We start from the raw sequence: 72,089 nt of genomic DNA, 5'->3' as shown, positions 1-72,089 counted from the left end.
ACCAGCACAGAGTAGAGGTCTTTATTTGAACTTCCTGTATTACCCACAATGCTTCCTGTTTCTGTTTGAGGTGTAATGTATGTGTCTGGTTGATAAAAAATTAAGAGGCAGAACCAACCTGACTTTTCTTTTGAGTTGCCGGTCTGAATCCACATATTTTTACTCTCGCAGAAATATAGCATCGGTCACCAGATGAACTTGCTGTTTGCTGTTGACAAGTAAACCAAGACAGCTGACTACTTTGATGCTCACAATTTTCTACAGTCTGTCAGGTGCGGGTATTTGGCCATGCAGGCAAATGTGGTCTGCACATTGCCTACATGGCATTTTGCCAGCAGTGTGTGAGGGCAATGTGTTTGCAGACACAAGCAGGTGAAGGGAGGGGTGCAGTGGCTACGTGCCTGCAAAATGGTTTTACAGGGGCCAGGCTAAGGGGACAGTGGAGAGAGGAGGAGGAGGAGAGGATGTACTATGATAAATCTCCTATAGAGTACACAAGGCTCTGCCACCATGCTCTGCATATAGATATGCCATACGCATTATGCACAAGTGCATACCAAGAACAAGCTAAATATCATGTAATCTTCTCCATATCACATCCATCACAGCCCTTCCTGTTCCACTCGTATAAACTCCCCTCCACCTCACCTACAACGTCCTCGAGCCCCTTCCAACCCTTATCTCTCATTCCTCCCCCTTTCGTCTTCTCCTCAAGTTAAAGCTGCCACCTTCCATGAAGCCAGTGGCTCTAGATAGCAGCCAAAATGGCTTAATGACATCATTCTTTCCACAGTTACTATCGCACCCATTACCCAAAATCCCGTTCGCCAGTGTCATTATCTCACCCCGCTAAAATACACAAGCACACACGTACACACACACACACACACATGCATACACAAAACATTGCCACCTCTGCCCTGGAGTCTGAGCCAAAGCCTGCAGCCAGCAGCGCTGTGAGAACATGTCCCTACACATCCACTTTCTTGGAGGCCATTTTAGCTTGTTTAGCTTGTCTAAGCCTGAGCGGAGGAGACAGTGCAAAGCTGTGATACATTTGTCTTCCAATACTGACAAGAATCTTTTTGACACCACTTGACATCAGCAACACCATGCAATGAAATGCACAGGGAACGGTACACATCTCCCTGACTTCAGCTTTAACAAAAGAATTATGTCACTGTGCCAAGCAGATCCCACCCCACAGCTGCAACGCTACAGCTTTTGGCTTGTCTTGGAGGCACAGACTCACATCGACGGTGCAAACCCTCAAAGACGGACAGAGAAATATACCCCCACACCCCTCCCCTAAAACAGAATATAATTGAATCATTGCAAGAGACACATCTCTATTCCAACATAATGAGGTAATTCCCTTCATCTTTTTATGCTGTATTCTCTGAAGCACAGCTGCATCACTTCATCTTAAATGTTTGATGAATCCGTTGGGTTTTTATCTCTCCATGCCTTTTGTTGCTGCGTTGCTGGGTCAGCCACAGGCAAACTGATGTCATCCGATTGTGAAGGCAGATTTTTTCTTTTGTAGTGTCTCTATCAGTAGTCATCTTATTCAGCTACTGTTTGCTTTTTCAACCCACACAGAGACAAGACTCTCGTCAGCACTCACACATGACATCATGAGTGAGAGCTCATTAGGGTGTGTGAGTTGTTGGGGAGGTAGGACTGCGTTATTTATGTGTAAGACAGAAAGGGAAGCAGAGATACAACGTGAAAGAATCATGAGAGAGGTAGAGCACACAGTTGGCCATGAGTTAGGGGGGAATGAAACATAAGATCCCTTTTAAAGCCATGTCCTGCAGAGAGGAGCCCAACAGAGAGCAAGGCCTTTGGTGATTTCTGTCATCTCTGTCACAACAAGGAACGCTCCTTAACCCTTAACAAATACAAGAACCTGCACATTAAAGGGCTGCACAGCTTATCTCAAAATTACTTATTAAAGTTATTTTAAGGCCACACCAGCTTTAAAGAAATGTTTGTACATGCAGGTACATACAGAACTTGGGCTATATTTCTATTACAGACATTTAAAAGTGAAAAAGCACCTAAAATTTTGATATAAATTGCCTTTACTCAGACCTTCCACGCTGCTGTAATGGGACTCTCTTATCTTGACATGTCAATCTTACATCATGCCTCTCAATGCAAAAGCTGTCTGAGTTGATTAGTGAGTGATGACTGACTGTGCGGGTGAGTAACCGAGGAGGAATTAGAAAGAACATGAAAAACAAGTATTGTTACCTGCCTGTCACTGTGAGAAAAGAACAATGTAGCACTTGCGTACATGCACCAACATCCATTGATTTCACAGAAAATGTACAAATGTTCAACCACACAGAGATGGTTGATGTGTTTAAAGAAAATCTTGTCAGTCCTGTACATAATTGTGTATGTGTGTGTTGTCATGCAGGTGCGAGGTAGAAAGTAGGGAAGGAGGAGGTGAAGTACTGTGTGGAAGCAGTGGGTGGTAGGGGTGGAAGTGCAGTGGAGATAATCCCCGGCTTTTGCCCTAAGTCCTGTGCACGCTGGGCAGATCAGGGACTGAGGGAGGAGTGGTGCTACCCCGTGGCAGTCACCCAGCCCCGAGCCTTCCACCTGACCAGCCTGGCAGCCCTGCAACCTGCAGGCCTGGAGACTCAGCCTTCAGCTTCAATCAGGAGCTGTTGAACAGCTAAGACTGGCTGAACAGACTTTGAGCCTGCTGTTGGCGTGACTGTGTCCCAAACTGCCCCTGTCCACTCAGCATTAGCATGCTCTGAATTTCTGCCCACATGCAGAGCCATTTCCTAGTCACCTCAAATGCTTTATCATACCTCACATTTCAAATTTCATACTATTTGCAAATGAGTGATGTTACTACTGAGTAAGGATGACGTGTCCTGTGTATCAATAAGCAGGACAGAGGGGGTCAGTGGGTTAATGCGTTCAGTATGGCAATGGGTTTGGCCCTGGGGAGAGATGAAGTTGAGAGGTTAACCCAGAGGTCAAAAGGTCAGGTAACCCCAGAGCACCACTCCAGGCCGAGCCCCGATTCAGCTGGACACCCTGAGGAGAGACCCCTTCAACCCACACATCACCCTGCATGCAGTTGGGAGCGCCAGCTGTTAAGAGGAGCAACGCAAGGAAGGAGGGAGGGAGAGGTAGAGAGGGAGCTCAGCTGACAGGATGTGCTCCAGTCCCAAGACACTCTTTCACTCCCATCCATCCATCCCACACTCTGTGCTTGTTATCAATCATACTAAGCGCTTTCTATGTTCATTTAAAACCATTTCCCCCATGACAGCAAAGTCAAAGTTTTAACATTTTTATGTAGCCTTATAAAATGCCTTTAAATGGTTTTAAATTACACCAATTTCTGAATAGGGTCTGGATGTGAAGCTGAAAAAAACACTGTGGTGTCACAGTTAATTGGTCCCCCCAGTGGCAATAAACTGTGGCTCTTCCTCAGCCGGTCATAACCTCTCGGTAACCCCTCCACCACCGCTGTCATTATGGCCATCACAAGAGCCCTAATCATGTGATATGCAGAGCTTGGCTCCAGCTGTGGAGCCACAGATTCACACCCATTGTCCACCGGCTCGCTCAGTGACTCCAACATGCCCTGGTTGTAAACACAAACAAGAGCCTAGCACATTGCTATGCTGGAGGGATTCTTTAGATAGCTGAGCAGAATGTTTCCCCATTTCACACCACAAAGTCACTTCCCTCTGTTTATTACACTGAACAAGTCCCTCTCTTGCTTTCCCTCTCTCAAGGGAGTTCCCAGGTGCTTTAAATGAGTAAAAGCGGTGAAATGTGAGAGGATTGTATCAAAACAGGAACGACAGCTTGACTTGACTTAGGGGCTTTTAATGGTCTGCTTCCCAGTGTATGTCAAGCGTGAGTACAGCAGTGTGATCCGATTGTGATTTGAGTTAGGTCTCTTGGGTGTTGTCTTTAAGAGGTGAACAAAGATTGTGTAACTGGGTGAAAAAAGGATAATTCGATAATTTGAGTATGCAGCTTTCTCACAATACGGAAAAGCAGAAAATGAAAGGACTTCTGTTGAAGTGCCTTCATACACTAATTGTGATTTCTAATTAGACCAGAAGATATTTGCATTATACCCCATGAGAAACTGGGCCTGATCCTAACAGGTGCCAAATTACACTCTCCTGCAAAGATGATAATGTCATTCAAACTGCTTCAGGTGTAGATGGGACTATTTGCTAATGGCTGTTCTCAGGAGGATTCAACATGGGAATGCTTTTCCACCAGTGAGCACAATGAAACCTTTCACATTTGCATCCACGGAAAGAGCTGAATCATACCATGCAGGCATTTGCTAAGAAGTTGTATTAAAACACACCTGACAGAAGCACACAAACAAAGCAATTCACAATTAGAACTGCATGTTCTCAAGCTGAACAATATACACAATCAACAACCAGTGTAGGCAGCATTTTGGCAATCTGGGAGGCACTCAGCTCCTGGTCCTGCTCTCCCACACAAACACGTCCCCAGAGAGAGGACACATGGAGCCAACTTCTGGAAAATGTTGCACAGTCTGGACTTAGTCACATCAGGCACCCACCCTAAAAACACCACTCACTGTCAGCGATTGATGTGGGTTCAGGCCCCAGAAAATAAAAAACGTGCTTCAGCATATGAGCGTGTCACTCAAAACATCCATATTCAGATGGCCTGGCCTAAAAAGGGGGATTTTCAGATCTCCACTTTGCCTGATCATGTTGTATTATGTGTCATTTGTTGCCACTGACAGACGCTACTGCTGCACTTTACTCCAGAACTCTGGACTAGGGCCAGTACAATGCATTTCTCCATCCAAATAAAATTCCCTTTAATGAGTGAATTCATGTTTGTTTCTGAGCACAGTGAAAGTAAACTCTGGGGAGTAGCTCAGCTCAATTACTCTGTTGTTTGAGCAAATGGACTTGCTGAGTCGTGTCCAGACACTTAAATTCTAGAAAAAATACTCTACAGATGTTTTGAAAATGCCCATAAAATGGTTTATGATTGGATTGAAATTAGCATCATCATTTGGAGGAAATTAAAGTGTCACTATTGAATAAATGACTAATATAAAATCTAGGTAACCATTCTAGACCATAAATAAGCTTTTCATTTCCATTATACACTGATTTAAAAACCATAAACTTCTTGAAACATTTTGTTGGGTTCTCTAACTTAAAGGTACCCTGTGGAGTTTTTGACCACTAGCAGCACTATGGAGCAATGTTTTTACGAGTGGGTACCTGTTTTGTTTGTTACCGTGCATGTGGATAACAACGCACATGCACGTGGGTGATGTGACACATATTCATGCCAATGCCAATGCACCAAGAAACACAGCAATGTGCCAACAAATACAGGGAAGAAGAAGAAGACGACTGTAATCAAGCAAACATGCATGTAAACAATGCAGGTTTCATATTTTTCAACAAAATCGGCTTTTGCAATGTTTTGTGAGGAAGGAAATGTATTCATCACTTTTGTTAAGTCTCAAGGATACACATAGTGTGCTTTGGTGAGTAACACTGAATGTAAACAAACACTTTGTTTACAAGAACTCCACCAGGCACTTTTAACGATAAAAAGATAAACGTCACAGATGTAATTTGTGCTCCTTATCATGTTCATGTATATTGTGCAACTGAGATCAACTAGACCTGAACTCAGATATTATATTTCACACATCCTCATATCAAATTATATTAAACTAAGTGTCAAATGTTAAATGTTAAAATAATATCTATGTAAACAGACTTTAAGAATCTCAAAATATGTCATCACTGTTTATTGTAAAATTAAATTATGTGTGAATATGATAATTATGTAATGTGTTACTCATCTTACTCAAGACAATGCACCTGAAATTGATTAAACATGATATACTCTAAAGAATTATGAATGGCTTTGACCCGAGAGCTTTCGAAGAAGTGGGAAGCGTTTTGAATTTCTGGCGAGGACAAGAACATTCTGAGGCTCGCTGATAAGATCACACGTCAACTTTCTGGGCTACATTTCAAGCAGGATGAACAGGAAGACAAAGCGGCCTTTGAAACACAAACACAAGGGAAGAAAAACTCTGAGTCTGCAGTATTTTGATCATTCTCTGTTCCAAGATAAAACAGCAGGCCTAATTTTGTCCTGGATTCCTCAGGTTTCTGCCCACAGGATGCAAGCTGGATTTAACCTTTACCCTCTTTGGTATCATTATCAACCATTAACAGCCTAAATATAAATTCATCAAAGTCTGACCAGTCATAGCAGCAGTTTAATTTGGCCTGAAGCTCACTCACTTTTCAGCATATTTTATGAACGCTGGTAGATTGAGAGTGTGCCATGGTCCCCGGCAGAAGGTGGGAAAGGAGGAGATGGTGTCGATTTCTATTCATATCTTTGTTATGTCCTTGGCCGTGTGCAAATATGGGTGACCAACAGTTATCCTGGTGTAGATACATGTGCAAGCAGCTGAATCTGAAGTGCATGTTGGTGCTGAGGCCTCTGTGTAAACAGGGCCTGACTACCCTGAGAGCTGATGGCTATCGACCATCCCAGACCCAGGAATGACAGGTCTTATCTGGCACTGGTATTGGCTATGTGAGATACATGTCTATGTGTGTGAGTTTGTGTAGTACCTACAGTGTGTTTTAGGTACTCTCTGTTCAAATCTCCGGAGGAAGAGGCTCAGTCTTTGTGCAGGAGGACATGGGAGAAACATCCACGTAGCACACAATGCCACTGCATGAGTGACACACCACCACCATCTTGTTTTTGCGCTATCTTTGTGATAAATGGCCGCGTGAGTTCTTGTTGTCCCTCACTCCTCTGCCAGCTCTACACATCAGGAAACGAAATTCATGTGCTGCATGTAAAAAGGAACTTTGTGTGTGTGGGTCAGAGGGTCACTCCTTTCTCTGGCCAGAGGATTCCTGCAGTGTGGGAGGCAGCAAAGGCCGCAGTCAAGACAAAATAATGAGATTCTGATATACAGTGTAAGCACATCTTAGAACTCTCATACAAAAGGGAAATAAAATCTCTGGACCATTGGCACAAAATATCATCTGCAGCCTGCTTTAATTGTTGGGAGTTACAATTTTCACCTACTTCAGTTGGGAATTCAAGCTTAAAATACATTATAAAGACTTAAAATATACCTAGCAATGAGGTATACAGGTACAGGAGGCAGCATTAATAGACAAGCTTTTTATCCGCCATTTTACAGGACTGTACATGGGATTTCTTTGGACATGCATGATGAGTCCATGGGGTCCCAAAACAGACCAGATGCTTTACCTGCTTTTACAGTAGTAGTAAACAGTCATTTAAAAGGGAATGTATCACATGTGAAACAGGCAGCATTTTAGATGTTATAAATGTAAATATCAGTATGTCAACATATGATTTTTATATCTGCTTTTTAGGGGAATCTAAACATCTAATGATTAAATTAAAAAAAGAACTACTGCCTTTTTTATTCTCAAACACATAAGACATCATTTGAAGATTCAGTATGTAGTAGATAATATTTTGTATATAATATTTTTTTAAGAGCCTGTAATGATGCATGCATACTACACAAATACTGTGGCCAATGTATTGTAACATTTCTTTCTGACAGTTTCACATAAAGACATCATTTGTCTCAGCAGCTGACAGGTTGACACCCTCTGTCTAAATTCACCAGCGGCATAATGAGACATCTCTATCTATGACTGTGTTTCCCAAGGTAAACTCCAGACTATCACCAGACCTTCTAACGAAGGGGACAAGTACCAACTGAACTTTGACTTGACCTTTCTTTCACAGAGAGAAGAAATGAGCAACACTGTTGGGGAAAACGCACCTCTAAAAATTTTAGTGTCTTCCATTTAAATCTGATCCTTCCTCTTTGCCTATCAGTAAAGGTCAAGCCACTAAAGCTGCTGTGCTGAATCACCCTCTGTTGGAAAATTTTCAGATTTTCTAGTGAAAAAAAAAATAAAAGGGAGAAAATAAAAATCATTTGTCATAATTTCCCCCGTTGGACAGACTTGGCTCTGCGGCCAGTCGGCAAAAGTTCAAACGTGGTGTTCAGCGGGCTGGGAGTGACGTTCTCACCAGGCGGGGACAACCCAAAGTGTTTGAGGTGGTCTCGCAGCCGGAATTCTGAATCCAGGAGTGAAATGGCCTGTCAGTGTGATGTATGATGTAAAGGGGACAGAGGGCTGGCATCCTGGACTTGAGAACGTCTACCATGCCCCTTCATTTCAGCCTGACAGGCAGGAAGCACACATGCACAGGAATTCTTTTGCTGTCTCACACATCCATATGAAAAATTGTGATATACTTGCATGAAGAAGGAGTCATTAGGAGGCAAACAATTCAACAACAATGCTATAAGTTAAGTAAAAGTAAAGTGTGAGGAAGCCGATTTGCTGTAAATCAGCACTGACTGTAATTCATTGAAAAGCACTCACCCACTCATGTGTGACCTAAAGCATAAAAACCAAATGGCAAATGACTTAATCAGAGATAAAATGTTCATGATCACTGGCATCACATTTGATGATGTACTGCATAGTTCCTCTGTCTATATATATTTCTTTCTTTTCTTGTAATCACTTCTCCAGAGACCAGACACAACTGAAAAGGGCAATGCTGCGCTGAATCAAAATGTGCTTACTCATAAGGTCAAGTTCACATCATCTTTACTATAAGTGAACCGACATCGCTCTCCACCTCACCACCTCTCTCCCTCTCATTACAACCCCCCCTCTCCCATCCAACCCCACCCCCAAAACTCTCCCACACCCCCTTGCCCCCGCCCCTCGCCTTGCCACTGCCTCTCTGCATTGATGCTAATAATTACCACTGAATGGATCTGCAGATTCCCATGGATGTCAGTGGAGCCTTTGGCCTGTTCTGTTGCTCCCCTCCTCCTCCTCCTCATCCTCTCCTGCTTCCCGAGTCTCCCCTTCCCCTTCTCAATGGGGATTAAGAGAGAGGGAGAGAGGCGAGGGATGGAGAGGGTGCTTTGCCAGACTGAGGGATGGTTTCCCATACAACTGCCTCATCTATGTCACCTTGCCAATCAAGGCTGTCACCATGAATAAACCAGAAACACTGCTGCGTATTTTATGATTTTCGGGAAGTACATAACCTTAATGTCACTATCAATTTGCTGTTGATGTATTGATAAAGTTCTTACTTGGGTAAATGCAGTCATAATAAACTCAAGGTAAATCCCATGACACATTAGAAAGTGAAAACCTGTTGGAAAATATGTTACCTCTATAAAGAACAATTGTTGAAATTACAGAGAAAAGGGAAAGCACTGGATTCCCACCATTTCTCTGGTGCAAGCAGAGCTGAGTGGATCGACGTCATGGTCACTGGGAGCCCACGCACCCTCAGCATGCCAGAGGTAACCGATACCCAGTCAGTGCTCATCCAAGCTCGAAAACCCACTAAAGCTATGCTTTCTTCCAAGGAAGTCTGTGGAGGGGCCAACACGGCACACCACAGTTAATCACATCACACCACAAGAGGAGCAGCAAGAAAGGGAAAGCATGAAAACTGTAAAGAGGTGCACTTTAAAGTGGGTAAGAGACTTGGCATGATGGGCAAGATCAAGACAGAAAGCTGTATGGGAAGAGCAGAGAGAAAGTTATCTTGTTTTTTCCATTAAAACCAGTATGTACCAGCACTACATGACTCTTTAATGCAATATGTAACGTTCAACATGAAATGTGGACCTTTTCCAAGACCAAGTAGTAATTGTGTCATTTTTTTTCTTCAGATGCAGCTCCAGTTTGAGGAAATGGTTTGGAGAGTGCTTAAAGGCGTCTATGCTGCAGGAGTGTTTGGAACCAACAAGGTTTGGCTCCGGGCTGCATGTCAACCTCACTTCAAATTATCCTCATTAACAACAGTTCCAGGGGGAAACGGCCATTTGTATGTGAGTGATACTCTGGTGTACAGGGCCTGTAATAGTCCTGGATGCACACCAGCACGAAAAGTGGCATTTATTAGTCAGGGTCACAGGTTGTATCGAGCTGAGCCAGGCAGCCAATAGCAAGTCTTCTGGCTGTGATACTATGGGAGAACCTAGGATTTGTTACTTGACGTCATAGACTGATGAATGGAGGAACACCCTGATTATACCCTTTTTCAAATTGCGGGTGCATAGAAAAAGAGGGGAAAATCTGCAAAAACATGCCGTGCATCTCTTTATTTGGTTTCTTATTTTCAAACTTAAAAAATAAAATAACAGGAACATTTAAAAAAATCTGAGTAGATATATCAATATACTAAAAAAGAAAGATAAAGATGAAAATCAAACTCAACGTATGGCAGATTGAACAGGCGTGAATCCTCTACACTGCAACAATGTCTTCATTAATTAGAGAAAATGAATCACGGCTTGTGGGCTATGCATGAGCCCACATCCCTCCTCAAATGCCCCCCTCTTCCATCCCACAAACACACACACACTCCCTCCTTGAACCTCATGAGAGAGAAAGTGAGACACAATGAAACTCGCACCAAAACTTGGCAGAGCTTCAAGTGAGAGCTCAGTGGCCGACACAAAGCTCATGCTTGACATTAAAGTTTGTGGCTTGACACATCTCGCTGGAATATTTTTCTTATTGCAGCAAGTTACATCAACTCTCCCTATAGAGGAAAGGTGGAATGAAGAGGGAAGCCGACATTATAGCCAAGACGTGTTCCTGTCTCCTTCTATCATTTCCCAAGACTGTTTACCGCAAATACAAGAGCAACGCTGCCTGAGCTCATTATGGACAGCCAAGCCGCAATATACTGCCAAGTCCTGCCCCACAGCCTGGGCCTTGCTCTGTTGTCTTGGCAACCCAGCATCCAAGAACATGGAGGGGAGGGTTGGTTGTGTGCTGGTGCTGGTTGTGATGTGTTAAGGGGGGGTTGCATGATGTCATCCTGTGGCATGGAGGGGGCCAATCAAACCCTGAGAAAATTATGTCACCTTTTGTTGAGCCGGTCCATTCAGGGCTATAGAAGTGCAGTGAATTGAGAGCTGCAGAGAGGTCATTTTTCCCCTGAGCTGTATATGTGTGTGAGAAAAAGCGGGGGAGAAAAAAAAAAAAAAAAAAGAAGAGGCGGGGTGGGGGGGCAACCAGGGAAGTCCATTGTGGACATGCTAATGTTGTTGACCATAAGCAGGGCCATAAAGATGTCATGAAGCTCAACTTCCAAAACATCAGAGCCGGGGCCTTCACACCCCTTTTTCTTTTTCAGACTGCGATGACCTTGACCCCACAAATTTGATTCTTAATATGATCCCTATGATGCTTTGAGCAACATGTCAGAACATTGTCAAGCGCCAGAATAAAAGCCTGAGCATACTGCAATGGAGTCTAACCCGCTCCGCTTTGTTTTATCGCAGAGAGAAAGACAACAATAAGCAACCCCTTGAGGAATAATTACCCCCTTAGCAACTCTGCTACCCCACACTCCCGCACCCATGTCCCCTCCCCCGCAGGGCCCGTAGCCACCCCTCCTCCCCGAGCCAATCCTTATTGAATCACAGCTGAAATTGACAGTGAAAGACAGTTGAATGCGAAGTCAATGCTGAATTGTTGAACTCACTTAAACTAATTGAACACAATAAATACATTCGTCGTGTACGCTGGAATGTCTTTCTGCAGAAGATGAGGTGCTGTGGGGATTCCTATCCACAAAATGGTGAAAACTCCCTGCAGTTTGACCCACGTTGACCCAGACTGTGACATTAAGCACTTCTCTGTCAACATCATGCATACAAGGTTTACAGAAACTCACACATTTTCCATGATGTCATCGTTTTCAGGAAAACTCTCGTTACTTTTAGAAAAGGCCTTGTGATAAAAGCAAATTATGCTTTTGCGCAATAAATTTTTATATCTCCTCAAAATTGACCTATTATTCACAGTGGTATTAGTGAAGTAAAACCCTGTGATTTCCAATAACTTTCAGTTTATCAACATTTAAATGTCACATGTTTCCATTTTCACTTTAAACTTCACTTTTACTCTGCTTTTCATTGCCTGAGCAGGAAAGAAAAAACAGAAAAGAGTGATACAACTCCTGATAGCCCTCCTTGTAGCAGACTGGTACGTACGGGCCTAATGAGTAATGAAGCCAGCATTATGAATAACAACACCAGACACACAAATGCAGACACATAACGAACATCCTGACAGCATCTTATCAGTTATTAATCCCGTAGATCTGTGGCTGCAATGACAAAACAAACACACAGCAGCTGGATAGACTTTCTTTATTTCTGCTAACAGGGTTTCACAGACACAACAAAAGTTATGGAACTATAAATTATCATGAGAATAAACAGCTTGACAGGATTATTAACCAATGTTAACACAGCCTGCCAATGTGTCACAATGACATGCATTGTCAATACAAAAAGTTTTTGGTTTGCGTTCATCAGCACCTTGATTACAATGGCCTCTTTGTGACTGCTATTACAAGATGTGAAATGATAACATCACATTTCAAGTGAATGAGTAATCATGCCGAGGAATCTTGATCAGAGGTGTTTTAATTAAATTTCACAGGAAACATTTCTTGTGCTCTTCTCTAGATAAACCTTGTAAGTAACTGCACTGGTGCGAGCGCTGCCTTCAGCATGTAAAAATAGGGCTAAAAGTGAAAATAACATCAAATTATTTTCCATATACAGTTCCAGCGCTTGTTGATACTGTATCCACAATAACACAGTATATGTCACAACGGCAGTGTGTGAGCAACAGCGTGAATAAACACTGAATATCAAAAGCAGATGTATATACGGGAAAATTTGAATCCAGGCTCATTTTTTGAAAAAGTCAAACAATGTGTAGCTCCATTGTGGTAACTACGGTAAATGTGCATTCTTTGAGTTGACGTTCCTACCGAGCACCTCTCCAGACAGGGTTGACTGATCTGTTCCATAATGTCTGAGCAGCAGAATACACTCCACTGTCCTGCTGAGTTTATGTCACGGCTTCTCCAAGTCCAAGCTGCTGGCGCTGAATCCTCAGAGGGAGATTGTCAGTGATGGATCTCATGCTGTTCGCAGCCATGCCAGGAGCAAACATCTGCTGCAGGGGATGCTGGTCCACAGTCCAAACCAGGATTTAGTGTGATCCTAGAAACATAATACAGAAACTAATGATTGACTGAAGCCAAAAAACACTTGAAGCTTGAACATTGACACATGTTTCTCATCCCCATACTAAAGAAAATTAGAGGTACATAATCTTTTCAGTCAACGTTTTTTTCTTTTCTTTTAAATGTTAAAAGCAACTGTTCAGTGATGTTACTTCAAATAACCAGAGATTCATAAAACACAACACAAACTTCTGCTCCGCTGACTCCTTCAGCAGATTTGGCTGCTTTCACAAACTTTCCACACAAAAAAGGGCTTGAAGATTCAAACTGGCATAAAGAACTTGCAGATGAACCACCCAGAGTCTCATCCACAGCTGAAATTATCACATTATGAGTGGTGGCAAAATCACACCGGGCCTTCTCACGGTGCAGCTGGAACGAGCTACTTTTCAGTCCAATACCACAATTAAGATGTCACCCCAGTATCGCTTCAGGCCAAAAAAGTCCTGATTAGAAAGATATGTCTCATTTCAATGATTAAAGAAATAAAAGATCACTTTTATTGGGAATATAAGTGTGGGAACAGTTGAGGAAGAAGATGAGAAAATAGTTTTATACCTGGAACAACAGATGGATGATTATGTTGTTGTCTTGTGAGAGCAGCGCTGATCAGCGTTCAACATCTGCTTTTTTTCACAACGTCAGAACATCAAGGTGAGGTAATGCAGGTAGGTGGCCTCCTGACAACCTGTACTCTGCCTTACCTGCTCATACAACCTCCCACAAAATGACATTACGTTGTCTGCCCCCACGCACTCTGCCCTGCGGTCGTCATGGCAACAGAGTGGCGGGACGGGCCTGTCCCGCCTGTTCTTTGCCCGAGGAAGGAACAACGTGTCAGAGGATAAGTAGTCATCAATCAACGTTTCTCATCTTCTTTCTGCCTGTCTGCACCTCTGAGCTGGTTTACCTGCGAGGAGTCACGTTCCACACGTACAGTACGTGGCCTCAGTCTTGTATTCTTCCTTCATCTCCCTCCTCCTCCACTTCTCTCTCCTTCCCCTGGGCCTCACACATCATCATCATCATCATCATCGTGTCTTTCCAGCTTGCTTCCTCTGGCCCAAACTACCACCACTCTATTGCTTTTTGTTAACAACTCTGTTATTAGCTACCCTCATTTTTAGTTTTTCAGCTTCACTACTCAACAATCATCCTTTCACCTGATTTTTTTCTATCCCTCCCTTCGCCCTCTATTCTGGTTTTTCTCTTCCCACGTTCCTCTCCTATGCCTCACCTCGAGCAGAGCCAGTAGAGCAGCATCAGCATACAGAACCAGGTCCCAACCTGCCTCTGAGTCTCAGCCTGCCTGTGTAAGCCTGCCTGTGCCTGGGGCTGCGACTGAGGCCGGCTCCTATCGCCCTCCCTCATCAGCACATCTACTGTACCTGTCTGCTGGCACCCTGCCATCCACACACACACACACACACACACACACACACACACACACACACACACACACAGTTCCCCTTCATTTACCCGGTGAACCTGGTAGGAGGAAAGATAATACAAGACTAAAATCTATAGAAAAAGACTACTCATGTTGGGGTCAAGCATGTTTGACCTCCATTGGGAACACCCACGGCTTCCCTGAGAGGCGCACGTATACAGTACCACTCATTCAGCCTGCTGGCTGCCCCCCGCACAAGCCCATCAACAGGTTTCTTTGAAGGCCACCGACTCTGTGGTGGGTCATCAAAGCATATCTTCATCCAGTTCCACTGAAAGGATCTGAGGCTCCTGAGAGACGCTGTGTTTGAAGTGATATCTCTGTGCCACTGCATTCTTTACCATGCTGTCATGACTTGAGTTACACAATAAAAAAAAAAGCAGGAACATGGGCATAAAGCCAGTGCCACCACCCTGATCATGTCTCACATACATGTGAACTACCACTTCTACCTCAGTTTGATCTGTGAATGTGCCATACTCTGGTTGTTTATAGCAACTGTCAGTTCATAATAAGTCAGCACCGTGTGTGATCACATATTGCACTGAATGAACATCAAACAAAAGACAGAGTCATCCCTACCTGTTGAATCTCTGAAGATCATGTTTCCATTACTCAGCCTTTTCTCTGTGCTCACCTGAGATCATCTGAAAAAGATAAAGGATGGGGAAATAAAATGATTCAGAGGGGAGCTCAGTCAAGAGGAGACATAGAAGTCGGCAAAAAAACGAGGAATCCCATGTCATTCAGTCCAGCTCTGCCCAAACTTGCATTAACACTCAGCAAATATTTATTTTCCTACAGTTCAATGAGAGAGCAATCGGTTCCTTCCTCTGGTTTCATAGCTATGATGAGGTTATAGTGCTGTGGTTTCCAACCTTTGAGTCGGGCCGGGTCTCAAAATAAATCTGATTGAATTGTGAGATAATTAACAGGATAGGAAAGGAAAGGCTGTTACAGTTACAGGTGAACAGCAGATTCATCAGATGGGTGGAGTCCTTCTTCATATCCTTCTTCACTGATAAATCACAATGTGTTAGAGTAAATGCTACAGTGTCCTCCCCTATCATTACCAACATTGGGGTAGCGTTATCTCTCCAGTTCTATTTACTCTTTATACAAATCAATGTCGGGCTAACTCTCCGACGCGTTCAATGTTGAATGGTTTGATTCAGTCGTTTGTTGATTGATGTAATGCTAGTTTTCTTCAACTAAATTTTAAGTGACTAAATCCTGATCCTTACAAAGTACAACAACTGCACATGATGCAAAAAGTGACTAAAAATTTGTCACGCCACACTCAAAATCCAGCAAAAGGCCCTCTCACTCAGGCTATCATTCAAGTGCCCTGACTACCTTCTTGTCGCATTATTTTTAAGGCTCTTGGTCAACCAAAGCTGGTTTTATAATGAACACATGACTCAGACCTTCTCCGGTATCTTCACAGAACATTTAAAAAGTCAAACCTGGAGCAGCGACATAGATCACACAACTCTGTTTTATGTAAATCTAAAGTTTCAGTGGAGCTCTGCAGTAGCTGGCAGGTCAGGAGAATGGAGGCAGTCAAAGTGGCTTTTCCATTGTACCATTTTAAAATGATGTGGTGTGCTGGTATTATTTTATAAGGTTAACAGGTTCAGGTAGATATTGGATCAAGAAACTTCCCTTGATCACAGGTTTCTCGAGACAGACATGTAAGACTCAAGCTGTGCTCTCTGGACCAATGTCAACTCCGGTCCCTCTTCATCCATTCACGGACAAAGGTGCTCTCTGCTTCTAAGTTTCACTGTCCCAGACCTGTTACCTTGGCAACAACTGCTCTGTTTCCGAGTGACACAAAGCCTGAACTTAAGAACCTCCTTTCAGGTTGAAGGCTCCAAGAGTTGAGGGGAAAACAGCAATAACAGGACGGCGGGGAGAGAAACTGAATACCGGCAAATTGCTTCCCAGAGTTTCTGGAGGACATGGTAAAATGATTCTTTTTTTCCTCTCCCTTTTAAAATACCTTTCCCTGGCACCAGGCACCATAGGTAGTTGTGTGCTGGTCCCATTTCTTTTATATCCCTTCTTATATTTCTGTTTTTTTCTAGCAATCGTACTGAGCTAAGTGAGTTATCATGTACACCAGCAGGCTGGAGCTGCATGTGGCTAGGCTTAGCCTCCAGATGAGGTAATGTTTAGAGGGTTTGGCGAGCCAGGAGAAGGGTTGGTCAGGTCTTGATTAGCTCAGGGGTAGGGGCTCTCTCTAATATTGGACACCCCTTTGTATGGTGAGATTACTACCTTATGAAAAACTGCCCCTGCTGACACGCCTGATGGGATCAGAGCTTCCTGCCCGCTGCATCATCCTGCTTATGAGCTCTCCACACACAGGAGAGAAAACACACAACCAAACACCGAGTACACACACTTGAACCTCTCAGAAAAGACAGCCATGAACACCGGGAGATCATACACACAACTCACAAGTTCTGTGCATGCTTACGTGTAAACATGCATGCACACAGACACACCAACAAGCACAAACATAGCTACCTTCCCCCTCTCCTCAACTATGTGATGGCCACAACTGATGACCCTCAGATGGAAAACAACCTGCATTTATTAACAAGGCCAGATGACACACAAACACAAGCTCATGCATGCTCACTTGCTTTTTACTGTGGTCGTCTCCTCCGGCCACTCTCCAATGAAAATCACATGATGGACCACATCCAGCTTTGAAAAAACAACCGACAATCTCCACCCCGAAAAAAACATCAACAAACAATGTTAAAAAAACAGAGAGGATTCAGAGGCAAAGCTTTCGGGGGATTTGATCTCAGCGGTCCTCTAAAGAGCGCTGAGGCTATAGGATGACTTCAATTATTTGATATAATTTCTGATGGTCCATTAGTTCAAAATAAAGCTCTGATTATAAGAGATGTGTAAACAGAAAGTTGCAAACAAAACAAGCATCAGAGTCTGAAGCAGAACTGTACTTTTTTCCAGATGTGTAATCGACTGTTAATTAGCAGTGGCCTTACTTTCATCTAACCTTCCCCAAGTAAATCTTATTTAAAACCAAGAAGAACGGAACAAATGCAGCACTCTGGTTTGTTCAACCGCATAGCAAACAACACCTTTCTATTTCTACTGTTTAGGAGCCTACACTGACAACACATACATCTGCAGTGCACTTTGAGAAAACAAATAAATACTTGTAGGTGTGTACACACAAGCACACATCCACACACACACACACACACACAAACCAGTCAGGGACACTGGCACAACCTTGCGCCACTGGTCCTTTAAACCAGTCATGTGAAACGACCCATTCCTTTCTGCAAATCAGATTACATCTCCAAGCTGAGGTCTGCAAATCCACACACACATTTAAAGCTCGGGGCCCAGGTCCACACAACACACACACACACATGAACACGCAAACACACACACAGCTTAATCAGATTTTGCCCCACAAACCTTCTTGTGTTTGTGACTCTACGCAAACTGCCAGTATCAGCCAGGCCCGGAAATACTGGTTCAAAACGTGCATATAAACTTACAGGATACAGTAAATATACAGCATGTATGACGATATACTGTGCACTGAAATGATTGTACCTAAGGCCACAGATCCCCTTTAATAAGAACAAAAGAAAACAATTTCTTTGTCAAGGAAAATCATAGAGGGCTGTGATAAGCCTCCTTTCAGCAGCGCTCGACTGCTGTTTGGCAGCTCCGCTATGGAATGAGCACATGTGGAAACATGTTTATAGTGTGTTTGGCAGGAATGCAAATGATAGATGATTCGCAAATGATTCAAGTCCTATTCAGTTTACCAAGCAGTGATGTCTTAAAGCAGGAAAATCACACTAGTTTCTTCTGCCTAAATTAGTGTCACATTTGCCTGCATGGGTCGGTTTATTATTCCATTTAGTGACTGAGTTGGCAGATAAACATGTAAATGAATGGCTGAATAAGCACAGTAAGAGCGATGAAACACAGTATGCACATACTGTTTGCCTCTATTGTGCTGAACACTTTTGACGTCTCTGCACATTTTAGCTTCAGTGATCAGATTTGCAACTATCCAAATATTTTGCTCTTTTAATCTAAGTCACAATGTAAAAGAAACTGGTTGGCCCGCTGTTCATGGACTGGTCGGCTTAATTAAACCCAGACAGTTGGAGGAAGTACAAGTCTCTGTCCCTACAGGATCTACATTAAGTCTCCACTCTGCTAATCAGAAAGCCCTTCAACTACATCAGCATGTCCCTCTGGCCCAACCAACAACCAAATCTCATTTGTCTTTACAACTCTTTTAAGGAAACTTGAATTACTTCTCTATCGAGTCTGGAAAATCAATCACTGCTGTCTCAGTGTTCATCATAATATACAGAATCCTAAATAAATCATCTGTGTAGCTCATTGTCTGTGCTCCTGTTGCCCTTGGTGCCATGGAGGTCAGAGGGTGGGAAGCTGTGGGTGGCAGGAAGCTGAGATAGTGGTGCCTACAAAAGGGGTGTCAGGACTCTGTCAGTCAGCCTAACTCAAGTTCAATTCAAGCGGGTCATTCTCTCTTCACAGTGACATCTGAGAAGACCAGCGATGGAGACGGGCAGCGAGGGGAATGGAGGAGCAGAGGGACCGCGCCCTGGGTTAGATTGCACTGGATGCTCAGATAAGACGACAGCAAAGGGCAGACTGGGGCAGGGCAACAGGGGAAGCTGGCTGGGGCTACTGTTACCCCAGGAAGAGCTCACTCATCCCTCAGATCACCTGCCACACCTGCGGAGGCCGGGGTCTCATTCAGCCACACAGTGCCACCAGCCAGGAGTTGGGAATTTGTTATCAAAACAATAGCACCTTCAGACCACAGCAAATTCCTTGTAATGTATGTTACTTGGCAATAAACAGTTTCTGATTCTGATTCTGAATTGGTCACGAGAGCCTCAAATTGGACTCAACGTAAACTGATGTGGGGTAACTTCTACAGCAACTGTGTATAGGACATCATTGTACTGTAGTCTCACATGCTTTGGCCATAGAAATACAAATATGTGTCTACTTGACATCACTGGCAACCATTTTCCAAAGCATACCAAGTTTTGGAAAATTCCAGGCAGCCATTGGTTTTCCATTAATTTAGTATAGAAACACTTGCAGAGAGACTTGAAACATGCTTGATGTAGTAATTCTTCTAAGTAATCTTTTCAGCATTTTTGTCAAAGTTACATTGTTATGTGATAAGTCCTTTTTGGGGCTTTCAAGGACACCACCTGGGCATCTGAGGTTTGAAAAGCGTCTAGTGAAGAAAAACGTTTTCATGCAAGAAATGACCAGATGTGTATTATCCTTTTTTGTACATCTTTTGTTTGTATGCTGTGGATCAGATTTTGTGATGGCATAGCAAATGAATGCAACACTGGTAGCTGCTATGTAAAGTCATGTGTTTGTATACAGCTGCAGTACCATGTGACAGCAGAAATAGCAAGGCAAGCAGGTTTCAAGTCTCTGCAGGTTGATTTTTTATGCCTTACTGGAATGAGTGAAAACCAGTAGCATTTGCAGGTTACAGCATCTAAAATATTATAATTTAAAATGTTTTAATTTGTAAAAGGATTTGCAGTTGTTCTAGGTTTTAAATCATTGTAAACTAAATACCTGATGGCCTGTTAGACAAAAAAAGCAATGTGGGCTCTGGTAATGTGTTTGACATATATATTAGTTAAACAATCGATCAATTATTTGATACAAATTTAAAAAATCGCTGGCTTAGTAAGTAACTGGATATGGAAATGCTGCGATGTAACTCGAGGGACATATGGTCAGTCTTACCGCACACATTCCTGACAACACACACACACACACACACACACACACACACACACACACACCGGTAAAATAAACCACAATGTAGTATCTTCATCTGGAGTGCATTTCCTGTCCTCCGGGTTGGCATATGGCTGCTAGTTCCTGTTTTACACCACTACATCTCTCTGTTGTAGTTCCCTGCCTGCACAAAAACAACTGTCTTCAACTGGAAACAGAACAGAACTTTAGGGACAAGGACCCTGACCTTAGACTTCTGTTCTTGGTGTTGAAAATCTAAAGTGATGAGATGTACTCCCCACATCTGGAAAAATCCTACATGGTGGATTATGTTGGTTTAGGATATAGTTTTGACGAGCACAGTTCCCAGTTCTGCTTAATTCTCTCACCAAGAAGCAGAGAGGTGCAATCATCAGAGTCATACACCGACCCAAAACTCAATCTGGAGTGGAAATTTAAGAGGGTTATAAAGTTACATCAAGCAGCTCTTTAATAAGACAAATTAGACAGCTCAACCCTCCTGCCTTGGTGAACATACTGTGGAAAAAAACCTACTTTGTGTGTCAAATTTTACAAGGTGAGATGTGAGGAGACAGCAGTAACAGTGGTGATGAATTGTCTTGTCTGAAATGAACATGTCACCAAATGATCTTCTATCACCTTTTTAACCCGGTAGAGGTAGTGACCAGGAGTGGTCACAGGAGCTGTGAAATGTTAGTTTTAGAGTGAAGGTAAACAGCCTCTCCCATGGTGGGCCTGTACCCTACACAGAGTAAGCACATGTTTCCCATTGTGGTTAAAAGGGAAGGGGATTAAAGTGTAGTGCAGCCGGAGCCACAGTCATACACCCCATGGTGGGATCACAGTCCTCTCAGGTCTTTCAGTAATGCTGATGCAGCCCAGTTGGAAGTGGCTGGTGTGTAGATGGAAGCTGTGGCCAGATCTATCAGATGGACTAGTCAGGGTCCTCTGGAGCCCAAATCTGAGGCCTTTCTTTGGGGCTGAGGAGGCAGGTATGTTACCATGTTGACAGAACTGCCTGACCGAGGCTGGCAGACACTCACACAAACATAGGCTGGGTAAGGATTATGAAAAGGTGTTGAAACCAAGCGGATTTTGCTTTTCAGAGGCCCAATACTGTCCCTATGAAAAAGAGATCAACTTCAAAACTCACATTAAAGACAGAAACAGAGGTAGAGAAAAAAAGAGGTGACGGCAGAGTTAGACTAAAAACAAAAGGAGAAAAAAATCTGGTTTATTGGTTTTGGCTGCCAAATATGAGGTTTTCACCCCGGGGCTCAGGGTCAAATAGGCCACATTCAGGTACCACAGGAGACAGTTAAGGCATGAGACTGTGACTGTGCAGCCAATTAAAGGACACTTTAAAAAGGCAACTAGTGCAAGGGACATTGAGGAAGATATGCATAGTGGAGCGTATCTGCACTTACCAAAAACTGCCAATTAACCAACACCCCATGAAGCTCAGCTGTGACCGCTTCAGCTGGACAGCTTCCGAGCAGTGAGTAAAAACACCTTCTGTGCCGGGTAAGAAAGGACGTAGAAGGAGGGTCAAACACTGTTTGAGCGGTTTACTGAGCTTGATTCAAGTTTATTTTCAAAAATTGGGCCCAAGTCATAAAAATTATGACTTGAGACTTGAGTCTAAAACCTGACTGCTTAAAGACTTGAGACTTGAAAGACAAAAAATTAAGTCCTAACTTTGACTTGATAAACATCAAGCAAACAAACAATAAAGAAGTACAGTGTTTCATAGGCCTTGCATACTCACACACTTTGAATATTTAACTATTGGGCCAAAATAACTTGTTCTTAGCTATGGAAAACTACCACTGCAGGTCAGAAATGAACCTTTTCAAATGCTGTGCCATGCCACTTGTATCTTGCATCTTGCTTATAGAGATTTGTGACTTCACTTGTGTGCTCTAAATGACTTGAAACTTGAGTTGGCTTTGCCCCAAATCATGTCCAGTACACTTTGCTCCATCCAGTGAGAGGGGATTCTCATCCAGACAGGTTTGAGTCAAGTATTCCAAAAAAATCGTCATTCTTAACCTTTTGGCCTCAAAGCCTACACCCATGATCATAGATAATTACATGTCTATGTCATGTATACGTCAGTGTTGCAGAGTTGGTGTATCTGCTTCAGTGTATGTTTGTGGGAAGAATTGGGTAGCGGGAATTTTGTGCAGGGCTGAAGTGTTTGTGCAGATTTGCAAGACTTTCTCACCCACAAAAAACACGGTGGGTGAAAGAGTACGGCATGTTAATAAGCATGTGCGTGGCCGTGTTTTGAAACTGGAAACAGATTTATGTAGTGTTTGGGATCAGCTCTTTAAAGGTCACACTGAACAAGTTAGCTCTGCTCAGTAAACCCTGTTCCCTCTCTGATCCAGGTGACTCTCGGCCAATGGTTTCACAACACACAGGACACGTAAGCACCACTCTTACCACTTTCTCCTCCTTCATGACATCAGTAATTTCCGATTCCGATGACGCCGCATTGACATTCAGCCTCTTTGATTAGTTGGTTCCTATAAGGCTCTTGGAGTGTTTCCGTTTGAAAAAAGCAAATGACAAAAAACACTGTCTGGAGCTCTGAATTGTTAGATCCAAACACGCCTCCGGCCACAAGCACAGTCACAGAGCAAGACGCCCTGGCATGGGATAAAATATCAGCCGCAGTAACAGAGTTATTAGTTATTAGTTTTCCTATTGACATTGAACACATCTTTACATGTGAAGGAGTTAGAGGGGATATCTGTCAAACTCCCTTGATTACAAACATCCTTCAGCGACACATGCAAAATGGCACACACACTTAAACACACATTCATGCATCGACGCACAAGCCCAGAAGCACGCCATTGCATGCACATGTGTGTGTGCATACTGTCCATGCACACATTAACAGAACACGCAAAACTACTGATGCAAATGTCAAGGAGTGCAACAGTGGAAAAAGGTGGGATGAGGAACACATCAAGACTAATCCAGCCAGGGATTAGGAGCGGGCAAATATCACCAATAATAAACAAATGACTAACATTCCCGGTCTGTGTGGTTACAAGCCCCAGGGCTCCAGCTAGAACCCAGCAGGGTCTGGATCCAATCCCTGCTGTTTATCAGTGTGAGTAGAAGCGGCCACTTGTGAAACCTCCACGAGAAACACTCGGGGGACAAACCCAAAATGGCGAACGGAGGAGTCCAACGATCATTCCTCCCACTTTGATTTACAGCTCAGACTTAAGAGTCCTCAGCTTGATATTCAGACTGAAATGGCCATTTTGTCACCACTACATTACTCACTCTGACACTGCCTTCTTGTCAGCCATATTCTGTGGGGTGACAACTGGATTTTGTCCAAACCAATCTCCAGTGACTGACACATATCCAGCTACTCCAACGTAATTTTCAGTCGACACTGAGGCTCTGAGTTAGCCAGCATACAGCTAGTATAAATTAAGCTTATATGTCAGTACATATAGAGAATATGTGTTGTTCATGCGGAGGAAATGTGTTAAATAGTTGTAATAAAACACAACGAGTTGTCTTGATTTAGGAAAACACACCTCAGAGGGCATCTCATTCTTTAAAAGTAAATGTTTACTTTTTATTTATTATATGATTACATGCAGTTTAACATATCACGAGCAGGGATTTAGAACAGAGATTAAACCAGTTCTGAAACTATTAGTCAACTGAATCAATTAAATATATTTGGGTTCGGGACACTTAGTCAAACAAAACCAATTTCAAGACTGATTTTACAAACCTGACACCAGACTCTTTTTGTATCACTCCGAACAATTTGACATGCAAGTGGCAAATCAGGGGTCTGGAAACATGCCACAAAGTCGAGAGTCGAAAGTCAAGGCCAGAAGGGATTTTATGACACGAGAAGTCGTCACGAGAAAGACAGCAGAGCTGCACACCTGTTTCGCATTATTGACAAATTATTGATTGCCTGTCTCCATGGAGATTATTGCAGAGGAATGTTGGACAGTAATGGGCTGTAAATTCCCTTAAGTAGTAACAGGGTTGGTTAATTAACAGCGTGTTATGAAACAGATCAAAGGTAAAGCAGTGAAAGCAGGTTGTAATTTGGTCAGGAACCAGGAAATAGTGCACAAGAGGCGAAAGGGCTTGCACTGGAAATGCAGACACAGCACATTTCCCTCCATCTCTTCTACCAGTTCTTTTGTCTTATGAGACATCAGATGAGATGTTTCACTAAGTCTTAACTTGGGTGGATGTTCGGAGGCCTTAATCTCACTCTGTACATGGGTGTGTGTGTATTTGTGGGTGTGCTGTCTTTTCTTTGCTCTAATCCAACTATTTTGTTTCGGTCCACTGTTCAGATTCAAGGTGGAAAAGTGGCGAGACGGCAACGTTTTGCCTTCTCAGTCTGTCTGGGCCACAGTGCTTTACCTGCTGAGCACAGAGACTCACCAAGCCTGAAGGACTCTGTTGCTTTAACCCTGTCCCCAAGCATGTCCCTGGCCCGCACAAAAGCCATCTGGGGTGCGGCTGAGAGCTTTAGCAACAAAATAACTCTTTCAATCTGCACTCTGCATGGTTCTGACTGCAGGGCGTTGAGGTCGCCAATACCAAGACTCTTACTGGACCTCCTCCTCCACCCTTCTAATCCTGGCCTACATGACTGACTCCAACTGAAAGCACCACACGCCAGAGGTGGGAGCCAAAAGCACTGTGAGACCACCTGCTCATCAAACTAAATTGCACTCACTGAAGGCAATGGGGAATAGAGAGAATGAAAAGGAGGGGAGCAAAGGAAAAAAAAAAAGTAAGAATAAAAAGAAAGACAAGTCACTGCTCTCCCTCTGTGATCTTGGCAGACAAAAGAACAAATTACATTTCTGCATCATGGCACCCGAGGGTCAAAATCGGCATAGGGTCTCCTCTCAGTGCTGTTTGTGTGTGAACATGTTGATATAGGTTCCATCAGTTCCCACAAGAGAGCCAGAGAGGTGCACAGGCTTACCTCTCAGCCTTTCATCTTGGCTTCTTTTGTATTCTGATACACTTGTGTCTGTTGTCTCTCCCCTCTATTGGGCAGAATTGACTGTTATTATTCCAAACAGCATTATCTTTATTAATGCCACAGGTCTCAGGACTGTGCACTCCCTGGGAGCTGGGTCTGGAAAGAGCTGCAACCAATCTCCCTAGATAAAAGCTCAGCGGAGAGCTGTATGTACGCCAGACAGCTCGGACAGGCCTTCATCCTCCCTCCTCATTCTCAGAGAGAGGTATAGGCCCAACAAAGACTAAGATATGGCTTTAATCTTAGCACTTTCAGTCAGACAGAAACATTTGAACCGAGAGCAGCTCTCTAGAAGGCGATCAGAAGTCACTTCGGGTTGTTAGACACTAGTCAGAACAAACAAATTGTATTATTAGTAAATACATTTCTATAATATTTGAAAATTGCAAAAAGAATATCCATAATGACAAAGTTTTGAAAACCTGGAAATTGAGGGAAAGCTTTACAAGAGTAACAAACTGTTCATGTTATAAGTCATGAAACTATTTCTTCTGGTGCTACAGTTTATGAGTGTGCCTTCCATTTCTACTGTGGCTTATATTGTTGGTGGCTCACATGTACTTGGAGCCGAGGCCCATTTCCCGAAGTCAGCCATGCATGACGAGTTATTTTAAAGGTGGTGTGGAGAGCTGACGTGTGGCCAGGCCAGGCCAGGGCAGCGGCTGGGGTCTCGGCTTAGTGCCTCAAGCCCCTCGCTCCAGTGGTCACACAGCATCAGCTCCCGGCCCGAGCCCGGACACTGATTTATGGGACAGGGGGATTACCATCAAACCAGCCGTGAGGACCACCCAGATGGTGGCACAGGACGACAGCCGCACAAACACAGACTGACACACATGCACGCAAATTCAAATATACTTATTTATTCACACAAGCACTTAAATATACACCTTTTTACACAGAAATCCACAGAAATCCGTAAACAACCAATGACTTAAACAAACAAAACATCTTGCTTTTAAAGATGTTAAATATTAAAGATTAAAACTTTCTGGAAATAACCAAACATGAAAAGCTGCACAAGCCATTTGTAATGGCTCTGTTAACCACTGGGAGGGATTAGTTTGCTGAGGCTTCCTCATTACCACAAAGCGAGGGAGCCAGCTTTTGCTCATCAGGGTTCATATGTATCTACAGGATGTGCCTGGTTAAGTAATTCCACTCAATCACGTCATACATTTCCTTTTTTCTTTCTCACTTCAGTTTGCATAATGCACAATCGAAGAGAGACGACTTGTGTCATTTTCTATTTCAACTGAGCCTTCCATGTAGTTACAGATGGGGCTCAAACTCTGGCTTTCACCATAACATTTGTAAATTCTCTGAAATTGGTGACATTCAACTTGATCATGATGCTTAATAATTTCACTTTCCACTTTTCTCGACTCCTCTCGTTTTCATTCCGAATGCATTTACCATCCTTAATACTTTTCCACCCAGTCACATTTTCGTCCAAGAACATGTGCAAATACACTGAGCAAAAGAGGAAAAAAGGAAGAAAAGCACATATTTCTCACTTGCCAGGGCACAGCACAACTCAACCTCAAGGCACCAGTTGGATGAGCTGAACAATAAGAGTCAATGACAAATCGGACGTGGTGCATTCCTTGGGCAAACACTCACCTCATAAAGGGAGACAGGTAGGCAAACACTCACCTGCCCTAAGCTAATAACGCGTGTGGAGGAAAACACACAAACACGCACACTCACACATGCACACACTTGAGCTTGTCGATATGTTGAGACAATGATGGGAATTAGACTGCACAAAACTGTGTTAGCATGAAGTTAGGACCAGATTTGCTCAAAAAAACTAAAATCCCATCTCAGAGAGAGCCACATGAAGTATTTTTTCATGACAAACTCACCATACCAAAGAGGAATGTCAGAGATCTGTGTCTGTGACTGGTACACAACTATAATGTATATAATAGGCCCGCTCTGTTTAGGGTTTCTCTTAATCATTGCGCTGCAAAAATAAACAAAAAATGAATTATTTTAACTAAGGCCATCACAATGGCTGCAGGAGGAGGATTTAAGCGGCTTACACAGAATGTATTTTATAATAAGTTGCACATTATAAACCACATGTCTGTACGTAGCCTCCACAAGTGTATGTGTGTGCACGATGTTTAAAAATGTCTGCATGCTTTGTGTGTCAGGGAATCATTGATGACTGTGCTCACTTTCCTACCAAACAAATCACACACATTTTCCCCTAAGGCCTTCCTTCCCAGCAGAGGAGAGCAAAACCTCCAGTGACAGCACCACTTCGCTCAGTGGGATGCACCCTCAACACTTCCTGACCATGTGACTCCCCCCAGTTGCTTTCTGATTGGACGCTCAGAAGCGGAGAGAATGAAGAGAAGAGGGGGCAGTGGTGGCGGAGGGTGGTGGGGAGCTGGCTGGCAGCGGACACATGAGAGAAAACAAATTCCTGCCCCATTGCCATGGAGATGAGTCAACAGCAGGTCGGGTGGGGGGGCAGAGAGGGCCGAGGGTTGTGGGGCACAGGCTGACCTGCTGTAGTTAACAATTCATCCCCGTATCCGGCTCCCAAATGATTGGGCAAACACGGAGTGCTGCAGAGTCAAAAGGGCCCCAAGGGGCTGAGAGAGGGGCATCACCCTGGGGTGACACGCTGACAAGCACACACTGGTTGGTGGAGGGTGGACCAGCTGAAAGAGAGAGTAAGGGATAGGGTGCACCAGTGGGAAGGGAGGGGGCTGATGGGATGTAGGAGAGGGGCTAAGTACATTGAGTACCGCAGGCTGCAGCACAAAACAGTATTGATGGCTGTGGCCTTGTAAAGCAGTGTAATGAAATGATTTGTGTTAAAATGCCATTTTGAAGATGAGAACAATCTCTTAAGTATACCACAACAAATATCACCCAGTAAATGCTGTCTAAATTCTTCAGGTTAAGCTAAATAATAAACATTTGGCTACCAGTTGCGCCAACAGTTAAAGTAGGAGTTGTGTCAGTTTTATAAGCCTAAACCACAGTAACAGTAAGTATTTGGCACACATCTGCCTTGTTATAGATAGTGAGAACATTTAGCACATCTGGGTGAGCCACGGAGGCTGAAAAGCAAAACACTACTGGACAAAAAAGCTTGGAGATGAGGACATAACATTTACCTTATGGCAACTAAGAGGTTTACAGGAGAGAACTTTGACACAGAAGCACCACAAGCACATTGAGACTATTTGCAACATCTTTAGAAACATATATACTCACCAGAAGATCCCTGGGAAGCAATTAAAAGGTTGACATCTCATCCCAAGAATTTGGATTCCTTCACTGTGAAAAAAAACAAAGCAAAAGAGGACAAATGTCACTTCACAGACCAACGATATAGTATTCCATTGCTATATCTGCTTAACTCTCCATTTGTTCAGCTGGGTTCATTTAGGTAAAACAGTGTTAGAGCATGTAATATGAGGTATAAATGGAAAATGGTTCAAAGCCTCAACCCACAGAACCAGGTTCCAAAACACTGACCACTTTACTGTGGAGCAGAGCGAGCGCCGCTTGACAATAATGGGTCAGAGACAGAAATAACAACGAGCGACGGGTGGATCTCATCAATGTCACATCATACTGAAGTAGAACCACAAGGCTTCAATACTGTACTTATGTCAGGCTAGACTTTATGTAGTGTAAGGTTTTGTCTCAGTCAGCAGATGCTGTCATATGTTACTTTATGCACTGTCACGGCCCAGAATGGCAAACCAAATCCCATTATCCAATTGGCCATCTTGCTTATAAAGGTTGTAATGCCACCATTACAACAGACCTTTCACAGGGCAGCGGTGTAAGGAGGGTGTGTTAGCAGAGAGGACCTGTTACTGGTTCTCCACTGCCACTCACGTCAGAGCACAGTGTTTTCATAAACACTGCTGAAGCATGTCCTTCCTTTAGTGGGAATTAGGATCCTCTCTATAATAATCCACCCAACAAATCTTATAAATGAAAAACAGGACTGCATCATTTATAGAGTGTCTGTCAGAAAAAGAGAGGAGCGAAAGGGACAAAAACAAGGGGAAAAAAGTAAGACGATGATAAAAATAGCAGATGTTGAGAGTCACTTCTCGAAAGGTGTGTCATTCAGGGAGTTTGGGACGAACTTTTGGCCGTGGCTCAGCTCTAAATTTAGCATATTTACTAAAATAAAAACTGAGTTCAGTCCCTGGCACTGGAACTTTCTCCTCCCCATTCATGACCTCAGTGGTGGAGCCGGCGTCACTCATGACGAAATACAAACCATATAAAACAACAAAAAAAGACCTCCTCAAATACTCGGAGCACAGAAGGAAACAACCGCAATTTAATGTTCCCTGTAAATGATCCTATTATGGCAATCCAAGTCCAAATCAACAGAAAAATATGGCTTTGCACATTCTAAATTTAGAACAGAGTTTGAGCATAATTTACCTTTTACGTAACAACTTAAAACAGAACTCAGTGTCCAGTTCGATATTAAGAAATTGGTAGATCTAAAGCCTCTTACTTCTATGAATGTATACTTGACTGTGTGCACACATGAATAAAGGATGTATGACACATGCAGAAAGCTCCTGTGTTTGTTTACTGTATCCATACATGTCGGGGATGAGCCTGTGTGTGGCAGGCAGGGGAGGATGCCCCTGGGCCAGGCTGAGGAGTAAGTGAAGCAGAAGTCCCATCTAAGCTCTAAAGCATGCGAGTATCAGGCCTGTAACTAAAACACAAGCGTAAACACAGGCGATGTTAGGGATTACACCCTGCAATACCGCCGCAGGAAACCACAGACAGCACAGGTGTAACCATCGGCACGGACACATTCTTCCTCATGTCCTGACTGACAGCTCATCATCTACCCTTGTTGGCTGTGTGAAACTTGTGTAAACATCTGCAGGCATATGTACGTCTGTGTGTGTGTCCTCCTCACCTGTGGCTCTCACTCCACACACACACACACACACACACACACACATACAGAAGGATTACAATGGCCTAATGTCATGTCGAAGAAGCCTTGCAGCACAATACCACACATTCTTTCAGAGACTGTAAAATCTTTCCTTTGAGAAATTACTGTTTTATTTATTATATGTTATATGTATTATATTTGTCTACCTCTCTCTCAGGAGTTGAATTTGATCTATTACTGAACTTACTAATAGCAATAAATAAAATGGCAGCAAAACCTTCTTTAACATTGACAGGATGTTTTTTAAAACATTATGTTTTCTAGAAAGCAAAAAGAATAAGATTTAGTGAGAGCAGCAGTGATGAAGGGGGAGGAAAGCACATTTCCTCAGTAAACAGCACCCTCTAGAGCAACAGCCTACATTCAATCCTGCACTTCACTGTCACTGTTGTTGCCTCTCTTCATAAACAGCAGACTATTATACTCACATGGTGGATTCATCAGTAACAAGTACTTCATGTAAAATACCAAAAATCTGTTCCTTTAATTGTTAAAATTAGAAAATCAGACAACCTCACAGGCTTATGATTTTCTTTTTCCTGTAAAAGACACCAAATAAGCAGGTTGTCTTGTTCTCTGGCTGATTTCTGAGCCACATATGTACGATTACAGAGGTGAGGTTGAACCACTCATTTTCACAGTGTGAGCTGATAATGAGGCAGGCCGTTATTAAGATGTTTGCTTTAATCGTGTTCAGGGTTATTAGGGGCGGTTTACAGTACACAAGAGAGATTAAGGTAGGCCACGCATGACGGAAAGAGCCAAGGAGGCCAACGATAAGCCAGCTACCCACAACTGTGAGTCGGGCTGAGAAATATGAGCGCACAGTAGGACATGAAACCCAGCAAGACAAACCTTTTTCTCTCTCTCTCTGCCTCATTCGCCCTCTCTCTGTTCGCCTCAAATCATGTTACACAACCACAAAGGAATGCCTCGTATATCGGAGACAGATTTAAAACAAGCGGAAAAGAAAAGAACAGTAAAGAGGATCGCAGAGGGATCTATAGAAGCAGTGGGTGTTGTTTGGTTCCTTAATGTTTGTAGAAAAGGACGACATGGCAGGGAGCTTGGCAGCACTGTAAAGGCACACTGCAGTGACACACAAGTCCAGACACATACGCACCTCGCTGCTTCACACATGCTTACATAAACTAAATCAGCCCGAGACACACATGGTTGTGTGCACCAACCAGGGAGCTACTACACATTTCCTCTATATTTTTCCATGCCATTAATAAAAATAGACATTGTACTGTTTCAATACATTTTGTTGGAATTTGGGGAGCACTAGAAAATCCATCATTTTATGAGCTTCTAAACTTTCCCACAGAATTCCCACAGTTTTTCCGTGCATTTGACCCACACACATTAAAGTAGCACTCAATTAGGGCGGCACACAGAGCCTGAAATGGGGCACTCATATGCTGCTCAAACATGACATATAGCACCCACCATCCATGTTTATGAGAGCTGTGTTGCATTAAAAACAATGCCATTTCCTGACATGTGGACAATGGAAAGTCGCTCATTAAGTACAATTAAAAGAGATTCGTACTTTCGAACATTCTGAGAAACTATTAAAGTTGTAAACTAAGACCAAAACTGAGCTGAACTGTCAGGTGGATCCACACTTTTATATTATTTACTCTCCAGGGCTAAAGCACTTTGACAGGAAGACAAAAGCTGAACTTAGTTTACTTAAACATTATCCGTGTCGTTGTTTATTCAGCTGCACAATAAATAAACCACAAAAATATAAGATTAAAAAGAACATTTCACACACCCTTTTGCACCGCATGGTTTGACTGCATTCGTAAAAGGTGTGTGTGTGTTTGTCTATGTGTGTATCAAGTTAGCAGAAGGTCAGAGTGGTGAAGTATTAGAGCACTGTTTGCTCTCTTCCATGTACTCTTGGGGACCAGCCTGTTTGAGAGTTTGAACAGTGACGTGTGAAACTCGAAAAAACAGGACATAGCGCCGCTCTGTTTGCTTAAGAACACCCAAAGAATTGACTGCCATTACAAAACAAATCCCTCAGCCTGCATTCCTCCTGTCCATCAAACCTTACCTGTTGAACAAGATATGACACAGAGCGGAAAAGGTAGTCACAAGATGATCTACTTCATGGTGGGATGACTTGCAGTTCGTTCAAAAGGTTGTCAGCTCTCTGACCTAGGTTACCAAGATAAAGAGGCGTGCATCCACAAGTTAGCATGAGCATAAATTGTCTTTCTCTCTCTATGAACATGTGCACACTAATACAGAGACACATAGCCAGAGCAAACATCTTGGACGAGCATCTGAATTTCAACGTTCATTAATCATTAAAAACAATAATGGGATATAATGGAAATAAGTAATTATTTCAAATATTTTATATATTTTGTTGGAGGGATTCAGGGATGTTGCATCATGATCCTTGTTTCAAGATTCACTATATTGTTTAGATGCAATGTGATTTTTTCAATTCATGCATGCAATGCATTTGTAATTTAGCCAATAAAGCCACAGCCTTACAGTTAGACTTAATTACACTTTTGTGCAAATACTTTCACAACGCCCTTGCAAAGTTTTAAATCAAATCTTGACAGCACCATGTGACGTTTTGGACTTTCCTGCCACAACAGATCAACAGGCCTACAGACAAGACAGCACACTGTACTAAAAATTACAGGAAACCATCTGGAAAGCTCGCGCTACTTGTGATAATTAAAACAAAAGATTTTGCAGGGGACAATATACCTCACCCACCTGGGTGTCTGTGTGGAATCTACTCAGGACCAGCTGCACCTTACGTGCATGGCGCATCAATCAATAGTGGTCAGTGAAACCTTTCCCCACTACTCAAAATGATTTTTCATAAATTGCAGTGGATGCAGTAATTGTTAATCAGTCTCATTTTCCTCTTATTAATGGAAAATTAATTTTGGGAGATTGACGGGTGTGTAATGGGGGCGCACGCGATGCTCCATGTGCAGGCTACAGACCTGCACATACTGTAGTTTATATGCGGGAACACAGTGTCTCCTCTGGACCTCAACAAGTCAGACTTGATGCACCTCTATTGTGACATCTCTAGAGCAGAAACAATTACTTGATTTTCTATTTTGATAATCTATGGTTTAAGTATTTTTTTCCCAAAAAATGCAAAACATTTGCGAATTACAGCTTCTAAAATGTGAGGATTTATGAGTTTTATACTTTCTCACTATGACATTTTCTACACTATATGACTAATCAGTTGATAGAAAATATAATCAAAACTTATTTAATTTACTACAATGCAAGATAAAGAAAAGCAGCAAATCGTCACATTCGAAAAGCTGGAACCATAACATGTTTGGTGTTTTCGCTTAAAAATTCACAATTAATTGATTATCAAAATAACAGACAATTACTTGATCATGAAAATACTTTATACTAATAATTAGTGATTTATAATTTTGATGCACACTAGTCACAATGCTGTGTCATGATGGATGTTTTCCCCCATAAACAGTATCTTACATTTTGAAACACCAAAGGCAACAGACAGTTTAATCACGGTGCCCTTTTTTCTGCCTTCTGTCCAGCATCTGTTATATTGAACATTTTAATGATGTTTTCGGCAGAGATGCCCAACTTGCTCTTATGTAACATGTGATTCAGCCTATGAAAACAGACTGATGGATCCGATAGTAAAGCTGGGGTGACACTGGGTGGAAATCCATCAACTGGAACATATGAAAAGGGAGAGAGGCACCACAAGATTCCAGCCCCCTCCCCTCTCTGCCATCATCCTCGTATCAGAGGAGCCATTGGGAGAACTGGATGTGATTTGTATGTGTGTTTTTGAAGAGGGGTGCTCATAAACAGCCATGAAAGGGGCCCCTCTATTCAGCCCGCCAGCAGAGATGCGCTTCACTGGGCCAGCCTTTTGTTTTCCCCTGTTCACAAAACCTTAAGCATAGAAAAAGAGGGGTTGATTCTCTCGATGTGTGCAGGCCCAAATGATGCCATTAGATTGGGTGCCCGCTTTGGGTGAAAAAGGCTTCAGTAGCGTTTGAAGTGATTTAAAAGATGCAGGAGAGGAGCTGCCTGCAAATCCTGTTTGGGAATAACACTGGAGGAGAATGGGGAGGTAAAATGCCAAGCTAGTGATCATTCTATAGTATGCAAAATTGCTCTCAACTCCGTGAGTGCCGTGGATGTTAAAACAAAAGATGCGGAACATTCCTTTGTCACGTGATGAGGGTCAATGTGCTGCAGTGGTGCGTGGGGTCAGGAAGTTCACCAAACTTCCCACGCTGCCTTACACCGTAAGATCGCGGCTGAAGCCTGTAATGCTCTTCATTATTGGAAGGGGAATTTTGTTTCCACAAGTGCCAGTGCCCAAGTGCCCACACGGGGACGAGCCATCAGAAAGAAAAAAAATATATATATATACAGGACTTCCTCATCAGAATGACAAGGCTAACACACCAATCACACACCCAGGATGAGAGAATGTCTGAGAAAAACATTCTTACTGAAAATAGATATTTCCAAGAGAAAGTGTGTCTGTATGTTAGTGATGTCACAGTGATACAATAATGAAACTGTACAGGTATGTCATCCATTGATACTGTAACACTATAACACACCTGTCTGCTCGAGAGGCCTAAAACCATTTCAGTCAAGCAAGCAGAAGATCATTTGAGAAAGACACTGTGCCAGCCAATGGCATTGTGCGGGGCATGTCATCATGGTGCCCGTTTGTCGACAGCAACCTAATAGGCATGAGAACCTGACAGTGTCAACAAAGGGACAGTGCCAAACAAAACCACTTGTTGTGAGTGAGAGGGCTCCTGAACAGGCTAGGTCCGGTTCCACTACACTCGGCTCAGCCTTCACTCCCAGTTACATTATGTCTCCTTGACATCTCAGCTATCAGGAAGAACATTTCATGTTTGTTGTTCTTTCACAAATTATGGGCTATTTTCGGCAGCTGCCCGCATTTGCTCTCAGACAACTTCTTCAGTGTTTGAATTCTTTGGACAATGCATTAGTCTATTTTTATATAGTTTAGAATTACTTTGTTTTTGTTGTGTGACCACTTTCCACTCATAACATTTAGGTAAATAAAAGGTATGAATGTATTCTTTTTATTAGTGGACATATTGACACATAATTAGTCGTGTAATTACTTGGGGTTTTACCTGTGCAGGTTTTCCTCATTCCAAAAGACATGAAGACAGCAATCATGTTCATGGCCATACATGATTATACACATGGAAAACATTTTTCTAAAAGGGCCTCCTGTACCAACGTTTGGCAGTCTTGTTGTAAAAGGTACCAAGTTAGGTTGAAAAGTAAAAGCAAGAGTACAGGAAAATTCCAATCTGTAAAAACATAATTAGAAATCATTATTTCTACACACCAGGTGAGCTAACAGTGAGTTGGTTGGAAACATTCAGTGACTCAAATGGGCTACAAACTGATGGGTTTTCCCCCGCTTGGCATATTTGTCAGCTGTCTGGCCTGCCAAGCAATATCACCTCTGATTGCACACGACAGGGTAGTCAAATGCCCTAAATACTTTACTTATCAGTGCTCGTTAGGAACACAGTTTGAGAAGTTTGAGATAAAGTTTCTGTTGTAGGCTATAGTCACCTCTGGGATCTATGGACAGTAACTTTATGCCGACACAGTGTTTTCTTCTAGACAGGCTGTCAAATCTGCAGGATCTGCTTATTCTCAAGGTTTGTCTTGCACTCGGGAAAGGATACAGAAGCTACACCAATGAAGCGACTTTTCAATTCCAGTACAAGTAATTAACAAACGTTGAGCCCGGCAAGGAAGCGCAAACACTCGGCAGAAATGCTGCGAGGATAAATGCGAACATGACACCACTGCAGCTGCTTCTTGAGAGCTTTAGAGCATTATGTTTCCCACATACTGCACTACATGGTATGTAAAAGATAATAAAATGAAAAACACAATATGTTTATGAGAGTGATATGATGATATTCTATTCTTCCGGAATACGACCACACTCGACAAGATTGAAGCAGTCAATCAAACTCGGACACTCCTCGCCAAAATATTCCTGGGAAATGCCAGGGCTGAATTTATACAAGGAATTGTCTTTAAGATTAAAACAAACACGTCAAAAAACATTGATATGTGTATTTTATTTATTTCTGACACTCGGTATGGCCTCCGATTCCAAGCAAGTCTTGCATCCTGGGTTTCAACTTAACACCACAGTTTTAAGAGTTATACTAATGTTTTGAAACAGATTCCTTAGGAGGACACATTTATATGGAGTGTGTTCAAATTATAACAGATGCAAGACAATATGTGGCTTCATATTCCTGATGCTTCCCTGTGAAACCAAGTAGCAGGCTCTCAAAGTTGAAGATATAGCTGGGATAGACCCTGGAGGCCATGATGTCAGTGGAAGTCTTTACCAGGACGCTTGATATGGGTCCTGTGGGCTCCCGCTGATAAGATTGAGGAGCAGGTCATTAGGAGACCCTCAGCAAATGGCTAACAATGCTGCCTCAGTCCCAGCTATCGGGCCATCTCGCCACAGACCACATGTGGGCTAGCCGGACACAGGTAATCAGGGCTGTCAGAATGGGACCAGCTCCTCTTGCAGAAACCATAAACTGCCATCCCTCCACCTTATAAAACTATTTCTACTGAACATGCAGGAGAGAAGCTTGCATATAAACACATTTTATGATTTTTATTTAAGAGTAGGAAAAATCTAATTCCGATGGCAGCTGGGCATTTTTGCAAGGACTCACTTTGTGCTGCATTTAGCAATGTCAAGTAAACATTCCCCACTTCTCTCTCGAGTGACCCTCCTTGCACAAGCGTCGCCATCGACTCTCTGTCGAACCGGTTGGTGGCGAAATCAGTGTTCATTGTGATGCCTGTTGCCATGGATACGCCCAGGTGTTGCTCACGAGCCAAAGCAGAAGAATCAGAAAGCCAAGGCGCTCACTAATCCTTCTCCATACCACAGTGTGTCAATAATCAGGAATGCACTGCCTAAACTAAACCATTGTTCCTCTGCCAACAAAATCACAAATATAAGCACTGACAGTGCCTCTGGGCACTGCCGTCTCTGGGACTGGAAAAGAAACTAACTGAAAAGAAACAACAAGAGTCAGAGATGGAAGAGGGGAGCTTTGATATCTCTCCAGACAGCTTAATACTGTCTAAATCATAAAGCTTTCTACTACAGTGCATGGGGGGATGTATAGTTGTACTGTTGGGGATTGACTAAAGTGGTAGAGTAGTAGCTTTTTTGTACAGTAGGACAAAGTCAGAGCTCCTGAGAAGACCAGCTGCTGTCAACAGTTGGAAGGCTTTGAACTAGCACTAAGCCCTGAGACAGCAGGAAATATCCTCTTCACTTCTTTGAACTCAGCCCCATCAGAGTTCAATTCTGGATAAAAAATCTAATAGAAAAATAATCTCACAAGGATTTACACAGACGCACCTGACAATAGCGTCTGATCTTTGTGGACAAAAGCTACCAAACCAAACAAGCGGTTGCCCACTGTTCATCTGTCATGGAGTAAATTTTTATTACTTTGCTCCAGAGCTTGGTATGTGGCAAGTTGCCATTTTCAGAATGACTGGGGGCTCTCTAAGTCATTTGTCTCCAGTGTCATTACTCTAATATGTCTCACTTTTAAGAGGTGGCATGGATGGTAGCTGACATGTTAAAGAGTCATCAAGACATAAAGCAGCAGCAACTCAACCGTCTTACACAAAACCACAGCTCGTACTTTAAGATGAGACGTGTAGACATGAGTAGTCCTGAGTCCATCCAATATGAGACAAGACAATAGCGTGCCTGTTGTCTCTCTTCCCCTCTGTCTTCTTTTCTGTGTGTGTGTTTTAAAATACTGCGGTATCACAGAACAGAGAAGCGCACAACTGGGCAAACGGATGCGGCCATAGCGGTGAGACCACTGTGGAACGCCCCGGCACTGAAAAGGTCCTCCTGAGAGCTTTATTGTGTTCTATTTCCCCGAGATGCAAGGCCTCGCTGCAAGCCACAACAATGAGCATCTTTGTCAAGAAACGCTATTATCTTTGCACATTACTGTAAATGACAGGAGAGTGTAGTGTGTCGAAGATCCCATTTAATGAGCTCCAGGTACGTGCTTGTCATAAAACGAGAAACTAATTTAAACATCTGCAGAGCTGAGCTCATGTGCCTTCAGTGTCTAAGAACACGTAAGCGCTGATCTGAAAGCTTCTGCAGAAAGTTATTTTAGAGGTTTTAGCTCTGAGGAAATGAAGTCCACAATAATCAGATCAGTTATCCTAAACATCATCTCTGAAAACACCTTGGGATATGAAACTGAATTCTTTGGAGACAAATGTAAACCATAGATTATATGGACGCACAAGTTACTTGTTTATTGGACAGAATATTGGTAGCTTTCTGTTAGTGTAGAGACTTAAACTATAGACTTGTCGCGTTCCTTGTGGTCTTAAAACCAGGTTAAATAACAAAAAATGTCTTCAACTTCAAGTTGTTTTGAGTTTGTTTTCAGCAGTTGATGTGTTTTAAGTGTCAATCCAGCTGCACACACCAAAAATTGCCAAGAAGAAGACAGAGGCCCACTTTTTCAGGAAGTCTTACACACAGGTACACAGGAACATGATGAAATCGTTCTCTTCTGCATTAGGCTGGAAATGCTCCAGACACTGATTGAATTGTCCGTACTTGGTTGTAAATGCACCCTGAAGAGCTAAAAACACAGATCATCTTGTTAAGCCAACAGGTCAAAGGCAATCAGACAGGCAGAGGCACTTGACCCTCACTGCTAGATTGCAGCTCAACCTGAACTTGAACCCTCCGACATGTGACTTAAGAGTCTGCGTTTTAGATGGAGCTGGTTGGTTGAGGATTATCTGACCCCAGACTTGCAGAACTCACTTGGCAAGTGCTCACTCGTCCTGATGTCATGCGTTTAATTGTTCTCGCTGCGTGGGATTTGAAGTCTGATATATTGTTGACTGTGTGCACGGGCTTGTGTGTGTGTGTGTGTGTATGTCATCAGGAGCCAAGCTAACACTTGCCTGCAGCAACACACACACACAAACACACACTCATGTCTTCACCCGCCACAACCTATCATTACTGCTGTCACGTAGCCACCTCCGCAGCAGGCCTCACAAGCCTCGACAACCACCGGCACACACACCTGGAGGGCCAAACACTTAGTTCCCAGCCCTGTGCTTCGTAAACACAGCCTTTTAACACACACACACACACACACACACATGCACACACACACACATTTATATAAACACACACACACCTATTCATATCCTGCAGCCTCAGCTTCTACCCTTGCCCCTCCCATTCCCTGCAAAATATGTCTCACTTTTCTATCTCCCGACCGCAAATGCTTTAGTGCTATTTAATTTATTTCCTTTGTTATCATTTTCCACACCAGCTGAGTGAAACAGCACACAAACTGCAGAGCCAGGTTGGCAGCCGCTTCCAGGCTGCTCCTGTAACTAGACAAACAACAGGCCACAGTGTGTATTCCAGAGCAAACACAGTACGGAGAAACGCATTCTGAGAAGTTGAACGGTATGATTCAACAAAAGAAAAGGAACTTTCTAATCCAGTTTCAGGTGGAGCAGATTAGGACTCAAAGCTGATATTTAACCGCAATGTCTTCCTCTCACATGTTTCTTCATCTATGTTTGCTTGAGCCAGGGCAACTTGAGAGAGTGTGCACGGTTGAAAGAACACATAAGACCACTGAGCAAACAGGTGGCTGACGTTGCACACCTGAGCCCAGCCCGCCTGCCACACAAGCGCGACCTTTACAAAAGCTGTCACCGTGACAAATCAGACACAAGAAAAAAAACTTCTGAAGATCCAAGCCTGCTGGTTTAGGGCCGCTCAGTACAAACAGACACTTCAGTTGGAGCTAATCGAGGGAACAATGGAGGCCCTCTGGAACGTGCTACCCCAACAGAAGCCTTTGAGAAAGACAAGAATCACTGTGGTGTTTGCCCGCCTTTTGTCATGTTACAAGGTTGTCTTGGGCCTGTGCTTGCTCTGCACCATGTTCTATTCAGAGAGAGCTTAGTGTGTAGCAGGTTACTCTGATAGGTGTGTGAAACCTGAACCCTGCAGGCTTTAGAGGCAAACTAAGCAAAAGGAGAATCCAGAAAAACAGCATGTCTATGGAGTCAGATTTGTGTCAATATAATCAAACAAATGTCTTCAATATCACACAAAGAAAAAGAATTTGAGAGAGAATAAAACCCTAAACTATTGGTCTTTTACTTTTTTGATAATATGTCCGTTTGTTTACAGTTCCCCCTGCTTCTTTCTCACTGATCAGACTCCTGCGATTGTGCTGCCAGCTCTTTTGTTTGCGCTGCCTGACTTTTTGTTTGCAGTTCTGACACAAACCTCTCACATGGGCAGGTTTTTTTTTCCCAGGTGTGCGTCCCCATTGGTTAATGAGTTTTTGAGTGACAGCTCAGTGCCTTGGACGAGCAGCACTGGACATTCACTACCCACTTGATAGCTTTAGTGGATTCCTACAAGATTAATAAAACAGAAGATTGTTGTTTTGTTTTGTTGCTGTTTAGGGTTTCCTTTTTTTCTCTAGCTTAATTCTATGCCTCCAAATGTGTGTGCATGTGTTGCTTATGTGTGTGTTATGAATGACCTCATCAAACCCTAGCATATACAGAAGAGGGGTCTGGGCAACATCAGGTTCGAGCTACGCCACAGAGCCCCGACGGTGTCGCCCCGCTTCATTTACATACAACAATATACAGGTCCACAGCCCACTCCCAAACACACATACACAAACCATTCACGGCATGCTAAACTCAATCTCACTCAGAGCGCGTCTGTCCATAAGTGTGTGTGTGTGCATGTGTGTGTTTGTTTGGAGGTGGGCCGTTGAATGGGAAAGGTTCCCAAAAAACATGCCATCTTCATTCAGTATGGTGAGCAGAGGGTTTTAGAGGCACATATTGAGATGGTATAATGGTTTCATTGCTCAAAATCAATTAAGCACTGCTATATTTCTTTCTTTTTTTTATTTTTATGCAGGGTACACTGGTGTAAACGTATTCCTTGACCTCTCTGCTGTTAGAGGCACATTATGTGATTGCTGTGAGAAATATGCAGAGCTGTCTCCAGTGAGAGAACTTGGGGAAAGATCCAGCCTCAGGATATGTGTGTGTGTGTGTGTGTGTGTTGTGTGTGTACATACAGAGGGCTCAGGCATGATCAAACAAAGCACATCCAGGTACAGTATGCCATCTGTACTCCCCCCCCAACCCCCTAAAAAATGTACTCCCCCCGCCCTCTCCATCTCCAAGCGGTCCTTGCGGTATATGGAGTGTTAGAATGAAAGAGGCCTTGTCTAAGAGGCTAATCCTTGGGCGATTAGTCAACGCGTCTCGATTAAAAGCTGGCAATGCTGCCACGCCCCCATCCCTCAACCCCCCCCCCCCCCCCCCCAGTGGAAGGGGCAGCCCACAGGTGTCTATACAATGTGTCTCATTAGAAAAAAATGGGAGGTGGGTCAGGGGTCTCTTTCACGAGACAGGAGAGGAATGAGACAGGAGCAGGGCCTGAACAATCCCTCACCAAAGGCTTGACAGTGGCTGCAGAAATGCCAACACAGAAGCCCTGTAAGAAAAAGCATGTTTTTAGCTTTTTTTTTTTAATTTTATTTTGCATGTATACTCTCTCCCATGCTGGGGTAAATGAGCCTTTTCTTTCTTGGGCCAGAAATGCCGGTAAGCAAGAGAATGACTGAGAGAAAGAAAGAAGTAGCACACATATTTTTGACAGATTATCCCTTCATCAGTCGGTGTTTTCTGTAAACAGCCATTTTGAAGAGGAAGGATTGGGAGCAGAGACAGGTATTCAACCTAATCAGCTTCATACACCCTCGTTTTCCATCAACATAAATACCTCATCTTAAGGGTATTCACATGCCAGAACATGCCAACAATGACAAAAATACTCTGACTTTGACGAAACTGTACACAATCAGGTTTACATAAACTTTATATCGCTTCAGTGCACAAATGGTCACCAACTGACAAAGACACAGTATGTTTGTGTTGAAACAGATGACTGAGACTAAGTCTGTGCAGTGTTTTTATACTTTTACAATATGATTGTTAATCACATAAGTGCATCTTAAAGGAGTGATGTGTTTTAAAGGGGAGGCGAGAGATGTTACGAGAGCTAAAGGCCCTTTTTCCAACATGAAAGAGAAACGTAGAGACATCAAAAAGCCCCTTTCTCATAAAAAAACAATAAATTATAAAAGGATTACATTTCTGCAATGATTATTTTTCCCACCAGCTTGATACTAGTTACATACGTAATGACTGTGTAACTTCGTAACGATCAGTGACTTAATTCCTCCATTGTCATTGTGAGTTTAAGCCATTTTTCTTAATCTGCTCCTAGTTAACCCGTGGCAGCTTGAGTATCAGGAAATGACCTTTGGCCCTAGGGACAGACTACTGTACTTCCCCAATCACATCCATCGTGTGCCTAACCTTGAATGAAAGACCCAAGGGGGGAGGGCTGTGTCTTTAGAGACCGGACACAGAGAGGAATCACTTACCACTTTCCCCAAGAGACCCCAATGGAGTTACACAGAGGCAGGATTCAAATAACAATGGCAAGAGAGGGAGGGGCTGAATGTTTCCTGAGATCACATGTTGTTCAGAAGACCACAGCACTTGCCAACCAGCCAGCCAGGCCGGCTGTATGCGGAGGTCCACAGGGTGAGAACACACATGGTTCGAGTTTGGCTCTGTGTAGGACCGGGAGGAAAGAAGGGGCCTGGTAACAGGAACCCTCCAATTCTCACTTCCTGCTTCTGCTGGAAACGTGATCCGAGTGCCCGTCGTGCCCATCAACACAGAGCGCAGTGTTTGCCCGGCAGCCGAGGGGATAGCATGTTCATGCACGGGGCACCCCATCACACCGAATCAGCCTGTCAGCACCCTGAAACCCAGGCTGGTGTTTCCCTAATGAGCCAGGGGGAGCAGAGACAATCCCATTCAATCATGCTGTCAATCCTCGTGTGCCACGGCGGCAGGTTGGGTGACATTTCTTCATTTCTACAGGAAGCATTTTTCAAACGGGAAGGCCTGGTAATTAAATGACATCTGTTGAAGTTGAAAAGGCAAGATATGAAGAGTGTTTCTTTCTTCTTTCTCGTTTTGTGCTTGAGAAGAAGCATTATTTTGTCAGAGGCTTAACCAGAAACAAAGTGTTGTTAGGTGAGCAGGGACCTGGTTTTCAACTCCGTACAGTAGACAAATATTTACTGCTGATAATGAATGTAGGAAGAGAGCATATACACAGGTGACGCATGGGGAGAGGCCATAATTATAGGCTTGTGCAACCGTCTTGATTACCTTTACTACCTGAAAGCCAAATCAATGTCACTTAAACTGCTCCTGGAAGAAAGAACTCCAGCTGACCTCTCCGTCCCTCCTTGACAGCTGAAGATGACTCAACTCAGAAAGCCACAGGTTACATTTGGTCAAGTAAACACACCACACTAATAAAACCACGCGAGAGGGCCCACATGTATGCACCGATGACCCACGTTTGAACTAATTACTAAAGATCTTGAGAGACGAAAACGGTGGTCGCACATCAGGGCTACTCTAGACAAATTTGCAAGAAATGAAATGGGCAGCAACAAACGTTGCGTGGGGCAAAGTGTGTGCTGTTGTGTGTCCATGTGTGCAGAGTGTGTGTTGCCAAGGCCCAAGCTCCATTGTTTATGCTCTGCTGTGTCTGGGTCAGCAGGGCTCTTGACTGAATTCTTGCCCCAGCATGCAGAAAGTTTTAACGGTGTTGTTGCAGGAGGAGGAATGATTACATTATAAAAATACACCGCACCATATGTCCTAGTGAGAGCCCAAACCACACGATGACATACAGTAGAATCCAGCGGGCCTTTAACCCTGCTCCTGCACCTCACGAGCTGACACAGCCTCACCGCGGCTTTGGGGCGATCCACTCACCTGAAGTTATTTTCAGAGTGACTTCCAAGACAGCAAATGCTTATTCAGCAAGTCCCTAGTTGATGGAAAAATGGGACTGAAAGACATCACAAGGGGGAAGTTGTGCTTAAGGAAGCCTTCGGTTAGCTGAACGTCTGGTTTTCAATCATCCCGTCATGACCCCTGAATTGGAAACTTTAAAGTCCAACCAAACACATTAGCAGCTGATTTTAATGATGTCCACACTCGCTCCACTTCTCCTTCCTTTTCTTGAAGATGTGCCAGTGAGTGCAATTAGCTGGTGTGGTGTGTTTGGTTAGAGTGAAAACATGGCTCCTGGGTCTTGATGACACTATTCAGCTACAGAGCGAGGCACTGTGGGAAAGGCACCAGCAGAGAAGAGTAAATGCAAATGTGGCTTTGGCAGCAAAGGTCATCAGTGCTACAAACACGGCACAACACGACTTAGAGGTGGCTACACAGCTTCTGCATACAAAGTTGCCCTCTTCTGTGTGAACCTTCCCACACAAGTTCATCCTGGTCGGGAGCCAGTCGGTTACCTCGATCAGAACCTCGCCCTCTTTCTTCCCGTCTCCATTTCACTCTCTCTGAACTCTCCTTGTGTCTCATAACAAGACGGAGCATGCTCACTGTAAACCTCTTGGGGGGTGAAAAGGGATTGGGAGATTATATTTATTTTGAATTCCTTCCCCTTAATGTGGCAATTACTCCCCTCTCCCTCACCTCTTCTCTCCTCTCACAGCACGGAGTCTGTTCCAAAGCACATCTCGTTTATATTTTGTACACAGAAAGCATTTCTTTCACCCCGGGCCAAATCTTAAACTTCACAGCAGAAATGGCCTGCCACTCATTCAATTTAAGGTGGATTAGGTGTACGTGTACTGTTGAAAAAGTGTGTGCTGAGCAGGAATTTCTTAGTTTGAGAAGGATAAAAAAAAATCCAACCAAAATCATTGCTAGTTATTACTGCTTGTATGATAATAAAAGCAAACACACAGAACTACTGCCTTTGGAAAATGGCTTTAAGGGTCGAGGAAATGCATATAAAATGTAATTCTAAACGTAATGTCACAACATTTTCTTCACTTCAGAGCAAAACAACTTTTATGATTACATGTATTAGTTCTTAAATTTGAAGTAGTGCTGATTGTAAACTCTGGGCCTCTACTAGTTAAACTAGTCTTATGAAATGTGTTTCCCTCTATGAGACAGAAGTAGATGGCTAAAAGCTTTAAAACCATAATTCTATGGATTTTAATCACACTATTTTGCCACGTCATAAGCCAGATCATTTGTGTCTAATCTTAGTAAGCAGATCAGAAACTGTGTGTGTGTGTGTGTGTGTGTGTGTGTGTTTCGTTTCCAGAGCAAGATGCTGCTGTGCCATTTTTTTCTGCATCCAAAACAAAAGGTCAGCAATACTACAATTACAAAAGTGTCTGATCGTGATGTCCGAAATTCCTGATCTAAACCACTTGTGTAACACAACCAGCCGGGGACGTCAGATTTCTCGACCAAATTTTTGTGCCACTGTTCAACGGTCTGTGTCCAACCTCTCAGAGGCGACACACACTCTCCTTTGGTAAATGAATCCCACCAAAAAAGCTCCATTTCCCTCTTTTCTTTGGTTGGAGGGCCAGTCACAACCCCCACCTTTTCACTGCATTTTCACACATTCAATGCATCCAAAATGGCCTCGTTTTCTATCAACTAAGCTTCTTAATTGACCGTTCTATACAGGGAGGGATTAGCTGATAAGATGGGGTAAAGAAAGAGAGGGAAATCAAAACAAAAAGAGGAAGTAAACGGTCAGTTGGGGGGTGGCAGGACACCAAAGGATTACCCCTGTCATCTGTTCAGTGATAAAAATACATCTTCAGATGTGTGGGGAGAAGGAGGAAAGGCTTTGTGAGGCATCCAAGAAAAACGTGTGCTATCAGGCACTTCGGAGGCACCCTCTTTCCAGGAGAGAACAGAGGAAGGCCCCTGCAGTGAGGATTCAGTATTTCCTCCACCAGTAGCTACAGTTAAGACACTCCGAGGACCTGAAACTCTTTCCAAAGTCCTGTCTTCGATGTTCTCTCACAACGCTTGGCTCACATCTCTCCTGCTCTCCGTTTCTTTATGTTACTCCACACAGCTGCCCAGGGCCCATTCGTGTACTAAATACTTTGTCGTCACGTCATGCACGTTATGTTCTAATCGGTTCTTTCCATTGTTTGCTGACTTGCCAGTATATTCTATAATTTTCAGTACAAAACAAGGAAAGTAGGGTTGTAAAAGAAGGTTTTGTGCTGTTGTGAGATCTCCAAACTCTTTAGAGCAAAGCTGTAGAATGACCAAGTACAACAGGGACTGATATAGTCTATAACCTGTGAGTACACACACACACACACACACAGTCGCAGATTGCCAGCTGTGCCACTGACGTAGGTGGAGTCCGAGTATCAAGCCAACACAGGCCTTTATAATCGTGCTAGATTTATAGGTGTGGTGCCTTGTGTTCTATATCTAATTACAGATTTTTACAATGATAGCATGTTAAGTGAAATGTAAGACAAGCGTGTTAGACCCATTGCTTTGACCTAGACATAGCAGCCTGTGAAGCCCTACCTTTTAATTTCACCATATAGGGTTTCAGCAAAACAAAAAAAAAAGGGCTGATATGCTTCCTCCTCAGGGGTGCAGAGGTAATGTCACTGGCAGAAAAGCAGACAGGACATTTTTCTTTTTAGCTTTCAGTCTGTCGCTCCCTCAATCTGTCTCTCATTTTCAGGATTATCACTCCGTTCTGTCTGAGCTCCCTGTCTCCTTTTCTCTCTTTCTCTCTAAAGGTGCACGTTTCTTATATCTTGCATTTGACAAACAAAAGGTGCCATTAGGCGTCATGCCCCCTAACAATATTTAATTAGATTAAAACAAACAGAAAAGGCCATCTCTGACTCCAGGGAAATTCCAGCTGAGGATGACAGGGGCCTGCGGGGTAGTGGGAGGGGTTTTTGGTGAGGGTAAAGCAGCAGGATGAAAGTTGAGCTCCATCTCTTTTTGATGGATTGGTACAGACACGGGGAAACTTTACACGCTGTTTATTTGACCATGCTTTCCGTATGCACGTATCATATTAAAAACCACAACTGTCGGGAGAGGAGTCAGAAGAAAGGGCGCTTTCCTTCCCTCAACAATACCCGAGCTGTTCGGGCTGATTTAGGCGGCACAAAGCTCTCAGCGAAGGGAGAGAAATACACACTTTCATGTGTCATTCACTGACACTCTCTACTGCCACTGGTGATCTGCAGTGACACATTGAAGCTCACAAGCATGTGGACATACACACACACACACACACACACACAGAGTAGTTACACTCGTGCATCTGTCAGTTGTCGCTATAATCTTCAATCTGACACCTGGCAATAAGCAAACAATTATAAAGCCATCAAGCAAGCAAATCCTGGTGGTGTTGAAACCATGATAAAAAGGTCACGAGGTGAAACTGATGGCAGATTTTTAAATTGTAAACTAGGAGCTCTGCAAATCCTCTAAAGTGCAAACTTATTCAAAGAGAGGCGTGTATATTACTCTTCAACAGTGAATGTAACACCCTTTTAAACGCGTCTTTTTACATCTGCAATGAAATTCTCAGAAACAAAAACATGCTATTATGTTTGTCAGCAGTATTAAACATCACAATGCATGAAACTGTTTCAGCTGAGTTCTGAGGAATCCTAGTCTCCATGCGCCCTCACATTTGCAAAGCAGATGTCTTGATTAGAGCATAGAAAGAAAATCTGTCACTCCCTGCAACAAGAAAACTACAATGTGTTCAACACTAAAACAGTTTTGTTTTCCAATACACAGGACATCATATTGTACAATAAATGCATTAAAAAATACTGGATTGAGTCCAAGATGATTAGTGAAGAAAAATGAAGACCACCCGTGTTTGCTATAAAAACTAAAAGCTATATAAAAACTGTGGCTCTCACGTCCAATCACATATCATAGATCAGACTGTTTATGAGACAACCTGTAAAGACCAGAGGCAAAGACTCAGCCACATGTTTTACTGCTCTGTTTGAATAATCAGGTACAAGTAAAACAAACAGCTACAGAAGGGATGTTTAGCAAGGAGCTCAGGATCCAACTCTGGGTAATAAGTGTTCATTAGTTTTAATAGCCTGGCTCCTGGACCAAATGAAATGAAGACCAGGAGACCACATCCAGCTAATGTAAATAAACCAAAAATCTCCTCCACTGTCTGTCTTGAAAAGTTTTCTCTCACTTTCTTTACACATAAGGAAAGTAAAGCAGGAAGTAAAGCAGGAACTGGAAGATTATGCCGTCCTGACCAAAAGGTATAGTTTGTATTCTGGAGTAATTATGAATGAAAAGACGTTTAGGTTGTATTCATTTAATAAAGGGGGGGGGGGGGTACACCCTACAATAATAGAGCATTTAAAACATTTAATTAATGCACTGCAGGTTCAGATACAGTGTGAATAACTTTAAAACTACAGCGACTGCCAAGCACAAAAATGTGCGGGAGTCGAGTCAAGGATTGTTTAATCTTCAGTAAAAGTTTAAAAAAATATACCTCCAATGACCCAGTGGTTATGTTTTAAGCCTATGTTAGTCCATTAAGCAGATGCTGGTGTTTGGTGGCACATCTTGATTCCACCTGAGCCCGGAGAGAAGCAGTGAGGCCGGCCCAGTGATCCAGATGGCCCACCCCCTCAACAGAGGCCTGAACATAAACATGGCTTGGGTCTGGTTGAGGAGAGGGAGACCCCGTTTATTTATGGACATGTCTGGGTCTGGGACACAATTATAGAAAGATAGATAGAGGAGGTGAGGGACAAAGGAAAAGGGCAGGAGATGTGGATGGCTTCCAGTATGGTCCGACAGTTGTGTGATCTGGCCCACCTACACTGTAGGAGCTGAATATTAGCATGTGTTAAATGTGCCTCTGCCCACATACTTTCTTATCTCTCCCAGTCCAATGTACAAACTATAAAGTAAAATATAATTTTTTAAACTGGAGGGGGGAAAAGCAACAACCGGCTCATTTGAGGAACGAATCGATCTCTCCGTGACGTCAAGCGCGCCACAAACAAGCCCATGTAGCCAAAGGTATTGGCTGCAGGGCGGCAAAAGTAGAGTGAGGGTGAGAGGCCGGGGAATTCAAAGAATTTTCCCGTGTGCTTACCGGTAAAAACCAAGCCCACTGCAGGTTTATGAAAGTATGGCTGAGCGAGGCCCTTTTCATCTTTGCTGCACTCTCCTCAACTATATCGGTTCAATCTAGATTTTTACAATAGGGCTTTACAGTTTAATAGCCTGGCTACAGAAACCCAGACATCGTAAGGTGTTTTTATGGCTCCTTTATGACTGGGCCAAATGTCATTGCTTTACTGTACAGCACACAGGCAGGCAGTTCTATAGAAGAGGATCTTAACAGTTATTTTACTTTCATAATTGCTGCTGGATCCCAGACATAGACCTGAGAAATTGTGGTCAGAATGAGGAAGCCTTGATGAGTAGATCATTGGCCCTGGCACACACAGTTTGCACTCAGAGACCGCAGCTTAAACTACACTCCAGCACATTGCCTCACAAACCCTGCTAGCTCATGTGTTTTCTGTTGCCTTTCACAAAACAAACTATCCAATATGAAAAGCCAAGTAACACATTGAACCGACCCTACTCTGCAAATCTGCAAGATGTTTGTTTATGAGGAAAGACAAATTAGTGGCACTTCTTACTGTTCTAACATTTTTTGTGTTGCTATGGTAAGCATAATGTTGCACAAAGGTGCATATATAGGTGCTACAAAAGCTATGTTTAAACCTTTTATTTGACAGCCGTCTGCTCGTCTTCTGCCTCAGTGTGAATGTTCTCTACTCGTCTCACTTCAGCATCGTTGCAACATTGCATAGAGCAATAAAACTCAGGCTGGGTGATTAGCACGGTGGCCTGACACAGCACCTCACACACACACACACACACACACACACACACACACACATACTGAAGCATAAACATTACACAATCACACCAAACATATGAGCAGCTTCAGTTAATTAAGACCATGCTGCCTTTTAATGCCTGTTTATATATGACTCTTAAATGAATGCTGCCCCTGGAGCTCCTTCCAAAACAGCTCAGTCAAAGAGTGGAGGAAAGGAGGTGATAGGGATGTGAGTTACAGTAGGAGGGGAGCTGGCAAATTATTTTGCCCTGCAGTGCCCCACGGTAAAGGTTTCACAAAAACAAGGCAAAAAAGTGAATTGCTGAATTAAAAAAATGTTGATTGGAAAAGCAGTTTGGCCCCAGGATGGTGTTTATATTATTTTAGCAAACCTGTTCATTCTATGATTAAAGAAATCTACACTGACGCAATCTGGGTAAGAAAGACATTTGAGGCATAAAGATTATCAAACGTGCTGGGCTGCTTCTTTGATCTTCATGATTCAGTGAATGATTGAATGCGAGCGAGGGAAAGGGAATTTTAATACTTTTCAATCAGTACCATGTGGGGCTTTATTGGTGTGCTGCTGCCATTCTTGCTGCCTTGGCGGGCATGAAGGACACGGAGACCCAGGGGGCAGAGGGACTGGCCATCGCTCGCTCACATCGTTAAAGTCGATAAGCTGGCAGCTGGCAGGAGGGAAACTTGCCATCAGTAACCACCAGGTCCCTGACCACTTCACTCACATTTTCCAAAACCTTTACTCAATCTGCTCCCTGCCGCTCCTCCCCGGTTCGACCGGACTCAGCCCTCCAGAGCACAGGCCAGTTGGCCTGATGCATGGTGCTGCGGCTCTGGAAGAGGTGGAAAAGTCCAGCCTCACCTGAGTGACCTTTGCCCTGTCCTCAAGGCCACCGGGCTCTCCGTCAAGCCTCCGAGTAACAGTAAACATGTGAGACCAGCTAGTTTGACATCAATACTTCCACATACCTCCCTGCCTTAACAGGCCACGCAGTGCACATATTAACGCACAATTAATACAGTATATCCTGATTTTAGAAATGTCACCGCTGTAATTATATTTGGAGGTGGATTACCCATTTTAATATGCACAGATTTTTGGGATACAGGGTTTGGATTTCAAGTTGCAGCAGATTGTATGGATTTGGGGATTAATTGAGAAGGTGGTGTGTGTGTGTGTGTGTGTGTGTGTGTGTGTGTGTGTGTGTGTGTGTGTGTGAGGGAGAGACAGATGTCTGGAAGAGACTAGGTTGGCGAAGTTTACAGTGGAGGAGTGCAGGCTTTGTAAACGAGCAGCGGAACACACACAAACATATGTACCCACCACGCACAAACTCCCCTCCACCAGCTAATGTCCTCCTTGTGTGTATATGTTGGTGTTTGTGAGTGCATGTGTCTATGTTTCTACTCCAGCAACGCTACAAGTTGAGCTCAAGACTCCCTCTCTGCAGCTGCCCACACCCCAACACACGTGCACCCCATTTAGGCTGCTGCTGATTGAGAGCTGCAGCACCCATTGGGGTAGCGGCATGAGGGGAAGGCGTAGTTATTCATTTTCATTGCGCTAGGGTTTCCCCTGGTTTCTAATTGGGTTTGCCAATGTTACCCACGGAGGCCCAGTGTTACAGTGGAGGCTACCCAGCTGAAGGGTGAAACAGTGTTGAGCAGAGAGAGGTGGGGGTGCTACGTACGTTAAGACGGCCCGTAAAGGAGCTGCTGCCACTAACAACACCCCATTAACATCAACCACAGGGAGCAAAGACACAGAACCAGAAGAAATAGTTATAGAGAAAGGCTCACCGTGTAACACTTTATTGCACTGCTGCAAAATGTGGTTAATACAACAGCCAGCATATGCTTTCTGAGGTTTAAAATGTGAAAAATGCAGCTAATGAACAAATGTTTTCCTAAAGCTTTGCTTGCCTGCAAAGTACAGAAAGACAGAGGGTCCAGAGTCGATGATTAACTTGAACAGTAGAGTGAGGTTTATCTGAGCTATCGACTAGACAGATATACACTCAGACTTCCTCCTCTACCCAAGCTCCACTTTGAGTGGCTCGCTCTACCCGCTCTGCCACGCCTCAACATAGTGTCTGCAATAAACAACAGCTTGGGAAAAACATGGATCGCTTCCCTAAAGGCAAGCGAGCTCCTGCAGTACCTGCCTGCCTGCCTGCCATTGGACACGTCTGGTCAGGCTCTCGGCTCGGCTAGCCCGCGGTAGCTGTTATAAAAAGCTGCTGAAGGATTTAGATGATCGATTATTACGAAGAGATGAGTAATTTTGCAGAGCTTAGAAGAGATGGGAGATAAGCAGCTGGGTGCAGTGTTGCAACCAACCTCCTACTGACTTCTGTTGTGGGTTAGCAATTGCCACTGTGAAAAAATGAATGAGATTTGACGCAGGTGCTAATGTCAACACTCTCTCCACAAAGACCTGAAAGTAGACTTGCACTCGCACTCTCACTGAGAATAAATAGAAAAGACAGGGGGAAAAGAATAGGAGCAGAGGCAAATAGTGCATAACAGCTCCGATAAGCCCACAGTTTGGAATTTGATTTTGGTTTTGGTAAGAAAGCAAGCAGCAGATAAGAGAGATCCGGAGGAACGGCACACAGTGTAGGAAATATTACAAAGGTTATGCAGAAGGATGTGTGTGTGCATGCCTTCCTGTGTGTGTGTGTGTGCACAACTTCTCTCTTCAAGGTGGCTAAAGTCCTCTAAGTGACAAACCCAAAAGGAGAAATCTGATTCGCTGATTATAGACAACTTGACATACACTAGAACAAGTGTAAGAGGTGTGGCCATGTGTGTAAAGTACACACTCACTGTACTGATACACAAATGCACTTAACCTATACCTTAAGATGCCGCACTGCACATGTGCGAGCATAGTATGGATGCATGAAGTGTGTGTGCAGTCAAAGAATTTATATCAAACACACTGCATGTGCACACGGTTACACACACAACACACAGATGAACGATTCGCTTATGATTACAATTTCTTCCCATGACACTCTTTCCTATAATCTCCAACTGACAGGAACCTGAATAACTACATACTCTGAAATCTGATTTGCTGAAAGCAAATTGGTCAACGTTCAACAATGTAGTGTACACACCGAGAGGAAACGGAAGACTAGGCCTTCCAAAAAACGAGCAACAGAGCTCTTAAGAGAAACTGTGATATTCAATATTCAAGAGGAAATCCATTCAAAAGAGCTGAATGAGCAGCAGATGAAACAAAACTGTCATATTGCCACAGTGGTTAGGAGGAGCTGGATTTGCAGTCTGAACACATAAAAAAAATTCCCTTTTTGTACATTTTATAAGTTCAACCACATGCATGAAACAATTAGCAACAATAATTATGAACTAGCACTGAGGCCTGGACACAATGTGCCCAACATACACCTGAAACAGTCCTAAGACACACATACAGGACACCTGTGGGAACTAAACTGTAAGTGGCATTATACTTGGGATATTACTGTCACCCAATCATAAGCTGCCCCACCTGTTCCTTAACCATGTCACCTGTATCTCTCATTCATTCTCTGTGCTCTGAATGTCTGAAGTTCACAGAGGAGGAGTGAAGCCAACAAAGAGCTTAAGAACTTGCCAAGTTTCCATATCATGATTCAAACAGCCAGCAACCAAACTAGTTGCTGATGGCTGTTCGCTGTTTTCACGTTGCACATTCAGCTGTTTTTTCTTGCCGAGCTACATCGCCACACATTTAAAGTTATATTTCCAACTTTTCTGAAACGGTTCTGAAATCTCTTGTGGTGACTTGCTTTGAGCAATCAGCACGAAATGCTGCACAACAGTTGACTCTGGTTGTTCAACAGCAATTTTCAATTTCGACTTGTAAGGCCAGAAAAGAGTTGGGAGCGACAGATGTACAAAGTGAACAGTTGGCTTTATTGAAGTTCACTCCGGGTTTATCAGTGTCGGTACACACAGAGGCACACGGACACTTTGATCTTCAAAGGGAGATGAGCAAGAATGAGGGGCAATAAGAAGATAATAATGCCAATCTACATCCATTACTCCATAGATCACAGGGTTACTTTGACATGCGAAGCAGCTTTTACTTTTCTGAGGGGGCACCTAGTGTTTCATGTGACCACATTGCCATCTAGTGATTAAACTTGAGACTAGCCTTTTGTCCACTAGAGAGACTAATACAAATGTGCTGTGAGCACTCTATCTGTAATGACAGCTTAACATATTAATACTTCATATTGAAAACTTTTAGCAAAGCAACAAAAATATGTAGATTTTTCTTGTTTTTAAATCCCACAAATGTATTTCACTGATGGATTTTAAACAGTAACAAGTTAAAAGGCAAGTAGAAAACTGCTTTATGTGCTGTAGAGGACGTCTACCTACTCACAGTCTTATGCAAGAGCGACACCTAGTGGGTAATGTAGTCAACTGTAGTACGGTGACACACTGAGAAAAGAATGAAGCTCTGTTGTTTGTGCAGTCAAGCCAAGAGCAGAAAAAAAGTCAGCATTGTACATAAAAAAGGTTTGACTACAAGATATGTTGCTCACAATACAGAGCTCTAACTTTGTGTCCACTGTGATGTGAAGTAGAAAATATGTATCTTTTATGCCACTGAGGAAATAACATATATCAATATATATAAACTACTGACAATATACCTCTGTATAATATTGTACTGTACTGTATGTTACAGTAAGTAAGAAAGCAGTGGAGTCTTCCAGTGTGTCTCCAGACGAGGGCCAAACTCTGACCTCTAGTGGTGTTTAAAGAAAATGAAGTAAAAGGGATGCAACAACTTGTTGTCCTTCACATTTTATTTGTGTGCGGAAAACATCACTAAAAGTATTGGCATAAAAACAATCACCCATCAAGTGCATGACATTATTATTATAATATCTATCTATCTTCTCATTTTCAGGTACTTAAACTAATTAAAACTAATCTAAGACCTACTGTTTTTGAAGTAGCAAATCTAAAATACTTTTCCCACCTTAGAAGGTAACACATAAACCTACCAAAGTACACCTATTACAGTGGTATAAATATTATTTGTATTTCTGAACCTGTTATGTTTTAGTTGAGCTGCTTCCTTTCCATTTTCAGTATAATTGCATTATTCTTTTCATTTCATTTGTCAGACTGATGCATTCTTTTCCTCCCTCATTGAAGATGCTGAGAAAGTGTCATTAACTATGCAACTTGTTTATACAACATTTAGAATCGATAAAAAAAAGTGGGTAGGTAAAACTTGATTGATATTTGAGAAGTTAGATAAATATTTCAAGGTTGGATTCATGAAATTTGGATACACGAGTTACTGTCAAGTGACTTAAATGCATAACTGAGGAGTGTTCAGTGTTTCTGGAGATACTTACAGCGGTGTGAGAAGTCATACACATTATAGATGCATACTGTGCAGTAGTATTCTGTTTAATCTTATAGTTGGTATTAGAAATAGAGTTAGGAAAGGGTTTATTTAGAGATAGCAATAATAGGTAAATGCAATTGACACATTCAAAAATAAATGTGGTCTGTGGGGGATTAAATCTACACCATGTCAATATACAACAATTAGACTCGCTTTTTAAATTTCCTCATGAGACAATTTGTTTTGATAGTTGTGGATATTGTATTTAATATCCATTATCGCAGGGACAGCATCATATAAATTTAGTTTAAGAGAGGACATTTGATTAAATTCTGAGTAATTTAGACAAAGCTATTAATCAATATCTATGCAGAACTTTTATTTTCTATATCTTAATATGGATGATGAAATTTGAGCATAACTGACATTGTTAACAGTTAACAGTTGTTTTTGTAAACACAAACAGCTTGCTGAAAAAAAAAGAATCCTTCATGTCCAGACTGAGGCTTTCAATTAGCACCACAGGTCTTTAGTGGCCAGCAGAGGAAATACAGCTGCGTAAACTATGATTCTGTTACTGCCCACATTGTCCACAAGGGTGCAGCAGAGTCTAACAAATGCACCACTCCAAAACCACCATCAACCACAGTAATACAACATAGCCACCATTTCTCAATGCCATTTTTTATAAAATATTGATTTCACAGAGACAAAATATGACTCAATGTCATTTTTTTTTTTTGCCATAAAACCATTTTGTTGGGCCCACCAGCTAGTCATAAGATTTTAATCCTTTCCAGTGTGACACAAAATCCAATCAGCAACAGCAGCAACATGAACGTCTGTCTCTTTTCTGCAGCTTGTTGAATGAGTGATGCCCTGTGATGACAGCCTGACGTCTGGACAGCCTCCAGTCGCTTTAGCTGTCATTACAGCACTTTGGCTCTGTATGCTTATCTGTGCCTCTGGTCAGGGACACTGACAGCCACTTCCACAGTCTGTCGGACGCCCAGGGCTCGCTGTGGTAGCATACTCGGAGAGCCTCGAACATAGGAGCACCTGCCTCCCAGTCAACCAGCCTATAGCTTTTATGTGACATGATCATTTGTGTGTACGTTCTAAATGTCAGGACGCTCAACAATCCACCTTAATTGCACTTTTTATGTGTAAATGGGTGTAACTCCACCTCAGTCTTTTAACAAAGCAAATAAAAACGTACATGTACTAAAAGCTGTCAGCGTCACACGGATCTCCCACACAAGCGCAGGATTTAACGCGCGCACACACACACACACACACACACACACACACACACACACAGTCGTCTGAGGAGCCTGGTGGTCTGCTGTGTCCCGGGGAGGTCACGCAGGAAATTTCACGCTCCTCTTCACACTGAAAATGTCTCCTTTATCCTCCCCACTGAGTACGAAAGAAAAGGGAAGAGGAGTGAAAGAGTGGCTCGAACGGAGGAAGAAAAGACCCAAATGCTGAATGAGGATAGCTTACTTGTGTAGGTGTGCCTCGCTCAAACGCAGTTGCCACGTTGCCATGGCGACCCACACCCAGCAAAGTAGAGGCCCGAACATGGTCACAGGTTCGGCGGAATGTGACATTTGTGCGAGCGGAGCACAAAAGGGAGGAATTTTCCCTCCAAAACGAGAGCAAACGAAAAAGAACAAGTGAGGTCAGTCTGAGAGGAAACAGGAGAAGGAATGTCTGGTATTCAAAGCATCGCAAGATTATTTTGATTGGTATTTAGCGTGCAAGGCGGGTCAAGAAGACACCTGAGGATCCACCACATCTTTGACATGTTACAGTTTCACAATGGCAAAACACATTTCATGCACTTCCTCTGTATTGTGCATATGAAGTCAACCCTGCGCTACAGAATACACTTCATGGTGGCTCCCTCACCTGCATGTATTCCAGTGTAACCAGCAGAGTTTCAGCCTGTTCTTAGCATCTTATTCAGCACTCTCCTGCAGATCCATAGTGTCCTTGTAGTGAGGTGGATGTAGTGAGGTGGGTGGTGCTCGCAGCCTTCCTGTGGCTGAGTTTGAATGGACTGCTGTCTGTCTGCGTCCGGGGGCCGACAGAGATGCCCCTGTGCTGCACTGTGTGTCTTTGCTGTTTGCTCTGTGTGTGCGTGTGTGTGTGTGTGTGTCGGGAGAAAAGACTCGTCCTGTCCTCCACCCATCTTTCACCTTTCTATGCTCTCCATCTTCTCCTACAGGAGGTCAAGGACAGGAGGGATCGCAGGATTTAAATGAAAGAGTAAGAGGAAGTGTGCCAGATATGATCATCCAATAGGGGACGGCGTGCCATACGGCTGGAAGGTGAGTTAAAAAGGTCTTCACACCAGGTGCAGAGGGAAGTTTATCAAGGAGGGACAGGCTTTAAGTGTCAGACCCAGAGGCATCATTTTGAGGAATCCCCCACTCATGCTCACCACTTCCTCTAAAGCACCCTGCCACACTCTTAGTCAAGCACAAGCTGTCTGTGTCTCTCAGCCTCCCACTTCCTGATAACTCCCAAAGCAGGATAACACCCTCCTTTACACACACACACACACACACACACACACCACCCTCTAAGTTGTGGTTTCCCAATAGGAAATCAGCAATCTGCTGCCATTACCCACCAGCATTTACTCCTCCTCTCGCCTCCCTCCTCTGTTCTATTTCTTAACCCCCCTGTTTAAACAAAGCATCTCTTCCTCACGAGCATCATTAGAGCGAGAGGAGACAATTGCTGGTAGGAAGAAAGCACCAGGCAGACTGTGGCAGCAGGCCAGAGGAAAACATAAAATAGCTAATTAGTCTGAAGCGGTGGTCTGGTGTCATGGCATCTCAGAGGTCTATAGCTTTGTGTATGAGAGGCGTGCTACTCTGTTGTGTATCACTGAAGGCACTATGATGTATTGGAGTATTGGACACCTCTGTTTGGCATTTTTGAAAGTAAAAGGTCTTAAAGCTGACATTCAAAACATTTCATCTGAGGGGATAACCGCTCACAAAATGACATGCTAGGAAAGAGATAGCTAATAAATTCTTACACATTTTCCTTAAAGCTGAGTGCTGTGAGAATCTGTCACAAACCTCGCAGCTAAGAGAAAATCACAAATGGAGGGAAATTCACCAGAGCGCTGAGAAAAAGAAAAAAAAAACACTTTACACAGTGCACCCTGCTTTTCAAAACCTCTCTCCTTCTCCCTCTCACACACATAAACACATAGGCACAAACACATACACCTCGAAACAAAGGTGCCATTTTACTCAGGAAGGGTCAGCAGTTCTCTCCATCAGACAGGGGCTTGTTCTTGGTCAGAGGCTGCTGCCCAATCTCAGGCCACCCTCCCCTGGCTCCACCGGCCCCCTCTGGCCCCCCTCTGGCCCCCACCACCCCGGAGACAAGCTCCCCATTGTTCCTGCACTACTAATAAATGACAGTTCTCCTGTTCAGACAAACTTTAGAGCCCATTCTAAACACACACACACACACACACACACACACAAACTGAGTGCAAATGGCGCTCTATATGAGAGGATACACAACAGCTTTTTTTACAGCCTGATATTTCTCATGGAGCTCGTTAAAAGGTTATCTGACACTAATGATGGAAGGATATTTTCCTGCGATTTGAGCTTCGTGCCCTGCAGACCTGATGAGGTAATGCTCAGGGCACATTTGCTACAAAAACAGGGCGTAATTAATGTGCAATAAATGTCTCTATATTGCTTTCCATTTCCCTTCAGGGGTCGAAAATGGTCATGAGACACAGTTCCCTAGGAGGTCACGCTGCTCAGCCAGTGTTGTCACCTGTGTGCAATGCCACATACAAACACCAGATACTGAGCTCGATCAAGGCCAGGGACCCGAGGTGAGACTTGAGTTTAGAAATGATAAATCACCACTCAACTTAAGCTCATAAACACACCGTTAACACGCTCGACCACAGCAACCCGATCTGTTTACCTTAACCACTGTGCTGGGGACTATCGCTCTCTGGCAGACCTGTATTAGCATGCCTGGGGGGCCTGATGCACATGCCTATCACTGGGGCCGGCCAACTCCAGCTCCGGGCCGCAACATTTTCTAAGTTGGTGCTGCTTCAGCGCCGTCTCAACGCTGCATGAGGTCATTTTCCAGCACTTTGGGCTCGCTTCCACGCAGACTTAACTTCCAGGAGCAGACTATAGAGCTCTATAGAATCACTGCATAATGCCACTAGTGTGGAAGGAGTGTGTGTCTGTTTAGTCTGAAGTGTGTGTGTGTGTATGTGTTACCTGATTTGTCCAGGTAGCATTTTAAAGGTTATGGAAACTGGTGTTAATCATCTAATAAACATCATCTGCGGGTGTGATTATTTGACAAGTATAAAACAGATGACAATGCAACTGAATCTGAACTCGAAAGGACTGCAAGTGATGAGAAAGTTCCTAGGAAATGTTGAGTGGAGTAAATACAGGGTTGTTAAGTGAGTCTGACCCTGGTGTGTATATGGCTCTCTGCTGCGGTTCGCCAAAAGCGTATCATATGACAGCTCAGGCAGCACACTCAGCCCTGTGGGAAAGCAAATTCCTGCTTTGCTACTCTCAGCTATGGACCAAGACGTAAACAAAAGTATCCAAAAAAGAAAAGAGAGTACATCTGCATCGGCCGCTTTGATGTCTAACGGACCGTCTGAGTTGAGAGACGTGAGGGCGTGCATGGGGTGTATCTGTGTTTGCACGGTGCCTACACAGCACGGGGGTGATGTTGGCAGTGTGCAGGACAGATGCAAGGCGAGCAAGGGTCACGTCAACAGACATGCTCCCGCTCCGCCGTTCAAACGACAAAAGGAGGAGGAGGAAGAAGAGGCAGAAGTTGTGAGAAGAGGAGGAAAAAAAAGAAAAAAAAGCCCCAGTGTTTAGTCAAGGCCTGCTCACTGACACAAAGTCTGTCTTTGTCTGCCTCCCAGGGTGCCAGATAAAGGAATTCTTGTGTGTCGGGGGCTCTGACCGAGTTTATTTGACACTTCAGCTCCTTTTGTGAAGCAAGTGTCCCACCGTCAATGCTGGCCATGAGAGTCACTTGGCATTAGACAGAGGGTCCCTCTTCAGTGGAGAAAGGGGGTCTTGTTTGGAGAAGATTTTTAATGGAGGGGGTGTGTGGGGGGTGCCGAGTTGGAGGAGATGGGGGGGTGCTCGGTCTGTGCTCTGCGCCGTATACAGACATATAGTGGGGCTCTGTCCCCTGCCCCAACAATGGGCAGAATTCGTCATTGCTAAGGAAGTGGACGGGATCGGTAGTGAGAGCTGAAGGGTGGAGGAAGAGGAAGGTGCCCCGTGAGAAGGTGGAGGCTCCATCAGATAACCTGCACACCTGCTGTGAATGTCACAGTACGCTCGTTAAAGATGGAAAAGCCAACATGCAGAACAGGAACAAACACCTCTCTCACACTATCTGACCATATAAATTGTGATCACATGCTCCTGTAGGTTTCACTCAAATGAATTATCCAAACATCACACAGATCTTTCTGTGTATTAACCCGCAGCTCGGAGCTGATCTCTTATACATGCCATGTGTCAGGTAGCAGCAGCTCCACATGACAGCCCCCCCTGTGGGCAAAGTTATGGCGACCTGAATGGACTTACTGTAGGAGAGGTGGGTGGACTAGGCTACATGTTGCTTTCTATGGTCACTGTATCCACACTGTTCATTTATTTCGCTGGTGCACCTGGTCTTTCCCAACTTCTGACAGGCGTGGCTCTGTGAATGCTCTGCGGACACCTGGCACTGCAGGTGTATAGCGACGTCCGTGTGAGGGCAGGTTATAAAGAGGTGTACATTTTAAAATGGGGGCATCCGATTGCGGATATCAGCCAGTAACAGTGTCCAAGTCATGCGTCTGAAATACAAGTAAATGAATCTGGCTCTGTTTTGAGGGTGAGAGATGCGCGCGCAGTGCACCCAGAGAATAACGGAGCAGTGTTCTCACACTGAACAGGTGAATTTAGATACGTGGAGCAGATTAGGAGTTTGACCAGGCTTTCAATCTCAAACACGCCCCCCCTCCTCCTCCACAGACACACATTAGACCCTAACAACCTTAATAAGAGTTGTCCTAAAGAATCCCATGGGAGAGGAGTTTGAGCCAACTGGGTGTGTAGGGAGATAACGACAGAACCTTTGGTCCAAACGGCCATTGTTGAACTTTTTTCTTTTTGTGTGTGAAATAATAGCGAGTGAAATTAAGTTATTCCTGATTGGGACGCCCTCTGGAACAACCCAGATCGTGACTGTGCTGCACGTTTTTACAACTCCCAAAGAGAAGTCGTAGGTTATTCTCACATACCTGCTGGATGAGGAGATGCGTCCTGTCATTATCCAAACTGCTGGACATCTGCTGAGCATCGCTTTCAAAATATATTCCAGCATATATCCTTTTCCTTTGTGCCAAAATCCACCACTAATAAATATCGATTTCCAAAAACCATATCATGGTGTCGGCCATCTATGACACTGGCCACACGCGTATCCCAAGAGACTCGTCCTGTCCAGCAGCAGCGGTGATGGACACCACTCATCCCGTGTGAGAGACAGTATTTCCTTAACTTTACATCCGACAGGACGATCCGCAGCTGGAGTGTTGAATCCATCAGCTGTTGCCATCATCAAGTTTTACCGATAATAATAATAATAATAATAACTCCTCCACGTGTGTCAGCGCTGTAAATCCTCTTAATGCGTCCAAAGTATCCTTGCGTAAACTGATCAGCGCTTTTGGCAAATCAAGCTCATCGATCAGTGTCCTATTTTCCAATAAGGAGTGAAAGAAGCTGCCCCCCCCCCCCCTCCTCTTAAGGTCCCGTGCAGTGATGGTCTCTGCTGGAGCTCCAACTGGCGTCTCTGTCGCTGACACGATGTGCTCCTGTGAGGAGCCTGAGCCGCACTGAGCCATAGTTGGAGCAGAGCAGCGCAGCACATGCTGCTCTCAGCCAACGTAGGCGCGCAAGGCATGACGGGACGTGGAGTTTATTGTTGTTGCTGCCAAATATTTGAGAACAGGAGAATGATTTCACATTAAAACCTTTAAAAATAGCAAAATAGAACAAAAATTGAACATTATATGGAATTATATTAAAACACAGCATGATATAGTGGCGGCACTGTGCAACTGAAAGCACTGTATAATTCATTTAGCTCACACTGAAAGGTGAAACATGTTTGCCTGTTACTGGACATTTTTCACTAACATTAACTTACATTAAATCAACCTGTTAATATAGTGGAGTACTGGCATCAGTACTCAATCATCTGAGTTTTCATGATAATGCCTATTATTATTATTAGTAGTAGTTGTAGTATTATTATTATCTGTAACAGCAAAGTAAGTTATTATGTCATGAATATAGGCTGTTATAATCTTGTTGCAATCACTCATCATGTGTCAGTTTGATCTCAGGTTGCGTGTGAGCCCTGTGTGAGCAGTGCGAGTGAGTAATAATGATCATCTGTGGCTGTGCATAGATACAAGGATGTCGGTGCCTTGAATCACCTTCCCATGAATGAATCTCTTGTCTTTCTTACCTCACTTTCATGTCCTAACCACCTCCAGGCTTGCTTGTATTTTCTGGGATCACAGCTTCCCTTAAACGTGCAAAACAAGGACTGGATTTCTTTGGAAGGGAGTGCAGCCACGAAGACCATAAATTACAACATAACTGAACTTACAGTAAATACTTAGACAGTTGAATGAAACTCAAGTTAAATGACAGTTTTACTCATGAAATGTGCATCAGAACAAAAAACACAATGCGATATTTGCCGCCATTTAAGACATACACTTTGTTATAGTGTGGCTGAAAGTGATCAAATAGAAGACAAAATTGGTAAAGCGGGTAAACTTTGACTTAAAACAAATGATCCTCATCTAAGAAATGTTGCAAATTTTCAGAAAACCACATTTCCAAATAGAACTTATAACAAACTTCATTTTATCATCCTATGATTTATGTCTGCAGGAATTTGGATATTTTAATTTTACATTATGTATAATGTGAAGAATAAATAGAGTACGCTCCACTACATCACCATTACTGATCTCCAGTCACAGGACACAGAGTGTTTTGCACTTTGAGCAGGTGAAGCTCCACTCCACCTTTTCCTTTACTCCCCATTTGGCCGTGCTCCAGTACAATCCTGGAGTACCTGAATTGCACGCGATTCTGTCAATTGCAGGTACTTGATGGCTTTCTTGTGTGCCGGAGTTGAAAAGTTGCTGGAGGTTTGCACACACAGCATTGCGTGACTAGAGCTGGGGATGAAAACACAAAGACATTGTTTTCAGTGATCAAACCCCCTTTATAGTAACTCAACAGCATTCCTGTCTCGCATTCCTAAGCCACCGCTGCTGTGTGAAGGGTTTTCCTTTTTTCCTTTTGAGAAAAAAATAGAAAGAAAGAAAAGGAAGGTTTCACATTTTATCTGGTTCACTGTGTTGACCTCCCTTTTTGCACAAAAGTAATTCTGCTCCCTTAGCTCATTAATCATTAATCAAGGCTGAATTAAAGTGTTAGTAGAGGCAATTATCTTGAAGAGGTAATTAAGAGGTAATTATCTCTTATCTAAAACAATGTGATGAATGTAAACAATTGAGCCGGCAGTTTCTCCTGCTTTCATGCTCACCACAGAGACAAATGAAAATGCATTATTTCTCAATGTGTGCATGTGCATAACGCATGCGTGTCTACAGGCTTTGCTGTGTGTGTGTGTGTGTGTGTGTGTGTGTGTGTGTGTGTGTGTCTGCAAGTGCCTGCAAGTGTGTGCCCACTCCTCCATGTCTCTACTCACGCCAGAGTGTGTGTGTGTACGTAGGTATGCGCTAATGTGAACACAGATGTTTTCCAGATTGGTGTGACAAGGATAATCATATCCAGAGAGCACAAAACCCGTTCTGAACGCTGCTCACACAGATGGGAGAAACAGGAGGAATGCATCAGAGAATCCAAGGGGGAAACAAGGCGGACTGAGTGAGGAAAAGATGCAGATATTTTTAAGCAGCATAAACAAATTGCTTAGCGTGCTCATATCAAGATGCACAGCTGTAAAATGTGAGATGCAGGAATACAAGAACGCATATGTGGAAATCTACTCTGTCCAAAGGGCCCATACAAAGCGGCACAGCGATCACCTGGTGGCGGTGAAACAAATCTAATATTTACTGGAAGCGATGACCTCTACAACTTCTGCTTTCAACATACAGAACATAGAGAGGAGGACAATGGAGTCAGTCATATCTCCAGTGTGTGCTCTGAGAGTGATTAAGACTAGAGGACATTCATTACTGGCCCGGCTCAGACAGAGAGGGGCTTCAGAGCAGAGCTCTTGTGTTGGACTGTTTGGATGTCCTATCCCCTTGTATCTCTTTGACTACCTCCAACACAAGGCTCTATTCAACCAGACTGGGAACAAATGTTTCCTTATGTGGCTCTGAGTGCCCAAGCTCCAGCGACAGGATAGAACCTCTGAGACCGAAAGACAGAGAAGGTTACAATAATGCAGGCCATACTGCAGCTATTTAACTACTCAGCCCATCTTATAGTATGATGTAAGCTGCGTTATTAGGTGGGGTGCGGGGGTGACGTCATGGAAACCAAGGGGTATATGAGAAATGACAAGTATTTCCCAATCACAGCATGCCCTTTCACTGGCATGGCCCCCCATCACAGGCTCGCTTGCCTGCCACACTTGGTTTCCCCTCCTTATTTTCCCACTCTTCCACTTTTCATGGGTGTTATTATTTCTACATCCGCCGGGGAATTAATTCGGTAAATATCAGCCAGGAAACTGAGGTTGGATTCCGTGTTGGCAGCTCGTGTAATTTCATGTACGGCCAAGGTTTCTGGCCTCTCCGTGGGAACGGGCAAAGTGAAGCTGAACAGGGGTCACGGCAAGGTTTCAGAGTGACGAGGGTGGTTTTAAAAAAAGGCTTGTGCCTGCTCAATATAACAAGCCATAATGTGGCGTGTACCTCTTTTCTATAGAATCACTCAGGGTAAAGAGCTAATCCTCTTGTACTATGAGACCAATAGGGCTGGACTCTTTCCAGCACCTCAGGGAGTCAGATCTGTGGAAGGGGAGGAAACCATGCAATCAATGACCCCCCCCCACCCCCCACCCCCCTCCACTATGCTATTCATAATTTTGATTTTGAAAGATTTTGGTAAAATCCCTTCCTATTTTCTGAGTGCTCGTCGTCTCCCTTCAGGCCTCTCGCAATGCATTAAGATGTCAAACTACAAACTAATGTTTACTCAAACATATTTCTCCACTTAAGGAAAAATTAAATGAACTTTTGGCCTGGACTGGCTGTACAATACCACTGACATGTGCATGACTCATTCCTTCTCCCTCCCTAACACACACTCTTACACTGGGCAAAGGGGGGATTTCTTTGGACAAACACACCCTTCCTGGAGACTTACCATAGTGTGACCATGAGAATCTCTTAACCCGCAGGTGCCTCGGTTTATTGGGTTTCTGTGTCAAAGAGCACATCTTGTAAACAAATGTGAAGCACTAATTATTCACCTTAATTTCCTGCAGGAAAGTACCATGCAGGGAATGTGCTGCTGTACACCTTGGCATGTAAATTAAGTGTATGTAGAGATACATACATTTTGGCTTTATAACTCCCCAAAGGACCCATATTAAGGTTGGTTTAAGGCTAAAATCTGAATCAGGAAAAGGCAAAGACAAGGCTAAGGGTTCAAATAAGGGATCTACTGTGAGGAATAAATGAGTATTTGTAATCAGCACGTAGGTATACGCTAGCTTTTGTCTGCAGATGCAACTAGGTGTGTGTGTGTGATCTCAGTGGCTGGCTGTGTGTAGGCAGCTGGGAGTGTGGCAGGGCTATGCGTGACTAGGAGAAATACACCTGTCTCTGTGCTCAGGTACGGAGGGGGAGCCGGCACGCAGGGGCCTGCCAGCCGAACAATGCTCCCTATTGTACCTGCGCTCTGACTGCAGACGCTCACAGGAGAGGAAGCCCTGAGCCCAGTGTGTGTGTAGTACTCTCTCTCTCTCTCTCTAGCTCTTTCTCCTTCTCATTGCTCACACAATCACACGACATGCAGAGTCAAATTATTTATAGTACACATATTGTGTTGACCGCAGCCGCCCCGGGCTGAATCCCGATAACTCTGCCTTTTACACGCAAGCTGCCAATCAGAGCCGTGACAGACAGATTTTACCTCCAATCAAAGAGAAGAGAAAAAGGACAAAAGGTTGTGTTTGGTTAAATGCATAACTGTCTTGAGAACATTTTGCATGCACGCCATTATTAGGTTAAATGCAACATACGATATTTTGTACTCCTCATTGAATGGATGTTAAAACAAATGATAAAATGTAGAAATAGCCTATAAGTCTGCATTTAAAAGCTTACCGTGATGGATAATATTACTCTGCAGCTAAACACTCCTACACAGAGATAATTCAGAGGTGTTACTGTAAAGGTTTATAATAATAGAGAGCACAAGACCATGATGTGACTATTGTTAAACAATCGTTTATCAGTCCCACACCAGCCCAGGTTTTTCCAGGGTTTTTCTTCTCAGACCAGATAAGGCAAACTTGAGATGGAGAGCCAAGATACTGTAGATGTAGAGACAGCGGGAGACAGACAGGCAGACAGAGACCCAGAGAGAAAGCGAGAAAGAGGCCGCCTGTCGGTAAATCACTGGGGCTCTCTCTGGTTTCCACAACAAAGGCCGACTCTCATTTTGTCTTGATTTGTTGGCCAATTATGATGAAAAATGAACAGGGCAACCGCAGAGAGAGTCGGGGACGAGAGGGAATGCTGAACATCTGCTTTCACAAGTTTTGGGTTCTGGGTTTAGCTTGGATGGACACAAGTACCCCCTTCTGTCAAACCGAAACTCCAGCTGTTTCACAGATGGGGCTGGTTATTTGGTCCCATTGGGTGGATAATGTGTGGCCACAAAAAGAGTCCGAGCCTCTTTGATCCCACTATCTGGAAGTCACGCAGGCTTTCTGCACCTCTTTTACGTGGTTTTCCATGGAAAGCTGAAGTGTAAGTGCCTTCGTTTAGTTATCTATTCCTGTTAAATTCCTTGACGTGTGTGTGTGTAACACCAGCGGTATCTTAAGTGAATGTGTGTGTGTGTGTGTGTGTGTGTGTGTGTGTGTGTGTGTGTGTGTGTGTGTGTGTGTGTGTGTGTGTGTGCGTGTGTGTGCGTGTGTGTGCTCACTGACTAACGCAATAGAGTCTTCATAAAGGTAGTATTGTTAAGTTGCGTGCGAAGCTCATGCTTTAGGCTTTGGGTCCCCGCCCACCCCTGTAAACCACTGCCTTTTTTTCCTCTCCTTTTTTTCCCTTCTACACCTTCCCCTTTCTTTTTGTTACAGGTAAACATTTGATGTCCGCACGCAATCCCCAGAGAGTCTCCTCCCCTTGTTCTCTCCTCAGTTCCCTGGCTTCCACTCAGCGTTACTCACACTCTCTCTCACAAACTCACCACACACACACACACCTCTCGCTCGCTCTCTCTCTCTCACCCATGCACACACAGAGACACGCTACCCTTCCCTCCCCATTCTTCTGACATTCCTCTCCTCACTGACTCAGCACCTGTTTCCTATGCAGGTTATGAAGTTTGTTGAGTGACTGACCAGATTTTTGATTGACTGGAAACACTTGTCCACTATCAGGCTTTACTAGCAACCTCTACCCTTTGTGCTTTTTCTGTCTTTAAAGTCCTGGATCTTTGTTGCACCTAAACTTTTGGGTGGAACCACTTGTGGTGTAGTTTGTCCTGCAAGAGCTTGAATCTCTGTATAATTGTGTGAAAATAAGTGCCCTTATTTTGTCATACGTGTAAATCCGAGAAGTTTTATTTTATTAAAGAAAGTTAACATGTGATCTAACTATACCCTAAATTTACACCAGACAGGAGACGTCGGCACAAAGTGGAAGCATAGAGTCGTTCAATCCACACCAAACCTGACCTCCATTACTCATCATCACTGACCTTTATGTAGGCTCCTTAAATAAACAAGTACTCATTTGTTTAATTTCCTCTCCCCATGCTTGCTCTATGCACCCATAACGAAAATGTGAATCTCATTGCAAATGAAATGATTTTTAAGGCTGCCTATGGAGATTATGCCTCTCTAAGAGTGCCAAAAGGAAAAGAAAGATGTGTGTTAAAAATAAATGAGGGAGGCTGCGTCTCTCAAAGATGCAAAATGGAATCTATTCTGTGAAACAGACGTCAGAAACACTCCAAAAACTTCATTTTTGTCCTTGGAAACAGTATGTGCGTCACAAGAATTTCAACTCACTTAAGAGCTTTTGACCACATCTCAGGTCCTCATCAGCTCCAGGAAAAAAAATCACACTTGTGTGTAAATCTAACCAAAATAACTTACCAAACTAATGTAATTCATCCTCTCTCTCTAAGATAAGATAAAAAAAATTAGACATTTAATTTATGACGATGGGAATATGTTGGCTTCATTCAGCTTTTTTATTGATTCACATCGTACAACAAGAAGAGCATGTTTCAATCACTTGTGTAACCGTTAGTTTCCTGTTTCACGTGTTTTGGGTACAGCTTGTACAAAGACAATATGTGTGAATAACATCCAAAATATTTATTGGTGGCGTGTGAATAATTGTGATCTAACAGATGGTGAACACTGAGGGAAGGTAATAAAACAAGCCCAAATCTGGTCTGTGAACTCCAGTTCTGTTACCAATGCCAATCTCAGTCACGCACATCCCTCAAGCAGCACTGCACGAACTCTCGAGACTGAGCGAAGGTCTGACTGGTTCTGACACATCACGGGCGACCATCATGTCCAAGCAGAGCAAAACACAAACCTCTCTGCCAACGTTAACAGCAGCACACATGACTTCAATCAGCGCTAATGAATGTATGGGCAGAGAAGAATCTTTTTAGCTTGTTAGCATTATTGAACACACACACACACACTCACACACCCACACATGGATGCATGTCTGCACAAATACTCACGTGCTGCCTATTGAGAAACCCAGACATGAGGGTTAAGTTAGTGCATGGAGATTTCAGACACATTTAAATTGCATGGTTACCAAACATATTGCGCTGTTCCTGTATCCAATTAATTAAGATTCAGTCGCATTCAAGCACAGATTGAGTGATTCCTCTTGTTTGAGATTACTTTCTAAGCTTCAAGTTCAGCTGAGTCCTGCCTGTTCCTTTGATTTGGAAAAAGTCAGACTGTCAGAGAGGAGAAGAGAGTCCCATGCAGGCATAAAAGAAATTATTTCAATCCCTACATTGTTGTGTCTCCTATGATAATTGTGGCCGTTGCTCTCTTTCATCAGGGGCTTTTGGCTCCCTCCAACCAGCCCAATTAGCAGCCCTGCTGAGGTGGAGTGTATTATGCAAATACAAACAGTTACTGTACCCGCATGAGCAGCCCCCATGGGTAGCCTGCAACAAGGCTATGTTAAATGAATATTAGATTTGTTGTGCCTACAACAAGTTACCTATTGTTGTGCTGGCCTTTCTGCTGCTCTGGAAAAGCCATTCAAACAAGATAATCTGTCTGCGTCTCGTCATTGCAACGCACTGTTTCCCCGTGCGCGAACAAAACACTGAGACAAAGGGGCCATTTGATTGGGAATATGAAGCAATTGGTGTGGGAGAATAAAGGGATACTTCTTATAGTCTCCACTGTTTGTCATTTGACCCCTCGATGCAGGCACAAACACTGATCCAAAGGAAGACAACAGAAATTCTTTTTATGATCCCCCACATTTTCTGTAATTTCAACTCCGCCGTATTTTTCCTCTTTCTCCATTTATAAGCTTTCAACTCAATCTCGCTGTGGCCTGCCTGTGTCTATTGTTTCACGCTTAGTTCATCTGTCGCTCTCCACTCTCATTGGGAACAATTGCTTTTGTCTATGAAACCAATGGATGTCCTGGATATAAGGTGTGACAGTTGGGTCAGGGTTGTGAAAGAGCTGTATTGTCCTTCCTCACACCGCAAGGTGTGCTTGGAGACAAACCAACAACATGGCAACGCAACTATGAAATACGCTTTCCCTGTAAATTCGTACCACATGGCTGCTAAAGGAGCCATTGTTCCTTTTCATTACCCGCATTAAGTGGTTAACAAATACTTCAGTATGTATCCATAAAATACTGCAATACAGATGATGCTTTTTGGAAGTTGGAAGGCTGATGTAATGTTGCCTGATGTCTTCATGCTTTACCATAGAGCAAATTATTATGATTACTACAGATGTTATTTGTTAAATTCATATTGGTAACCGTTATTTTTTTAGCAGCAGAGGTTACAGGTTTGCTCCAACCGACACAATAGCTTTGTTTTGACACTTTAACCATAGTGTTTGATCCATAGAAAAATGCCATCCAGTCACGCAGGCAGAGACAGACAAGTTTGGGGTGTGTTGTCGTTCATAGCGTGTGCGTGTGTGTCACTTTCTCTCTAGTAATGTCAGGCAGCTGTTTGTAAACAGTACTCCCCACACCCTAGCCAGCTAATGACAGGGTTGAGCTGGAATACAATGGCTGCTTCCTGGCACGCTCCAGCAGAGAAAAGAACAGCACTGACAAGGAAATGAATACAAGATTACAGCGTTCTTTTTTTTTCTTTTAGGATTTGTTTGATGTATTCAGTCTATTTGCATACTGATGAAAAGTCGTGGACCTAGACGCATGTCCTGCAGTTCCTCAGAGAGTTTGGACTGCTGCCTGTGGAGCAATTTGTAAATCAGTGTGGTATTTATTTACTTTATTTAAAACAAACAAAAACAATTGTCTTTTTATTAATTCAATTTTAGTGAGTTCACTAAACCTCCTCTACATGTATGGCTCATTTAATAGTTTATAGTAGCTCTCACAGCTGAGCCGTAACACATAAAGGACAAGAACTCAGTGACATCTCAGGTGGAACAAGTGCATCATTACCGTCAACAACAGGAAATACTCACGCCAAACAAACCCCAAAGAGCCCAGATTTCAGCCACAAAAGACATTATTTAGCCTCACCTCTGAGCTGATTTACCACTATCAGAAATCAGAAAGCTGTTCCACCCACCCACCAGATCCCAGTGTCTGTATTT

General features: G+C 43.4%; 1 long non-coding RNA gene across 1 annotated transcript; it reads right to left on the bottom strand.

Moving 5' to 3' along the window:
* Positions 1-12,284: 12,284 nt before the first annotated feature.
* On the bottom strand, positions 12,285-62,724 carry LOC139300531 (uncharacterized). Its single transcript, XR_011598845.1, has 4 exons — positions 62,275-62,724; positions 28,782-28,844; positions 15,221-15,285; positions 12,285-13,165 (listed from the first exon to the last, which is right to left on the bottom strand). It is a non-coding gene; the product is annotated as an uncharacterized lncRNA (long non-coding RNA).
* Positions 62,725-72,089: the final 9,365 nt, after the last annotated feature.

The sequence above is a fragment of the Enoplosus armatus genome, chromosome 17 (assembly GCF_043641665.1).
Source record: "Enoplosus armatus isolate fEnoArm2 chromosome 17, fEnoArm2.hap1, whole genome shotgun sequence".
Lineage (NCBI taxonomy): Eukaryota > Metazoa > Chordata > Actinopteri > Centrarchiformes > Enoplosidae > Enoplosus > Enoplosus armatus.
The sequence above is the reverse complement of the archived record's forward strand: the minus strand, read 5'-3'. Positions and strand labels throughout refer to the sequence as shown.